Consider the following 60,948-nt stretch of genomic DNA (forward strand, 5'->3'; position numbering starts at 1 on the left):
CCTCTCAGGTGGGCAGAACAGTGTATGGAGACTCACATCATGAATTTTTGATCCATGAACCACTGCCAGAACATACCAGAAAAACTGAAAGAATTCACAGACCCTTTGAAAGAAGTGGTTTGCCACTGCAAACTCCATGAGACAGCCAAAAAACTGTGAGTGCTCAAAGTGTGCGTGGTGGAAAGTCCACCTCTGAACACACATCCTCACTGGGAAACATGAGAATCCAAATCATGGGAGAAGGATTTAACCTTACCTAGAGCTGAAACAAATTTAGAGAGCCAAGCAAAATATAAAAGTAGAAGAAGCAATGGGAAGAACCCTATAGGCACTCCTGGTGCCCAGGGAAGCCATTTCTGACTTTAACTCACAGGGGTCCTTGGAGAGGGTAGCCAGTGGAATTGGGGAAGGGCCACAGGGAGAAGAAGATTTCTGGTTGAACTTTGTAATAATTTCAACTGAATGTGAATTTTCCTGCCAGGGGTGGGGGTGTGGGCAGGAAGTGCAAATATGAGCACAGAAGGCATGCAGGCAGGAAGGGGCGAGACCTGAAAATTCTGCTTGCTTTCTCAGTGTGGATGGAGGCTTATAGCCTGGGGCAAGATTTCAGCCCTATGCACTGGAGGCCTGGGTATAAATTTGGCTCTGTTAGCTGCTGGGGGAGCATAGTGGGAGTGAGACTGGCCTTGCTGGCTGTGTGGGAGCTGAGTGAGGCCTGTCACTCCCAGCTTTCCGCGACTTTCCTGGCAACCTGTACAAAGCAGCAGAGGTAGCCATAATCCCCCTTGAAACATACTCTATTGGTCTGAGAGCCATCCCCCCATCACCTGACAGTGGCCACAGCAAGCCCCACCCAAAAAGAGTCTGAACTCAGACGCACCTAACCCTGCTCCCACCTGATGAATGATCTTTCCCTACCCATACTGGTAGCTGAAGCCATAAACCCATGAAGGCTCTATGGCACTACCTATCACCTGAGAAACCCAAATACTTATCCAGGCAGCCTTAGGGCAAGCTTGTATCCCCCACCCCATACTACCACGGTTGATGATCTCTTGAAAGCTCCACCTCGTGGCTGCAGGCCAATTAACTCAAGCCATTACAGCAACTCATAACAGAACAACCCTGCTCCAAGGAAGGAGAAAACAACAGCTAATTCCACCACCTGTAACATTCTGGCTAACCAGAGGTCCTGAGTCTGTCCACATGACAACTTCACTGCTGGCATAACCAACATTTGAGAAAACCAGTGCACTAAACAAAACTACAACCAAGGATACTCAGAGTCCACTTCACTCCCCTGCTACCTCCACTGCTGCAGGTGCTGGTATCCATGGCTGAGAGACCTGAAGATGGATTACATTACAAGACTCTTTGCAGACACTCCTCAGTACCAGCCTGGAGCCCAGTAGCTCCACTGGGTGGCTAGCCCCAGAAAAGCGATAACAATCACTGTAGTCCAGTTCTCAAGAAGTCCCATCCTTAGGGGAAGGTGGAGAGCACCCCATCAAGGGATGACCCTGCGGAACAAAAGAATCTGAACAGCAGCGCTTGAGTCCATGATCTTTCCTCTGACATAGTCTACCCAAATGAGAAGGAAAGAGGCAAACAATTCTGATAATATAACAAAATAGGATTCTATAATACCCCCCAAAAGATCACACTAGCTCACCAGCAATAGATCAAACCAAGAAGAAATCTCTGAATTGGCCGAAAAAGAATTCAGAAGATTGATTATTAAGCTACTGAAGGAGGCACTAGAGAAAGATGAAAACCAACTTAAAGACATTTAAAAAATAATCGAGATATGGATGAAAAAATCTCCAGGGAAATAGATATCATAAATAAAAAACAATCACAACTTCTGGAAATGAAAAACACACTTAGAGAAATGCAAAATACACTGGAACATTTCAACAATAGAATAGAACAAGTAGAAGAAAGAACTTCAGAGCTCAAAGACAAGCTTTTGAATTAACCCAATTAGATAAAGACAAAGAAAAAAGAATTTTAAAAAATGAACGAAGCCTCCAAGAAGTTTGGGATTATGTTAAATGACCAAACCTAAGAATAACTGGTGTTCATGAGGAAAAAGAGAAATCTAAAGGCTTGGAAAATTTATTTGAGGGAATAATCAAGGAAAACTTCCCTGGCCTTGCTAGAAACCTAGACATCTAAATACAAGAAGCTCTAAGAACACCCAGGAAAGTCATTACAAAAAGATCATCACCTAGGCACATAGTCATCAGGTTATCTAAAGTCAAGATGAAGGAAAGAATTGTAAGAGCTGTGAGGTAAAAGCTTCAGGTAACCTATAAAGGAAAAGCTATCAGATTAGCAGAGTTTTCTCAGCAGAAATCCTACAGGCTAGAAGTGTTTGGGGTCCTATCTTAAGTCCCCTTAAACAAAACAATTATCATCCAAGAATTTTGTATCCAGTGAAACTAAGCTTCATAAATGAAGGAAAAATAGTCTTTTTCAGACAAACAAATGCTGAGAGAATTTGCCCCTACCAAGCCAGAGCTGCAAGAACTGCTAAAAGGAGTTCTAAATATTAAAACAAAACCTCAAAATACACCAAAATAGAACCTCCTTAAAGCATAAATCTCACAGGGCCTATAAAATAATAACACAATAAAAAAAAGCAAGGTATTCAGGCAACAACTAGCATGATGCATAGAATAGTACCTCACATCTTAATACTAACATTAAATGTAAATGACATAAATTTTCCACTTAAAATATGGATGGATAAGAATTCACCAACCAAGTATCTGCTGCCTTCAAGAGACTCACCTAACACATAAGGACTCTTGTAAATTCAAGGTAAAGGGATGGAGAAAGATATTCCATGCAAATTGACACCAAAACGAGCAGGAGTAGCTATTCTTATATCAGACAAAATAAACTGTAAAGCAACAACACTTAAAAAAGACAAAGAGGGACATGGTATAATACTAAAGGAATTATTCCAACAGAAAAATATCACAATCCTACATACATAAGTACATAACACTGGAACTACCAAATTTATCAAACAATTACCTCTAGACCTAAGAAACAGGATCGACAGCAACACAGTGATAGTGGGGTACTCAATACTCCATGACAGCACTAGAGAGATCATCAAGACAGAAAGTCAACAAAGAAACAATGGGCTTAAACTATACCCTGGAACAAATGGAGTAACAGATATTTACAGAACATTCTACTCAACAACTGCAGAATATACATTCTATCCATCAGCACATGGAACATTCTCCAAGATGGATCATATGATAGGCCATAAAACAAGTCTTAACAAATTTTAAAAAAATCAAAATTATAGTAGGTACACTCTCAGACCACAGTGGAATAAAATTGAAAATCAGCTCCAAAAGGAACCCTCAAAATCATGCAAATGCATGGAAATTAAATAATCTGTTCCTGAATGATCGCTGGGTAAACAATTAAATCAAGAGGAAAATTTAAAAATTCTTTGAACTGAGTGATAATAGTGACACAACCTATCATAACCTCTGGAATACAGCAGAAGCAGTGCTAAGAGGAAAGTCCATAGCCTTAAATGCCTACATAAAAAAGTCTGAAAGATCACAAATAGACAATCTAAGGTCACACCTCAAGGAACCAGAGAAACAAGAGCAAACCAAACCTAAATCCAGCAGAAGAAAATAAGTAACAAAAATCAGAGCAGAAGTAAATGAAATTGAAACAAACAAACAAAAATACAAAAGATAAATGAAACGAAAAGCTGGATCTTTGAAAAGCTAAACAAAATTGATAGACCATTAGGAAGATTAACCAAGAAAAGAAGAGAGAAGATCCAAATAAGCTCAATTAGAAATGAAGCAGGCGATATTACAACCAATAGCACAGAAATACAATAAATCATTCAAAGCTATTATGAACACATTTGCACACACAAAGTAGAAAACCTAGAGGAGATGGATAAATTCCTGGAAATATATAACCCTCCTAGACTAAACCAGGAAGCAATAGAAACTCTGAACAGACCAATAACAAGCAGTGAGATTGCAATGGTAATAAAAATTGCCAACAAAAAAAAGTCCAGGACCAGATGGATTCACAACTGAATTATATCAGACGTTCAAAGAAGAACCAATACCCATCCTACTAAAACTATTCCAAAAGATAGGGAAAGAGGGAATTCTCCTTACTCTATTAAGCCACTGTCACTTCAATACCAAAACTAGGAAAAGACATAACAAAAAAAGAAAACTACAGTATCCCTGATGCAAAAATCCTCAACAAAATACTAACTAACCAAATCCAATAGCATATCAAAAAGATGATCCACCACGAGCAAGTGTGTTTAATACCAGGGATGCAAAGATTGTTTAACATAGACAAGTCAATGAATGTGATACACCACATAAACAGAATTAAAAACAAAAATCATATGATCATCTCAATAGATGCAGAAAAACATGCAACAAAAAAATCCAGTATCCCTTTATGATTAAGACCCTCAGCAAAATCGGCATAGAAGGGACACACCTTAAGGTAACAAAAGCCATCTATGCCAAATCCACAGCCAATATTATACTGAATGGGGAAAAGTTGAAAGCATTTCCCCTGAGAACTGGAACAAGACAAGGATGCCCACTCTCACCACTTCTATTCAACATAGTACTGCAAGTCCCCACCAGAGCAATCAGACAAGAAAAAGAAATAAAGGGCATCCAAATCGGTAAAGAGGAAGTCAAATTGTCCCTGTTTGCTGATGATATGATTCTATACCTAGAAAACCTGAAAGACTAATTCAAAAAGCTCCTAGGTCTGATAAATGAATTCAGTAAACTTTCAGAATACAAAATCAATGTACACAAATTAATAGCACTGCTATACACCAACAGAGGCCAAGCTGAAAATAAAATCAAGAACTCAACCCCTTTTACAATAGCTGCAAAAAATAAATAAATAAAATACGTAGGAATATATCTAACCCAGGAGGTGAAAGACCTCTGCAAGGAAAACTACAAAACACTACTGAAAGAAATCATAGATGACACAAACAAATGGAAGCACATCCCATGCTCATGGATGGGTAGAATCAATATTGTGAAAATGACCATAATGCCACAAGTAATCTACAAATTCATTGCAATTCCCATCAAAATACCACCATCACTCTTCATAGAACAACAACAAAAAAAAATCCTAAAATTCATGTGAAACCAAAAAAGAGCCCGTATAGCCAAAGCAAGACTAAGCAAAAGAACAAATCTGGAGGCATCACATTACCTGACTTCAAATTATACTATAAAGCTATAGTCACCAAAACAGCATGGTCCTGGTATAAAAATAGGCACATAGACCAATGGAACAGAATAGAGAACCCAGAAATAAACCTAAATACTTACAGCAAACTGCTCTTCAACAAAGAAAACAAAAACATAACCTGGGGAAAGGACACCTTATTCAACAAATGGTACTGGGATAATTGGCAAGCCACATGTAGAAGAATGAAACTGGATCTCTCACCTTATAAAAAAAATCAACTCGAGATGGATCGAAGACTTAAATCTAGGACCTGAAACCATAAAAATTTTAGAAGATAGCATTGGAAAAACTCTTCTAGCCATTGGCCTGGGCAAAGACTTTATAACCAAGAACCCAAAAGCAAATGCAACAAAAACAAAAATAAATAGATGGGACTTAATTAAATTAAAAAGCTCCTGCACAGCAAAAGAAATAACCAGCAGAATAAACAGACAACTCACAGAGTGGAGAAAATTTTCACAAACTATACATCTGACAAAGGACAAATTTCCAGAATCTACTTAAACAAATAAGCAAGAACAAAACAAATAATCCCCCCCCCTTTTTTTTTTTTTTTTTTTTGAGACAGAGTCTCGCTCTGTCGCCCAGGCTGGAGTGCAGTGGGGAGATCTCGGCTCAATGCAAGCTCCGCCTCGCGGGTTCACGCCATTCTCCTGCCTCAGCCTCCTGAGTAGCTGGGACTACAGGCGCCTGCCGCTGCACCCGGCTAATTTTTTTGTTGTTGTTGTTCTTTTAGTAGAGATGGGGTTTCACCATGTTAGCCAGGATGGTCTCGATCTCCTGACCTCGTGATCTGCCCGCCTCGGCCTCCCAAAGTGCTGGGATTACAGGCGTGAGCCACCGCGCCCGGCCAATAATACCCTTTTAAAAAGTGGGCTAAGGACATGAATAGACAATTCTCAAAATAAGTTATACAAATGCCCAAGAAACACATGAAAAAAATGCTCAACATCACTAATGATCAGGAAAATGCAAATCAAAACCACAATGAGATACCACCTTACTCCTGCAAGGATGACCATAATCAAAAAAATCAAAAAATAATAGATGTTGGCATAGGTGTGGTGAAAAGGGAACACTTTCATGCTGCTGGTGGGAATGTAAACTAGTACAAACACTGGAAAACAGCGTGGAGATTTCTTAAAGAACTAAGAGTAGATCTACCATTTGATCTGGCAATCCCACTACTGAGTATCTACCTAGAGGAAAAGAAGTCATTATATGAAAAAGACACTTGGACACGCATGTTTATAGCAGCACAATTTGCAATTGCAGAAGTATGGAACCAGCCCAAATACCCATGAATCAACGAGTGGATAAAGAAAATGTGGTAGATATATATACCATGGAATACTATTCAGCCATACAAAGAACAAAATAATGGCATTTGCAGCAACCTGGATGGAGTTGGAAACCATTATTCTAAGTGAATTATCTCGGGAATGGAAAACCAAATGTTGTGTGTTCTCACTTCTATGAGGGAGCTAAGCTCTGAGGACGCAACGGCATAAGAATGATACAATGGACTATGGGGACTTGGAGGTAATGTTGGGAGGAGGGTGAGGAATAAAATATTACACATCGGGTACAGTGTATGTTGCTTGGGTGGTGGGTGCACCAGAATCTCAGAAATAACCACTAAATAACTTATACATGTAACCAAACACCACCTGTTCCCCAAAAACTATTGTAGTTTTTTTTTTAAAAATGTTAAGAAAGAAAAGACCAGAAGTACACTTCAAAAGCTTACTAATTTCTCTTCCATAAACTAAGATAGGATTATGATTTTTTTAAACAATAAGTAATTATTATTTAATTATTTAAACAATAAGTAACTATTATTTAATTACTTACTAATTAATAAGTAAGAAAAAGCTCTTGGAATTAAATATGACAGATATTTTCAAAGTTCATGGGAAATGCATATTATAAAAGAAAACTATGCATAGACTTCAAAATCTTTTGAACCATCATAAACTCATACTAACTGGTTATAACTTCTGAACAGGATCTGGTTTGTGGCATTAAGAAAGATAGGACAGGCCAGGCTCAGTGGCTCATGCCTGTAATCTCAACACTTTGGGAGGCTGAGGTGGATGGATCATGAGGTCAAGAATTCAAGACCAGCCTGGCCAACATGGTAAAACCCTGTCTCTACTAAAAATACAAAAAATTAGCTGAGCATGGTGGTGCATGCTTATAGTCCCAGCTACTCAGGAGGCTGAGGCAGGAGGATCGCTTGAACCTGGGAGGCAGAGGTTGCAGTGAGCCAAGATCGTGCCACTGCACTCCAGCCTCGGCAACAGAATGAGACTCCGTCTCAAAAAAAAACAGAAAACAAAAAAAAAAACAAAACAAAAGAAAAGAAAAAGAAAGCTAGGACACAGTTTGAAAAGAGCCTGTATCAGTGTAACATGAATTCTGCTAAAATTAAACAAACATCAAATTTGTGATGAAGCTTAGGTGGAAGAATGGTGAAATACTTGATGCTTTACAAAAAGTTTATGGGAACAATGCCCCAAAGAAATCAGCAATTTACAAATGGATAACTTGTATTAAGAAGGCACAAGATGATGGTGAATATGAAGCCCACAGCGGCAGACCATCCACCACAATTTGAGAGGAAGAAATTTATCTTGTTCATGCCTTAATTGAAGAAGACCAACAATTAACAGCAGAAACAATAGCCCATATTATAGATATCTCAATTGGTTCACCTTACACAATTCTGACTGAAAAATTAAAGTTGAGCAAAACTTTTCACTCAATGTGTACCAAATCTGTTGCATCCAGATTAGCTGCAGATAGGAGCTTTCAGTGGAAAGTTTAAACAAGTAGGATCAAGATCCTGAAGCATTTCTCCAAAGAATTCTAATAGAAGATGAAATATGGCTTTACCAGTGTGATCCTGATGAAAAAGCACAAGCAAAGCAATGTCTACCAAGAGTGGAAGTGGTCCCGTCAAAGCACAAGTGAACCAGTCAAGAGCAAGAGACATGGCAACAGTTCTTTGGGAATACTCAAGGCATTTTGCTTGTTGACTATCTGGAGAGCCAAAGAATGATAACATCTGTGGTAGCGCTCCTCACACGGGAGCACCAGCTGTGGGGGTCTGTCCCTTGCAGACCCCTGACCCAGCGATGGATGAATGAAGTACACGGGCAACACCAGACTGATTGAATCCCTACAAACATCTGCTTATTATGAGAGTGTTTTGAGAAAGCTAGCCAAAGCTTTACCAGAAAAATATTCGGGAAAGCTTCATCAAAGAGGCTTCTCCACCACAACAATGCTTCTGCTCATTTCTCTATTCAAACAAGGAAAATTTTGCAAGAGTTTCTACGGGAACTCATTAGGCTTCCACCTTACAATCCTGATTTGGTTTCTTATGACTTATTTTTGTTTCCTAATCTTAAAAAATATTTGAAGAGTATTCATTTTTCTTCAATTAGTAATGTAAAAAAGATTGTCTTGACATGGTTAAATTCCTAGGACTCTAGTGCATTATGGAGGAACTGAATGGTTGGTATCATTGCTTACAAAAGTGTCTTCATCCTGATGGAGCTTATGTTAAGAAATAAAGTTCATATGTTTCATTTTTATCTTTTTTTTTTTTTTGAGACGGAGTCTCGCTGTCACCCAGGCTGGAGTCCAGTGACACGATCTCGGCTCACCCCAACCCCCCCGCCTCCCAGGTTCAAGTGATTCTACTGCCTCAACCTCCTGAGTAGCTGGGACTACAGACGTGCACCATGACGCCTGGTTAATTTTTTATTTTTTATTTTTTTTATTTTTAGTAGAGACAGGGTTTCACCATATTGGCCAGGCTAGTCTAGAACTCCTGACCTCCTGATCTGCCCACCTTGGCCTCCCAAAGTGCTGGGATTAAAGGCGTGAGCCACCATGCCTGGCTCATTTTTATCTTTTAACTCAATTTTCCCACAAAATTCTTGAAGTCCCCTCATATATGATAGAAGAAAAATTTTTAGACTCAACCAAAAGATTGAAAATTTAATATTGACAAAATCACTGAAAAGGAAGAACAAAAAAACAAAGAAACGAAAAATGGGCTGGGCATAGTGACTCATGCCCATAACCCCAGAACTTTGGGAGGCTGAGGTGGGTGGATCAGTTGGAGTCAGGAGTTTGAGACGAGCCTGGTTAACATGGTGAAACCCCATCTCTACTAAAAATACAAAAATTAGCTGGGTGTTGTGGTGTGTGCCGGTAGTCCCAGCTACCCGCAAGGTGAGGCAGGAGAATTGCTTGAACCTGGGAGGCAGAAGTTGAAGTGAGCTGCAATTGTGCCACTGCACTTGAGCCTGGGCGATAAAGCAAGACTCCATTTCAAAAAAAAGGAAAAAAGAAAAAAGAAAAGAAACGGAAAACGGAAGAGAAGGTAAAACAAAAAGGAAATAGATGGAAAATGGAGGAAAGGGACAGAAAATTAGAAGAGTAACTAACAGGTCCAATATATGACGAATAGGCAGTACAGAAAGAGAGAACAGAAAAATGGAGCCCTTGGATAAAAGTGGATTAAAAAGCAAATACAACCTTGCACTAAGACACATCATAAATTTGAGAACACAGAAATGAAAAGAAAATACTAAAATCTTCACATGATGAAAAGGTGACTTACAAGCAAAAGATTGGAAATCAGAATGGCATCTGACCTCTCAAGTGCAATACAAAAATTAGGAATGTAGCAGAGCCTTCAAATTCTGAGAAAAAATGATCTCCAGCGTGAAATTCTATATGTAGACAAACTATCAATCAAGTATAAGGGTAGAATAAATGTATTAGTTTATTAGTTTGGAAATAATGGAAGATGTATTAGTTTCCTGTAGCTGCAGTAACAAAGTATCACAAACTGTGTAGCTTTAAACAACAAAAATATATTCTCTCACAGTTCTGGGAACTGTAAGTCTTTAATTATGCTATTGTGAGGGCATGTTCTCTCTCTTAGCTTCTAGTGATTGACAACAATACTGGACACTCCTTGACTTGTAGCTACATAATTAACAATCTCTGCCTCCTCCATCACACAGCTGTCTCTCCTCTGTGTGTCTGTGTCTTCACATGGCATTCTCTCCTCTGATGTGTCTCTGTGCTTTCTTTTCTCGTTCTTATAAGGATACCAGTCATGTTGAATTAAGGACCTGCCCTACTCCTTACATCTTAATTTTCATCTTAATTACGTCTGCAAAGACCCTGTTTCCAAAGAAGGTCACATACATGTACCAGAAGTTAAGATGACAACATATCTTTTGGTGGGGGGGGACAAAAATTAACAGAGGATCTATTTACATCACATATAACCATTCTTAGCTACTTGATAAAGTGCTTTACTCTAATGAGGGGAGAAAGCAAGAATATAAAATATAAAGGCCTGAAGAAACAAGAAATCCAATCAAGAGAAAAACAAAATAAATTCCTAGGATGATGGTGAAAGGAATTCCCAGAAGGACAGCTGCACAGCAGCAGAGGGCAGCCAGGTCAAACTGGAGCAGGAGTCTACATGTTCAATGCATTCAACAGGAAAAGAAGGAAAGAAAGGAAAAGAAAAAAGAAAGAAAGAGAGAGGGGAAGGAAGGAAGGGAGGGAGGAAGGGAGGGAGGGAGGGAAGAAAAAGAAAAAGAAAAAAGAGAGAGAAAGAAAGAGAGAGAGAGAGAGAGAGAGAGAAAGAAAGAGAGAGAAAGAAAGAGGAAGAAAGAAAGAGAAAGAAAGAAAGAAAGAAAGAGGCCGGGCGCAGTGGCTCACGCCTGTAATCCCAGCACTTTGGGAGGCCAAGGCGGGTGGATCACGAGGTCAGGAGATCGAGTCCATCCTGGCTAACAAGGTGAAACCCCGTCTCTACTAAAAATACGAAAAAAAACCAGCTGGGCTTGGTGGCAGGCGCCTGTAGTCCCAGCTACTTGGGAGGCTGAGGCAGGAGAATGGCGTGAACCTGGGAGGCGGAGCTTGCATGAGCAGAGATTGTGCCACTGCACTCCAGCCTGGGCAACAGAGCAAGACTCCGTCTCAAAAAAAAAAAAGAAAGAAAGAAAGAGAAAGAAAGAGAGCAAAAAGGAAGCAAGAAAGAGAAATAAGAGCAAGAGGATGAGGCTTCTGAGAAGAATGTTTTCATAAGAAAAATAAACGCATGGAAGACCTGATGCATTTTAATATAACCACAGGAGATTTTCAGGTCTGTTGAAGGGCTTCCAGATGAATTGTTGCTCAGTACATAGACAAATAAGGAAATAAAAAGTGAGCCAAGAATTAATTCCAATAAAAACAAAAAGCTATAAAAGAAAATGAAATCATTTACTATAAGACACAGGTGAGAACAATACAGATAGTTATCATATTGTAAAATGTGAATATTGATATAGCCAGAAAGAGTGACAGAACACCATTGGGAAGTTGAGAAGAAGAGAAGTGTCTACGTGTGCATGTATGCTTGGCCATGTGCACACGTGTGCAGGTCATGCGTGTGAGTGTTTGCATAAGTTGGGTGAGTGAGATGGATGTCAAAGTTACATCCTTATCTCCCGTGGTATGAAGTCAATATAAAATCAAAAACTCAAGAAAAAAAAGGCACATTACTTTGAATTATGGAGGTGAATATCAGAAGAAGCAACTAGAATAGTTGTCAGTAATTAGTTCAGGAGCCTGGACACAAATGGTGAGGAGAGAATGGGTAGGGCTTCCTGTTTTCATGCTAAGCTCTTTGTAGCATTTGACTTTTTAAGTCAGCATACGTAATATTTTGATTTGTTTTTAAAAAGAACAGAAAAAGCTTGGGAAAATATTTGCCATGTTTCTGCAAATGAGTTAATAGTCATTAGGTTTTAAAAGAAATACCTCTAATTATATTTAGTAGTATTTACAATGCTGTTGTAAAAAGGGTTTTACAGTTTTTTCAAGTGAGAATGATTGCGAACACCTTAACAAAATTTTGATTTTGTCTGTTATAGAAACACATTTTTTATTTGGAAACATTTTAAACATTTAGAAAAGTATAAAGGGTCCAATATACACATTTCTGTACCCACCAACCAAAGTAAAAAACAAATGATAATTTTATCATTTCCCTTCAGTTTTTTGTATCAAAGAAATAGAATGTTATGGACAAATTTGAAGTCTTTTTCATTCTCCTCTAGTCTCATTCCCTTTCACCACCTCTGAAGGCAATTCTCATTACGAATTTGGTGCATACATTTCCAGTCCACATTTTATGCTTTCATTACATATGGAAATATTCTCATAAACCATGTAATATATTCTTGCACTGTTTTTAGTATTTTGTAAATATATTCATATGGTGTAAATTAGTTGGCAACTGCATCTGTCATCTAAAATTCTTTAAATGTATCTATGTTAATACATATAGATCTAGTATATTGGTTTTAACTGCTCTATAGTATTCCATGGTTTCAGTTTTTTGTGTTTTTTTTTTTTGAGACAGAGTCTTGCTCTGTCACCCAAATTTATTTATCTAAAATTTATCTAATCTCCCATTCATGGACATTTAGATTGCTTCCAATTTTTTACTATTAAAAATTACTTCAATGAAGATATCTGTAACTATCTCCTAGTACACATATTAAAACTTCCTCTGGCATGTAAACACAGAAGTTGAATTTCTGGTCACAGGTTATGCACATTTTCAACTTTTCTCAATCTTACAAAATTGTTCTTCCAAATCATTTAGGTAATGTACACTCTCACGAGCAGCTTATGGGCAGCTTAAGTAATCCCATGGAGTTACTGAAGTATTACCAAGGTATCTCACTTTGCCAGTCTAGTAGTTATGAAATAGTACATTATTATTTTAAGTACCTTTTATCTGAAATTTAGTGAAGTTAACCATCTTTTCTTATGTTTCTTGGCTGTTCAGGTTCCTGGTTTGTGAATTGCCTGTTCATATTCTTTGCCTATTTTTCTCTTGGGTTAGTTTCTGTTTCTAACTTCTTTATAGAAACCTTTTAAATTCTGGACACTAATTTATACACACACACATACACACACACAAAAGCATACCTCAATTTACTGTGCTTCACTTTATTCAACTTTGCAGATATTACTTTTCTTACAAATTGAAAGTTTGTGGCAACCCTGCTTTATGCAAGTCTATTAGCACCATTTTCCAACAGCATGTGCTTACCTCATGTCTCTGTCATTTTGGTAATACTCTCAATATTTTAAACTTTTTTATTATTTTTATATATATTATGGTGATCTATGATCAGTGATCTTTGATGCTACTATTGTCATTCTTTTTGGAGTGCCACAAACTGCACCCACGTAAGACAGCAATCTTAATTGATAAATGTTATATAGTATTCTGACTGTTCCACCAACCAGCCATTCCCAAGTCTCTCTTTCTCTTCTTGGGCTTTCTTGTTCCCTGAGACACAACAATATTGAAATGAGGCCAATTAATAACCCTACAATGGCCTCTAAGTGATCAAGTGAAAAGAATAGTCATATGTCTCATTTTAAATTGAAAGCTAGAAATGATTGAGTTTTGTGAAGAGGACATGTGGAAAGCCAATATAAGCCAAAGCCTAGGCCTCTTGCACAGCCAAGCTGTGACTGCAAAGGAAAAGTTATTGAAAGAAATTAAAAATGCTACTCCATTGAACACATGAATGATAAGAAAGCAAAACAGCCTTATTGCTCATATAGAGAAAGTTTGAGTGGTCTGAATAGATTTCTTTAAGCCAAGGCCTAATCCAGAGCAAGGCCATAGCTCTCTTCAATTCCATAGAGCCTGAGAGAGGTAAGGAAGCTGCAGAAGAACAGTTTGAAGCTAGCACAGGTTGGTTCATGAGGTTTAAGGAAAGAAGTCATCTCCATAATATAAAAGTGCAAGCAAAGCAGCAAGTGCTGATGGAGAATCTGCAGCAAGTTATCCAGAAGATCTAGCTAAGATCATTGATGAAGGTGGACACATGAAATAACAGATATTCAATGAAGGTGAAACAGCTTTCTATTGGAAGAAGTTGCCATCTAGGACTTTTCATTGCTGGAGAGGAGAGGTAAATGCCTGGCTTCAAAGGTTAGGCTGACTCTCATGTTAGGGGCTAATGCAGGTAGTGACTAAGTTGAAGCCAAATGCTCACTGACCATTCCAAAAATCCTAGGGCCCTTAAGAATTATGCTAAATCTATTCTGCCGGTGCTCTATAAATGGAAAAACAAAACCTGGATGACAGCACATCTGTTTACAGAATGCTTTACTGGATATTTTAAGTGCACTTTTGAGACCTATTGCTAAGGAAAAAAGATTCCTCTCAAAATATTACTGCTCATTGACAATATGCCTAGTCACTCAAGAACTCTTATGGAGATGTACAAGGAGATAATGTTGTTTTCATACCTCTTAACACAACATCCATTCTGCAGCCCACCGATCAACGAGTAATTTTGACTTTTTAAGTCTTATCATTGGAGAAATACATTTTATAAGGTCATCAATGCCATAGATATGGATTCCTCTGATTGATCTTAGCAAAGTAGATTGAAAACCTTCTGGAAAGAACTCACCATTCTAGATCCCATTAGGAAGATTTATGGGTCATGGGAGGAGGTCAAAATATCAACACTAACAGAAGTTTGAAAGGAGTTGATTTCAACTGTTATGGATGACTTTTAGAGGTCCAAGGCTTCAGTGAAGAAAGTAACTCCAGATGTAGTGGAAAGAGCAAGAGAACTAGAATTAAAAGTGGCACCTGAAGATGTGACTGAATTGCTGCAATCTCACAATCTAACTTGAACAGATAAGGAGTTATTTCCTATGGGTGAGCAAAGAAAGTGCTTTCTTGGAATGGTATGTACTCCTGGAGAAGACGCTGTGAACATTGTTGAAACAACAACGAAGGATTTAGAATAGTATATAAATGTAATGGATAAAGTAGCAGCAGGGTGTGAGAGGATTGACTCGAATTTTAAAAGAAGCTTTATTATGAGTAAAACACTACCAATGAGCACTGCATGCTACAGAGAAATCCTTTGTGAAAAGATGAGTCCATTGATGTGGCAAACTCCACTGTTGTCTTATTTTTTTAAATTGCCAGAGCCATGCCAATCTTCAGCAACCACACTCTGATTAGTTGGCAGGTATCAGCATCAAGGCAAGACCCTCCACAACAAAAAGATCATAGCTCACTGGAACCTCAAATGATTGTTAGCAGTTTTTTTTTTTTTTAGCAATAATGTATTTTTAATTAAGGTGTGTACTTTTTTAAACACAATGGTACCACACACTTAATAGACTACAGTATAGTGTAAATGTAACTTTTATATGCACTAGGAAACAATAAAATTTCTGTGACACAATTTATTGCAATATTTGTTTTCTTGCATGTGTGGTGGTCAAGAACGAAACCTACAATATCATTCGGGTATGCCTGTGTGTGTATATGTGTATATATATATATATATATATATATATATATATACACACACACACACACACATATATATACACACATATATATACACACATATATACACATATATACATATATACATATATATACATATATACACATATACATATATATACATATATACATATATATACACATATATACATATATACATATATACATATATATACACACACATATATACACACACACATATACACATACACACATATATGTATGTGTCTGTACACATACATATATTATATAAAATATATGTATATATATATCTATCTTGGTTTTCTAAATGACTGCATGACTAAAAATTTAAAAACACCTAGAACTAATAGCACCATAAAGGCCTTAGAAAGCAATATTGCAGTATATTTGAAAAACTGTAAGATGAAGGAAAGCACTTATTACATGCTAAGTACTGGAATATCTCATTTAATCATTTTAGCAAACCTGTGAGATTGATATATTTTTCCACTTTGCACATAAGTAAGCTGAAGTTCAGTGAAGTCAAACCCACTGCTTGGGCCATGCCATTAACTCGTGAAAGAGGCACGATTCTCTTTGATAAACGAAGTTACTATTTTTTCACAACACTACACTGGCTCTCATTAAAATATTGATTCTTTATAACCTACCAGTTCCACGCCTAAAAATCTATTCCCAAAGAAAGAAATCTAATAGATAAATGCAAATGTTTATTGCAGCATTTATGGCTAGTGGCAAAAATACTATAAAAATCGAATCCCTCCGCATAAGGGAATGACTTAGTAAGACACCTCTGCTAATGCAGTCTGAGGAATTAATAACCACGTCCTGTCAAGGAGAGTCCTTGCTACATCTGTTACTGGGTAACAAGCAAATAATTCTTTAGTGATGAAGACAATCCATTGTGGTGGCAGATGAGTTCGTAGTTGCTTGAAGTGACATTCTGTGGGCCACAGAGGCAAATACTGTAAGGGATTCATTCATTCATTCATTCATTCAGCAGCAGTAATAAGCACCAGTAGGCACAGACATTATGCTCTATGCAGGTGATAAAATACAAAGACATGCCCATCAGCCTTAAGGAATTTGCATATAGCATGATGAAACAAAAACATCAATGTTGAGGGGTCAACATTTACACACTGTGACAAGCAAAACATAGCTCTTGTATTTTCCATACCAATACCAGCTTGCCCTTGGGTAATGGTGGGGCAGTGGGGGAAGTTGGAGCTAGACTTAAACTTGCCAGTGAAAGGCAATTTAGCTTGTTCTTGTTTAACAGTCTCATTTAGGTGACCTTAATTCCTTTAGAGGTAAATATTTCATTACCCAAACTCCAAACTTCTTTGTCCTTTCCTCAAGGGTCCCCATCTATGTCCTGCTTCCCCGGGAGACACCTGTAAGCAGGGAGCATTTACCTGTCTGTGGGAAAGAGGTGGTCTTCACAATCGATGAATCATAATCCTCATAACTGATTATCATCATCGATAATTTACTGTCAAAGGCCCATTCCTGAGATGAAGACTGCTCTGCTTTCTTGATTCTAGAAAGGCATGGAGTTGAATTTTCAGGGCCCTTGGCCACGAACAGCTGCTGGCATGGCCACTCCTTGGCCTTAGCTGGTGCTATAGGAACCTGTAGCTCCTAGGTGGTGAGATGTCAGAAAGGCTACAAGATTGGCTGTCTTGCTAGATGGCCTGAGGTTGAGCCTCAGCCCTGCCATTAACTACCTCTGTGATTTTAGCAAAGTTACTTCTTCCCTATGCCTTAGTTTCTTCATCTGTGCAATGAAATAATTTTTTAAATATCCATCTTGTTGGGTGATCAGGAAAATTAAACGAGATAATGCATATAAACAGGCATAGAGCAATATCTGCAATATTATATGTGCTAAATAAATATGAACTACGTTTCTAGCCTCTGAACTCATCAGGTGATTTGATAGCCCCATTCATCTTTCTTCAGCAGCACCGCCTGACATAATGGTGTGTGTGTGTGTGCGTGTGTGTGCGTGTGTGTGTGTGTAGGGGAAGATCTAAATCCCTTCCATGCCACCTGAGAGAGGTGGCTTCTTTCTAAAATTCTCAGTGGGAAGCAGGATGCAAGACACCACACACACCCCTACGTATTATTAGCTTCCCCCTCTATTGCTTTGTAATTTCTACTCTAATTCCTCTTCTCAACCCGGACCTTGGGGACGTACGATTTTTAAGCCTGACCTTTTGCCTTGGTCTACCCTCGAGACTTCCACCCGTAATTCCTCCTTTCAAGCGGAAAGCTTTCTGGGTCTTTCTGTTTAGTGGGAACTTTGCATAAATCATATCCCGAGTTCTCTACCTATGGCTTAGAGCAAAACTTTGTTGTTACCTGGCAAGAGCAAAGCATACTGCCATGCTTTGCTCTTACCAGATAACTCAAGGATGTTTAGAATATAGAAATCCTTTTCTCTTCCAATTAGACTGACTTCAAAACGCAGGAGACTCCACCTAACACAAAGAAATGACAAATGCTTGAGGTGATGGATATCCCAATTACCCTGACTTGATCATTACACATTGTATGCCTATATCAAAACAATTACCCTGATTTGATCATTACAGTATATATGTCTGTATCAAAACACCACATGTACCCCATAAGTAATACAATTATTAGGTACTCAAAATAATTTTTAAAAATCATTTTAAAGATTTGAAATTTTTTTAAAAAGAGAATCAGACAGACAGACAAGGAGACAGATCGCTATTTCCATAGAATGGTCTAACTTTGACAGAGTACGCAGTTTTCTCAGTGCAATTTGCTCTTTAATCATCCCATGAACCTCCCTTCCCATGGTGAGCGTACTGTGCTGTGTCTCCTGATCTCGACAATTACCTCAAGGATGACACTCAAAAATCAATGTGTCCTCTGAAATAGGATGAAATGAAGATTTTAAAGCTACATACTGACACGTACATCCATGTGGTTTTCATTTTTTCAATCTCTTTAAAGAACTGTTTCACCGATATTATCAGAGTTGATGTTTTTTACTGTTTTTCTAATTAAGTTTCCTAATGGATTTGAGTACCAATTCAAGATTAAATTTTTTAAAAAAGAAAGGAAAAAACCTCAGGAGACTCAAGTCAGCTTGGAGACTCACATCTGGTCAATTATCTCTTTATTTTTGTGTTTTATATCCTCTCTCTGAAGGGGGAAATGCTATACACACCCCTATACGTTATTAGCTTCCCTCTTCCCTCTCCTCTTCTCTGTGATTTCTGCCTCTCTTTGATTGCTCTTCTCAACCCAGAGAGAACCACAGCACCATAGGATTATGGAGGAAATGATGTTAGAAAATGTGGCTGTGCATGGTGGTTCACACCTGTAATCTTAGCACTTTGAGAGGCCGAGGCAGGAGGATTGCTTGAGTCCAGGAGTTCAAGACCAGCCTGGACAACATAGCAAGACCCCATCTCTACAAAAAATGCAAAAATTATCTTGGTGTGGTGGCACCCACCTATAATCCCAGCTACTCTGGAGGCTGAGGTGGCAGGATTGCTTGAGCCCGGGAGGTCAAGGCTACAATGAGTGATGATCATGCCGCTGCACTCCAGCCTGGGCAACAGTGTGAGAACCCATCCCTAAAAAAAAAAAAAAAAAAGAAAAGAAAAAATGTTTCAAACACTACACCCATTATATGTAAATATATACAAATTATAACAAATTATACAAATTATAAATTCCTTGAACACTTCCTGTGTGCCAGGCATTGCGCTGAGCTCTTTTCTTTCAATCTATTCTCACAACTACAATTATCCCCATGTTATAGGTAAATCAAATGAGCATTAAAGATAATAAATATTTGCTGAATGTCACACCACTAGTTATGAGTGAAGATGTGTGACAGCAGAGTCTGCTTGCAATCACGGTGCTATTTTGTTTCATACAGATGCAATGATGCAGTGTAAGAATGATTTGATGGGCCTGCTTGGGCCAGAGCTTAGTGGCTAGCTAGTGTCAGTGCTTCCGGGAGAGGTGGAAACAATTCTGGATAACATAAGGTAAAGAATTTGAGTATTTTGAGAGACTTCAGAAGAGAAAGAATGGGAAAGGGTAAGTGGATGGTAAGATGACCACTGTTCACTGTGACCCACCTCTTCCCTAAATCAACAGTGAAAGTCACAAACATTGAGAAATGCTTGTGCTCTCTGAGATCTTGTAAAAACATTAAAAGCTGTTGAGTCCTGCACTCAGGTGCATGTGGGAACAAAACAGGAGTCAAATAGTTGTGGAGACAGAGGGAAAATGGAAACTGTAAGTCCAAGGGTTTTTGACAAAATCTGGGGGAACATTGCTATGAGCCGTATCCAGCCTTTGAATTTGTCTTCTTAAGAAAATTTCACCTAAAATACAAGGGATGATGTATTAGTCTGAATTCTCCAGAGAAACAGAACCAACAGCATGGAATATATACATGTATATAGAGAGATACATAGATTTCTTATAATAAACTATGACTCATATATAAAATTTGTTATATAATAATTATATTATTATATATTATCTGTGATTTTATATATTCATAATTTATTATAACAAATTTTAAATCTTATAAATAAATAGGGTTTATATATAAAGGCATTTATTGTAAGAAATTGAATCATGTGTTTATGGGGGCACAGAAGTTCCAAGATCTGCAGTCAGCAAGCTGGAGACCCAGCAGAACCCATGCTGTAAGTTCAAGTCTGAGTCTATGGGAGGAGAAGAACGATGTCTCAGCTCAAAGACAGTAAGGCAGAGAAGTAAATTCTTCCTCACTCTACCTTTTTTGTTCTATTCAGGCCTTCAATGGTTTGGATGAGGCTCACTCACATTGAGCAGAGCAATCTGCTTTACTCAGTCCATCAATTCAAATGTAAATCTCACCCAGAAACACCCTCACAGACAAGTTCAGAAAAAATGTTTCACCAACTATCTGGGTACCCCCATGACCCAGTGAAGCTGACACATAAAATTAGCTTTTGTGATAGGGAACCCCAAAATTGTATCTTGCTCATATTTAAGACATAGAAAAAAGGGCTCATTCAGTTGAGATGTTTTCCTAGCAGGTTAGGAAGTATGATGCATTATCTAAATAATGACAGCTGGGAATATTTAGGTTGGGGGAGGGAGAGAGTCCAAGATATGTATTTTTATTTTTTAAATATTTTAATGTTAAAATTTATATATTATATTTATATCTAATATTAAGGGTTATAAATAATTAATATTTAACTATAAAGATAAAATATAAAATACTTGTTTTAAATATTTTATTTTTAATGTTAAATAACTTAATATTTTATTGTGAAAAATATTTCAATATTATTTTAATATTTTAATTTAATTATTTTATATTTTTCTATTTTTATTGAGAACTTCAGCAAGGGTTCTGTGTCCCCACCCAAATCTCATCTTGAATTGTAGCTCCCATAACTCCTACAGGTTGTGGGAGGAACCCGGTGGGAGATAACTGAATTATGGGGGCAGTTTCCCCCCATACTGTTCTCATGGTAGTAAATAAGTCTCACAAGATCTGATGTGTTTATAAGGGGTTCCCCTTTCACTTGGCTCTCATTCTCTCTTGTCTGCCGCCATGTAAGATGTGCCTTTCACCTTCTACCATGATTGTGAGGCCTCCCCAGTACTGTAAGTCCATTAAGCCTCTTTTTCTTTATAAATAACCCAGTCTCAGGTATGTCTTTAACAGCAGCATGAAAACAGACTAATACAGTAAATTGGTACCGGTAGAGTGGAGTGCTGCTGTAAAGATACCCAAAAATGTGGAAGTGACTTTGGAACTGGGTAACAGGCAGAGGCTGGAACAGTTTGGTGGGCTCAGAAGAAAACAGGAAAATGTGGGAAAGTTTGGAACTTCCTAGAGGCTTGTTGAATGGCTTTGACCAAAATGCTGATAGTAATATGGACAATAAAATCCAGGCTGAGGTGACCTCAGAGGGAGATGAGAAACTTGTTGGGAACTGGAATAAAGGTGACTCTTGTTATGTTTTAGCAAAGAGACTGGTGGCATTTTGCCCCTGCCCTAGAGATTTGTGGAACTTTGAACTTGAGGGAGATGATTCAGGGTATCTGGCAGAAGAAATTTCTAAGGAGCAAAGCATTCAAGAGGTGACTTGGGTGCTGTTAAAGGCACTAAGTTTTAAAAGGAAAACAGCATAAAAGTTTGGAAAATGTGCAGCCTGAATATGTGGTAGAAAAACAAAAAAAACATTTTCTAAGGAGAAATTCAAGCCAGCTGCAGAAATTTGCATAAGTAACAAAAAGCCAAATATTAATCACCAAGACAAAGGGGAAAATGTCTCCAGGGCATGTCAGAGACATTTGCAGCAGCCCCTCCCATCACAAGCCCAGAGGTCTAGGAGGAAAAAATGGTTTCATGGGCTGGCCCAGGGCCCCCCTGCTATGTGCAGTCTAGTGACTTGGTGCCTTACGTCCCAGCCACTCTAGCCATGGCTAAAAGCGGTCAAAGTAGACTGGGTGCAGTGGCTCACACCTGTAATCCCAGCACTTTGGGAGGCCGAGGCAGGTGGATCACCTGAGGTCAGGAGTTCGAGACCAGGCTGGCCAACATGGTGAAACCTCGTCTCTACTAAAAATACAAAAATTAGCCAGGCATGATGGCATGTGCCTGTAATCCCAGCTACTCGGGAGGCTGAGGCAGGAGAGTCGCTTGAACTCAGGAGGTAGAGGTTGGGGTGAGCTAAGATCATGCCATTGCACTCCAGCCTGGTGACAGAGCAAGACTCCATCTCAAAAAAATATAAAAATACAAATAAAGGGGGGCCAAGGTATAGCTCAGGTTGTGGCTTCAGAGGGTGCAAGCCACAAGCCTTGGCAGCTTCCATGTGGTGTTGGGCCCGCGAATGCACAGAAGTCAAGAGTTGGGGTTTGGGAACATTTGCCTAGATTTCAGAGGATGTATGGAAATGCCTGGATGTCTAGGCACAAGTTTGCTGCAGCGGCAGTACCCTCATAGAGAAGCTCTGCTAGGGCAGTGTAGAAGGGAAATGTGGGATTGAAGGCCCCACACAGAGTCTTCACTGGGGTACTGCCTAATGGAGCTGTGAGAAGAGGATCACCGTCCTCCAGACCCCAGAATGGTAGAACCACCAGCAGCTTGCATTGTGCACCTGGAAAAGCTGCAGACACTCAATGCCAGCTCACGAAAGCAGCCAGAAGGGAGGCTGTACCTTGCAAAGCCACAGGGGCAGAGCTGCCCAAGACCATGGGAACCCACCTCTTGCATCAGCATGACCTGGATGTGAAACATAGAGGCAAAGGAGATCATTTTGGAGTTTTAAGATTTGACTGCCCCACTGGATTTTGGACTTGCATGGGGCCTTTAGCCCCTTCATTTTGGCTCATTTCTCCCATTTGGAATGGGTGTATTTATCCAATGCTTGTACCTCCATTGTATCTAGGAAGTAACTGACTTGCTTTTGATTTTACAGGCTCATAGGCAGAAGGGACTTGCCTTGTCTCGGATGAAACTTTGGACTGTGGACATTTGAGTTAATGCTGAAATGAGTTAAGACTTTGGGGGACTGTTGGGAAGGCATGATTGGTTTTGAAATGTGAAGACATGAGATTTGAGAGGGCCCAGGGGTGGAATGATATGGTTTGGATGTGTCCGCACCCAAATATCATTTTGAATTGTGGCTCCTATAATTCTTACATGCTGTGGGAGGGAACTGGTGGGAGATAATTGAATCATGGGGGCAGTTCCCCATACTGTTCTCCTGGTAGTAAATAAGTCTCATGAAATACGATTTTTTTTTTTTTTTAGACAGTTTCACTCTTGTTGCCCAGGCTGGAGTGCAATGATGCGCTCTTGGCTCACTGCAACATCTGCCTCCTAGGTTCAAGCTATTCTCCTGTCTCAGCCTCCTGAGTAGCTGGGATTACAGGCACCCACTATGACGCCTGGCTAATTTTTTTTGTATTTTTAGTAGAGACAGGGTTTCACTATGTTGGCCAGGCTGGTCTTGAACTTCTGGCCTCAGGTGATCCTCCCATCTTGGCCTCCCAAAATGCTGGGATTGCAGGCATAAGCCACCACACCCAGCTGAGATCTGATGTTTTTATAAGGGGTTTCCCTTTCTCTTGGCTCTCATTCTGTCTTGCCTGCTGCCATTTAAGAGGTGACTTTCGCCTTTCACCATGATTGTGAGGCCTCCTCAGCCACGTGGAACTGTGAGTCCATTAAACCTCTTTTTCTTTATAAATTACCCAGTCTCAGGTATGTCTTTATCAGCAGCATAGGAACAGACTAATACAGGTTCTATGGACAGAGCTCTGATCTCTCCCTGGGATAGAGTTCCTGGGTAGAGGGATAGCCACCATCTCTGTGGTTCAGTAGACTCAGCTGTTCCAACCTGCTGGTTTTGGAGAATACAAACAGTCCTGACAAGGAAGAGTTCTTCCAAATTGAGTACACCTGCTCTATTAAAAACCAGCCAGACTGTTTCTTTAAGCAGGTCCCTGATCCTGTTCCTCCTGAGTGGGTAAGACTTCCCAACAGGGTCTCCAGCAACCTTCTACAGGAATGTTCAGGACAGCAACAGGTCAGTACCACCCTAAGATGGAGCTTCCAGAGGAAGGAGCAGGCTGCTGTCTTTGCTGTTTTGCAGTCTTCACTGGTGATACCTCCAGGTACAAGAAAACCGAGGCAACTGAGGTCTGGAGTAGACCCACAGCAAACCACAGCACCCCTACAGTAGAGAGGCCTGACTGTTAAAAAAAAAAAATCAGAAAATATCAACAACATCAACAAAAAAGATCCCACACAAAAAAAAAACCCAAAGGTCAACAACCTCAAAAACTGAAGGTAGATAAGCCCACAAAGATGAGAAACAAACAATGCAAAAACACTGAAAACACAAAAAACCAGAGTGCTTCTTCTCCAAATGACTGCAACACATTTTTTAGCAAGGGCACTGAACTGTGCTGAGGCTGAGATAGCTGAGTTGACAGAAGTAGGCTTCAGAAGGTGGGTAATAATGAACTTTGCTGAGCTAAAGGAGCATGTTATAACCCAATACAAAGAAGCTAAGAATCATAATAAAATAATACAATAGCTGATACCAGAACAACCAGTTTTGAGAGGAACATAAAAGACCTGATAGAGCTGAAAAATATAACTTGAGAACTTCACAACTTCACAATCACAAGTATCAATAGCTAAATAGACCAAGTGGAGGAAAGAATCTCAGAGCTTGAAGACTATCTTTCTGAAAAAGACAAGGCACAGAAGAATAGAGAAAAAAGAATGAAAAGGAATGAACAAAACCTCCAAGAAATATGGGATTATGTAAAGAGACAACCTATGACTGATTGAGGTAACTGAAAGAGACAGAGTATGGAACCAAGTTGGAAAACATACTTCAGGGTATCATCCAGGAGAACTTTCCCAACCTAGCAAGACAGGCCAACATTCAAATTCAGGAAATGCAAAGATCACCACTAAGATACTTTATGAAAAATCAACCCCAAGACACACAATCATCAGAGTCTCCAAGGTTGAAATGAAAGAAAAAATGTTAAGAGAAGCCAGAGAGAAAGGCCAGGTCACCTACAAAGGGAAGCCCATCAGACTAACAGCAGAACTCTCAGTGGAAACCCTATAAACCAGAAAAGACTGGGGGCCAATATCAACATTCTCAAAGAAAAAAAGAATTTCCAACCCAGAATTGCATATCCAGCCAAACTAAGCTTCATAAGCAAAGGCGAAATAAGATCTTTTTTAGACAAGCAAATGCTGATGAAATTCATCACCACCAGGACTGCCTTGCCAGAGCTCCTGGAGGAAGTGCTAAATATGGAAAGAAAAAACCATTATAAGCCATTACAAAAACACAGAGATACATAGACCAGTGACACTATGAAGCAACCACATGAACAAGTCTGCAAAATAACCAGCTAGCATCATGATGATAGGATCAAATTCACACATAACAATACTAACCTGAAATGTAAATGAGCTAAATGCCCAAATTAAAAGACACAGAATGGCAAGCTGGATAAAGAGCCAAAACCCATCCGTATGTCATCTTTAAGAGACTCATCTCATGTGCAAAGATACACATAGGCTCAAAATAAATGGATGGAGGAAAATTTACCAAGCAAATGGAAAACAGAAAAAACCAGAGGTTGCAATCCTACTTTCTGGCAAAACAGACTTTAAACCAACAAAAAGTCAAAGAACACAAGGAAGGACATTATATAATGGTAATGGGTTCAATTCAACAAGGAGCGCTAACTATGCTAAATATATATGTACTCAATGCTGGATCACCCAGATTCATAAAGCAAGTTCTTAGAGAGACTTAGACTCCCATACAATAATAGTGGGAGACAGATCATTGAGACAGAAAATTTCCAAAGATATTCAGGACCTGAACTCAACTCTGGATCAAGTATACCTGATAGATATCTACAGAACTCTCTATCCAAAAACAAGAGAATATACATTCTTCTCATCGCCATATGGCACTTACTCTAAAATTGATGACATAATCAAAAGTAAAACTCCTCAGCAAATGCAAGGGAATTGAAATCATAACAGTCTCTCAGACCACAGCACAATCAAATTAGAACTCAAGATTAAGAAATGTACTCAAAAGCACACAACTGCATAGAAATTGAACATCCTGCTCCTGAATGACGCTTGGGTAAACAATGAAATTAAGGCAGAAATCAAGAAATTCTTTGGAACTAATGAGAACAAAGAGACAACATACCAGAATCTCTGGGATGCAGCTAACAGTGTTAAGAGGGAAACTTATGGCACTAAATGCTCACATCAAAAAGTTAGAAAGATCTCAGGTTAACAACCTAATATCTCAACAAAAATAACTACAGAACTAAGAGAAAACAAACACCAAAGCTAGCAGAAGACAAGAAAGAATCAAGATCAGAGCTGAAATGAAGGAGACAGACACACAAAAAACCCTTTTAAAAAAAATCAATGAATCCAGGAGCTGGCTTTTTGGAAAAAAATAATAAATGAGATAGGCCAGTAACTAGACTAATAAAGGAGAGACGAATCAAATAGACACAATCAGAAATGATAATGATGGGGTATCGCCAGTGATCCCACAGAAATACAGATAACCATCAGAGAATACGATAAACACCTCTATGCACATAAACTAGAAAATCTAGAATAAATGGATAAAGTCCTGGACACATAACACCCTCCCAAGACTGAATCAGGAAGCAACTGAATCCCTGAATACATCAATAATGAATTCTGAAATTGAGGCAGTAATAAATAGCCTACAAACCGAAAAAAAAAGCCCAGGACCAGATGGATTTACAGCTGAATTCTACCAGAGGTACAAAGAAGAGCTGGTACCATTTCTACTGGAGCTATTCCAAACAATGGAAATGGAGGGACTCCTCCCTAACTTATTCTATGGGGCCAGCATCATCCTGATACTAAAACCTAGCAGAGATACAACAACAACAAAATTCAGGCCAATATCCTTGATGAATATCTATGCAAAAATCTTCAATAAAATACTAGCAAACTGAATCCAGCAGCACATCAAAAAGCTTATCCACCACAATCAAGTTGGCTTCATCCCAGGATGCAAGGTTGATTCAACAAACACACATCAATAAATGTGATTCATCACATAAACAGAACTAAAGACAAAAACCACATGATTATCTCAATAGATGCAGAAAAGACCTCTGATAAAATTCAACATTCTTTCATGTTAAAAATTCTCAATAAACTAGGTATTGAAGGAACATACCTCAAAATAGTAAGAGCCATCTATGACAAACCCACAGCCAATGTCATATCGAATGGTCAAAAGCTGGAAGCATTCCCTTTAAAAATAAGCACAAGAAAAGGATGCCCTCTCTCACCACTCCTATTCAACACAGCATTGGAAGTTCTGGCCAGGGCAGTCAGGCAAGAGAAAGATATAAAGCATATTCAAATAGGAAAGGAGGAAATCAAACCTTTATTTGCAGATGACATGATCCTGTATCTAGAAAACCCTATAGTCTCAGCCCAAAAGCTTCTTAAGCTGATAAACAACTTCAGCAGTCTCAGGATACAAAAAGCAAGTGCAAAAATCACTAGCATTCCTATACACCAACAACAGGCAAGCAGAGAGCCAAATCATGAATGAACTCCCATTCACAGTTGCTACAAAAAGAATAAAATACCTAGGAATAGACCTAACAAGGGAAGTGAAGGATCTCTTCAAGGAGAGCTACAAGTCACTGCTTGAGGAAATCAGAGAGGATATAAACAAATGGGAAAACATTCCATGCTCATGGATAGGAAAAATCAATATTGTGAAAATGGCCATACTGCCCAAAGTAATTTATAGATTCAATGCTGTTCCTATTAAACTACCATTAACATTCTTCACAGAATTAGAAAAACTATTTTAAAATTCATATGGAAGCAAGAAAGAGGCTGAATAGCCAAGACAATCCTAAGCAAAAAGAACAAAGCTGGAGACATCATGCAATCCAACTTCAAACTATACCACAAGGTTACAGTAACCAAAACAGCATGGTACTGGTATAACAGACACATAGATCAATGGAACAGGAAAGAGACCTCCGAAATAAGACCACACACCTACAACCATCTGATCTTCAACAAACCTGACAAAAACAAACAATGAGAAAAGGGATCCCTGCTTAATAAACAGTGCTGGGAAAACCAGGTACTCAGGAGTCTCAGGCAGGAGAATTGCTTGAACCCCAGAAATGGAGGTTGCAGTGAGCTGAGATCATGCTACTGCACTCCAGCCTGGGTGGCAGAGTGAGACTCTGTCTCAAAAAAAAAAGACCTAGAGGCAGAAATACAATTTGACTCAGTAATCCCATTATTGGATATATACCCAAAGGGATATAAATCATTATAAAGATACAAACAAGTGTATATTCCTTGCAGCACTATTCACAATAGCAAAGACATGGAATCAACTGAAATGCCCATCAATGATAAACTAGATAAACAAAATGTGGTACGTATACATGACATGGAATACTATGCAGCCATAAAAAGGAATGAGATCATGTCCTTTGCAGGGACATGGACAGAGTTGGAAGCCATTATCCTCAGCAAACTAATGCAGGAACAGAAAACCAAAAACTGCGTGATCTCATTTATAAGTGGGAGTTGAATGTTGACAACACATGAACAAATGGCAGGGAGCAACACACACTGGGGTCTGTCGGGGTCAGGGGAAGGGGGGAGGGAGAGCATCAGGAAGAATAGCTAATGGATGCTGGGCTTAATACCTAGGTGATGGGATGATCTGTGCAGCAAACCACCATGACACACATTTACCTATGTAACAAACCTGCACATCCTGCACATGTAGCCCTGGACTTAAAAGTTGGAAAAAAAAAAAAAAAAACCTGTTTCCTATACCCTCATGGAAAAAGATTAATATTTATATATAAATATAGAAATAAAAAATAATTCTGTTTTAAATATTATTTTATTTTTAATGTTAAATGATTTAATATCTTTATTGTGGTAAAATATAAATAAGCTAAAATTTACCATTTTAACCACTTTTAAGTCATTTCCAGTGGCATCAAGTATACTCACAGTAATGTGCAACCATCACCACTATCCCAGAAAGTTTTTGATAGGCAAAAACAGTACATGGAAGGTCATTCTTGGCAGAAAAAAAGAGGAAGCATGGAGAAATGAAATATCAAGCAAATGCAAAACGTTGGCTATAGGCAGAATGTAGAATGCAGTAATTGCATGTGTGCATGACTCTGTGTGTGTATGTGTGTGTGTGGAGGACAAGGCAGTGGTTGGGAGAGGAGTGAGAATTTGAACAAATGGGTCTAGAAAAGCACATGGGGTCAGGTCATGGAGGGTTTGTAAGCCACATTACTGAGTTGTAATTTTATCCTCTTATCTTTTTTTTTTTTTTGAGATGGAGTCTCACTCTGTCTCCCAGGCTGGAGTGCAGTGGCACCATCTCGACTCACTGCAACCTCCGCCTCCCAGGTTCAAGCGATTCTTCCGCCTCAGCCTCCTGAGTAGCTGGGACTACAGGCGCGTGCCACTACACCCGGCTAATTTTTGTATTTTTAGTAAGGATGGGGTTTCACCATATTGGGCTGGCTGGTCTCGAACTCCTGAACTTGTGATCCGCCCACCTCGGCCTCCCAAAGTGCTGGGACTACAGGCGTAAGCCACCGTGCCTGGCCTCCTCTTATCCTCCTAAACCTCTTGGCCCACGTCTGAGACCCCATGGCCGTAGTGGACAGCTCCTACACACTCTCCAGGCAACTGTGACTCTGACTCTTTGCCTACGGGATTTGAGCACCTTGCTCAGCCCATGCATGAGACCCCTCTGAAGTGCTGAGAATTTGATGCCCTAAGAAAGTTAAACCATTACGGGACAGAGGGCAGTTGATAAGGGCTCCAGCTTCTGCATGTCTCATGAGACAGTTCTACATGGTTGCTCAGGGACTCCCTAGCAGGATTGAGCCCCAGTTGTCCACAGGAGCAATCAGCTCATTAACATACACTGTATTGGTTTTTCCCCTTTTCCTATATCAATCAATTTCCTCACCTCTCATCTGAATTCCTGGGATTACCTCCCAATATTGCCTGTGCCCACATACTATCCTTGCCTCAGGTTCTGCTTTGGGAGAAAATCCAATATAGACAAGTGGTTCCAGAAGTAATCTCAGGATTGATCCTGCAGTTGGCTCACTCCAGTCAGATGCTAACACGAGCTGCACTCTTGCTGGTGAATGTAGCTGTGAAAACTCCTGTAGGCTGTAGCATCACAATCACTGAAATGCTCACCAGGGTTGGATTGGGGTAGAAAAGGAAGCACCAGCTTATATGATCTCCATAGCACTTGAAAGATATGGGGGCAATGGTAATGGTAAGAACTGTGGAGTTGCTATAAAAGTGAATAAAAGACTCAGGTCAACCAACCATCAGCTCACTGTGGCACACTGTGAAAGGCAGAGGTCCTCCATGGATGCATTTAAACAGACCATTACCTCCTGCAGCTGTAGGGAAGAATGCTGGTAATCAGGTATAGGACTTGATATAAGGATAATAGACCTACAAAAGAGGCTGAATGCACAGTCTCAGGAGGTCTTCCACATTAAAAATCAGGCCTTAATAGGGAAAGAGTTAAATGCTACAACCTGGGATGGGGACATCTGGGTGGAAAGCTCCAGGCTGGCTAAATGGCTTCCTCCTCGTTAGTAAAAGAGAGCAAACTCCCATTGCCTGAAACCATGCCATGGCCTGACCTGGGGCTGATGTTCCACAAGGTAATCTGTGTCCTCCTCATTGCTCCTTCCCTTATTGCTTCTAGATCCGTAGCTAGGCTGAGGTCCCAGAATATCCTGGATGGAGAAGTAGAGTCCATGCTACAGGAAGAAATAGATTATCTATTTCTGGATAAATAGAAAGAGCTGGATAATATATCCAGCAGGAAGAGCTGGATAATATATCCAGCAGGAAGAGCTGGATAACATGTCCAGTAGGAACGAAGAGAACATACGTGGAAGTGGATCTTGAGGAAATTGGATTGGGGGATGGGTTGGTAAAATAAACCACCCCTCAAAATAACTAAATAAATAAACTACCCACTTACAGACAAGTTGATTACATCAGACCCTTCCATCCTGGAGGGGGCAGTAATTCATCCTATGGGGTTGATGTTTATTTCAATTTCCCCTCTGCCACCCCATAATATGCCACTTTGACATAAGGATTATTTTGAGCTAAAGGCACTTGAAAAAAAGCAGATGCAAGGACATGCTAACTTCTTCTTTTCTTCCCCAAAACAGGAGATTAAAAAAAAAAAAACTGCCATGTGAAAGATGTCCTTGTACCAGGAGAAAAGAAATATCCTTCAAGGGGGAGTCCTAACTGAGAGAATTCTGTACAAACAAATGTTATTAAAATAATACTTATATTTCTTTAGCCTCCCCACATAGTTTAGTTACTCCTCCACAATTGCCTCACTTTGTCCAACCTCGTACAAAAGCTTTTAGGCTTTGCCAGTTTATGGGTCTTCATTTCCTTATGGGGACTCCCATGACATGTAAAACATTCATTAAATCTGTATGCTTTTTCCCTGTTAATCTATCTTATGTCAATTTAATTCTCAGGCTCAGCCAGGGACTTTAAGAGAGTTGCTTCTCTTACATATGTAAGCCCCACTATATGAGGACTAATGGAGTCCTTGAGTTATTGACATGAGATCCTGTATTATGACAATGGGCACATGACCATGGGATCCACTGGCTTTTTCATATACTGCATCTCCCAGAAACTGTCAGACTGATAAAACATTAAAACAGCCTTTTACAGGCTCAACAGAGGTACCAGCTCACAGACAACACCCTTCAGAGCTGAAGATCTACCCCTTGTACCATCGCTTCCACTGTCTTATTTGAGGGAACTTATGACCACTCTAATAGAACATTTAGGCTCTGCAGAATTAGAGGTCTACATCCCCAAGAGTGGTAGAAATGCTTCTACCAGGAAACATAATAAAGATTCCACTGAACCTAAAGCTACTGCCACTTGTCATTTGAAATTCCTTATGAAGGCAGACCAACTGGTCAAAAATCAGAGTTAATATTCTGGTGGGTTAATTAATCTTGATTATCACAAGGGGATATAGTTGCTGTACAAAAGATTAATTAAAGCCTCAGCAACTGCTGTAGCTATGGGGACTGCAATTTGTTTCACCAACCCTCCTGCCATTTAACTGTACTTTAGAGACTATGGCCCGTGACTATAATACGTTGCAACATCAACATCAGAGCCTACTCAGTGTAAGCCAGAGCTGATCTATGCACATCCAGGAGTGGTGGACTGTGGCAGACAATGTTGATGTTCCATCCATGCGTCCTTGACCTATGTCTAATTTAACCTGCAACTACAGTAGAGTTCCCATGCATACTGACAACTTCCCACCCCAAGCAGCTGTCTTTTTGCTTCTTGGCCTGAGAGCTTTACCTGGCGTCATAGGCGCTATCTCATCCTGCACACAGGGCAACCCAGATGTGCTGGGAATTTAAACCCTTGTGAGCAAATTTAACAATGAAAAATAGCAGTCATGGCCGAGTGCAGTGGCTCATACCTGTAATCCCAATACTTTGAGAGGCCAAGGTGGGTGGATCACTTGAGGCTAGGAGTTCAAGACCAGCCTGGCCAACATGGTGGAACCCCATCTCTACTAAAAATACAAAAACTAGCCTGGTGTGGTGGCTTGCACCTGTCATCCCAGCTACTTGGGAGGCTGAGGCATGAGAATCGCTTGAACCCAGGAGGCAGAGGTTGCAGTGAGCCAAGATTGTGCCACTGCACTCCAGCCTGGGCAACAGAGGGAGATTCTGTCTCATAAAAAACAAACAAAAAACCCAGCAGCCGTTGGATAAAAATCCAGTCTCCCTGTCTTCAAGCAGAACTATTTTGAGGTACATTCTACAGAGCTCTTTAGAGGTACCCAGGAGCCCATGGCAGTGATCTGATTATAAACACACACATTTGATTCTTTTTTCTCTTAAACTGCCCTACTCTCCTCATCCCTTCATTTGTACGTCCGGGGATCACCTCCTGTATAAATCACCTACTCCCAAGTCCCTGTTCAGGAATCCAAATTAAAGCAATGTACTGTTAAAAAACAGGAAGGGTTCTGCTTGATGATTATAATTCATTTCAGCATATTAATGGTTCTGCAATTTGTACAGTAATAAGAAACAAAAAGCAAAAATAAAAACCCTTAAACCCTGTCTACCTCTGTATTTCCCAAATGTATTTGCGTAGTGGTTAAGAGGATGGACTTTGTATTTAAACCAACCTGGCTTCGAATTATAACTTCATTATTTACTTTGAAAGTCAGTAACCACTCCAAGGCTCAGTATCCCTAACTCTAAAATGGGGATCATAATATATCTACAAAAAAATACAGTAAAAAAAAAGTTGGGTGTGGTGGTGTGCACCTGTAGTCTCAGCTACTGGGGAGGCTGAGATGGGAAGACCACCTGAGCCTGGGAAGTCAAGGCTACAGTGAACCTGATCATGCCACTGTACTCCAGCCTGGGTGACAGAGTAAGATCTTTTCTCAAAAAAAAATAATAATAATAATAATAAATATATATATATATGGAACATGGATTTTTTTGAATTATTGGTATGCATTTCTCTAGGGAAAATCTAGATTATGATTCTAATGGTGGCTTTTTTTTTTTTTTAACAGAAATCTTAAAGACATTTGTAGAATTCCAAAGAAAAAAAGGGTTGCTATCAGTTAACTCCTGCAAATAAGAACCTAAGTTAAATCTCAGCTCAGCACTGAATATAAGCTCACAAAGCTTCTTTGAAGATAATTAGTTTGCCTGTTTTTGAAACTTCTTCATTCCATGCAAATGGTTTTTCAGGAGAATGTATCTGTGTTTTAGAATGCCGAAGTTGTTTATACCTTGTCTGCTAGTCCTAACCCATGCTGTGATGACTCACTCACCCCCAGGTTGAGAGGAAAGATTGGGCTGCTCTGTTACCAAAGTAAACACTAGGGCCTAAGTAGTGCCTTTTTCATTGATCACCTGCTAACGGACAGGCTATGCAAACACGCTCCCTTGGTGAGAACATGTAGAGCTGTCTTTTTTTCCAAATGCATCCCTTGGATTACAGAGCTACATATTCTGAAAATTCTTCTAATGTCTTCTTAGAACAAAAAAACTGTTGAGTGGAAGAACATGAACAACCAGGCATGTTTGATACATAAGCTCCTTAGTACCAAACAAGCTGAAACTGGGATGACTCAGACAATGGCGTAGAAGCAGGTTCTCTTCTTGACATGGCTTTCCTTTAACAGCTCAGCTTTGCTATAGTCCAAGGATAGCACCACTCTACCCAAGAGTGAAAGAGACAACTCACTCAGAGATTCCCAGCGAGCCCCTCTAGGGCAATTAGGCTAATAATTAGCCAGTTGCAACTAGAAGCTTATTGTTAGTCTTTGCAATCAGGAAGCATGAAGGTTGCATTCTGAACTGAGAAACTTCAACATAGTACTTTTTTTAAAAAAAATGTATCGTAGTTTCATTTAAGGCACTGTGTATTTGCAGCAGAAAAAGACAAACATCATTTGACTTAGCTTAGAATTTGTGATGTTTCTGAATGTTGAATTTACCCTTCAAAGTCATAAATTGGAGAATGCAGGGAAAGGTCTATTCACCCTTGTACTTAAATCCCTGACATTGATGGAAAAAGATGCCTCTGTGTTTCTGAGCCCAATAAAAGACAATTTTGGAGAGGTAAATGTGGGGATATATGGAGTGGGGGGAAGAGGAACAAGGCTTGACTGACTTCTTTAAACACCCCTGGCAGTAATTTTCATCCCTCCTGGGGTTTGTCTTTGGATTAGAGACTGTTCCACCGTGGTGTCTGGATGCCCTAATCTCATAGCCAGTTCTCCTGGGAGGATGGTGCAGCTGTGCCCTGTTGCACAAGGGCACCCAGCCCAGGGTGCTCTTGGTGGGAGGAGGCTGTGTCAGCCCAGAGGAAGGGTCACCTCTCCCTAAATTACAGTAGCTCCCTAAATCACTCCAGAGTGAGAGCCCCTAGGTGTCCTGCATGACTCATATACTGTTCTGAGACAAAGGCGGTTGTCTTTGTTTGGGATCTGCCAGGAATTCATGTAATCATGTTGATGTCTCCAGTCATGATGTGTCCCACTTCTTATCACCTACACATCTTCAGAAGAGGATATTATTCCAATGACAATTCTATCAACATGAAATCGATCATGCAGATGCCAGTGTCCTTTGTGTCCATTTCTCACAGTCTTCTACATCTGCGCTGAAATCAGTTTTTCTTTAGTGTTGTTATTGTTGTTTTTTCATTGGGAAAGGATTAAGCATTGAGGTGTTGCTTGACTTTGGAAATTGGGTGGGGTGGCATTTGGAAATGCAAATTTTCACTGAAGCATTTCAACTCGATAGAAAGGATAGAATAGGGAAACAGAGGGTATCCACATGGAACTTGCTTTCAAAGTCTCACTTGGCAATTTACTTTTATTGATGAAATTCAGAGTTTATGTTTCAAATCTAAGTATTTCCTCTTGAAAGTAACTTAATCAAAAGCAGTTGATAATAGCAGGTTAATTACCTTGAGTCTTTGCACTGGAAAAACTGGCTGGGTCACCCCATTACACAACCATCTATTATGATTATATGATGACTCATTATCACGAAGACAATCTTGTGCCATTTAAATCAGCAGGATTCCATTTCTTCACCAGAGAACTATCTCTAAATACACACACGCATGCTCACACACTTCTGAGTTTCCCTTTGTTTATTTTTGCAGCCAACAAAGTATGTTTTCGAGGTTAACAACGAAGCACAGGATAGTACAAGTGGAAGATCATTAACATGACTGGATAGGAACCTCTTTTAATTTCCCTTTCTTGGCTTTTTCCACACCCTAGGTGGATTACACTCACCCTGACACACCTAGAAAATACACCCAGATACCAGAATTGCAAAATTCAGGAAGAATGCACTGCACACTGTATCCAGGCAAGCCAAGCTCACCTAAAAATGGTCTCAAAAAGCAAAGGGCTCTGACCATCGACTGATGGGGTTGCAAGCCCAGCCTGTCTGCAGGAATTTTTAAATCTGAAACCACACTACAGAAATTATTTTATATATTACTTATTTTTAAAACTCAACTGTAAAAATAAGTGTTGCAGGAAGAGTGAGGAAGAGGGAATTTAAAAGAGGAAGTTGGGACTGAATCTATTCGTTCCAACCTCCCTAAGCAATCCACTTATTGATCAGTGCTTCCAACTCAAGGAATATTTAAAATTTTTTAATTAAAGAAAAAATTCTATCAATCAGAGAATCTTGAAGGTAGGGGGATCATTTACAATCATTTTACAGGTGAGGATATTGAGACCAGCAGGGAGATGACCTGCCCAAGCCTGCACAGATAGCAAGGACCAAAGTTGGGATGAGACTCAAATATGCCCTTTCAGATGTGCTTATAAAAACAAGTCAGTGTTCACATTTACTGTATTAATAGGAATGTCTTTCAGGGGGAGTTTACAGAAAAAAAAAATAAACCGAATTAAGTTATGATGACTATATTTTCCATTGTTTTCATTTCCTTAAAAAAGGAAAGGCTGTTGAACTTGTGAGTTCTGCAGTCTATGGTTTTGAAGCTAAGTTATTACACACAAGCTACCTTGTGTGAACATGGAAAGACCTTGATATATTACTTCTTTGTTACAATCAGCAGTAAGTGCCACTTAGCATGTCTGGCTACTTACAGAGTGAAATAATTGCTTAGGAACCTAGAACTGCTTATTTAAAGGGTGGGAACTCAATATTTAATTACTGAACCAAAAAGCACCTCAGCTTTACTGTGGGAAATCTCATGCAATGCACTGTTAGCCTTCAGGTGGTTTCTCAGCCCAATTCTTCATTACTCTCCAGAATCCTCTGGAACTTCCCTTCTGTTATGACATAAAGGTATCTGTCTTGGTGAATCTGGATCAACAAGGAATGGCAGATCTCTATACTAGAACAAGGCTGAAGGAAGCAGACCATTTCTGCAAAATAAGAGTTTATCTTTGTCATAAATACTTTAGGTTGACATGGTTCTATTATATCAGGCTCGTTGGTCCCAGGAGGTTGCATTTTTCCTAAATGTGCGCCGTTAAGGTATTGTGTGATTGAGGAGGGGAAGAAGGCTGGATGGGAAATCATGCAAAGACAAGTGCATGTGGTAGAGAAGCTTATAAACGGAGTCATTTTCATGTTTAACAGGAGACCACGTTTCTTAATCTCTAGATATCCAGTATCTTCTTGAATGAGCTGTGGTATCACTTTAAAAGATGGGATTTTTAACATTTTTAATGACCACTTCAAATTCTCCACCAGCCACGGCATAGTTGTGTGGGTTTTTCTTTTCAATTTTGGTATAATCACCCAGATTACATTTCTCTATGAGAAACATTCACCTCGCATTTTGAAAAGCATAGAAAAATTCACTGCCAAGGACTAGCTGGCCAACAGTAGCCCTAGGGAGATATATTTCCGTTCTCCCACCCAGCCTCTCTGCACCCATCCTCACAATGACATACACCATAGTGGAAGTAACATATGACTTATGGTGGGAAAAAAAATAACAAATGATAAAATGGGAAGGAGGGCAAGGGGAAAATAGAGAGACTGCTACCCCACCACCTGAATGGAAGGGGACCCCAGCACAAGGAGGAGGCTTCAGCTACACTGCACACATGTCCCCCGGGTGTCTGAACCTGCCAGAAATCTCTTAGTCCATTTTCCTCTGGTTGATAGCACTGCAGAGAAATTGTTTAATGTGTGTCTAGGGTATTGTTCATTGAGGAAAAGTTCAGGGAATAGACTATTAGAATTCATTAATCTCCACTCAAAAATTGGTTTTGGACACCTAAAATGAGCAAGGCCCTTAAAACTTCAAACAAAAAAACAAACAAAAACCACTTTTCATTATATCCCATGTTCTTATTACCCATTTTTTTTTTAATTCCTTTCCCCAGATTTGAAAAATGGAAAAACTACAAACTGGAAACAAGTTTAGAATACCTGGTTTATTGGGAAAACTTCATAATGAAAACTACAATTAGCTTTTTCCACAACTTACAAAATAATAATCTGATATTTAAAATGAATTGGTTTTCATTATGTAAGTCGAAATGGTAAAAAATCATAATGACCTATCCGATGCATCATATATATGCTATTCAGAGAAACTCAAATCCCCGAATTCTCCTGTGGCATGTTTTATATCAGACATTTAAAATCTGTTTACCAAGAAAGACCAGGATTTTAACTATATGTAGGTTTCTGCTTACAGTTGCAAACTATCAGAAGCCTGTCTATATGATAGAGCCCAGATAAACCTGAGATTTAGAAAAGCAAGTCATTTATTCTCCTGAGGCTGTTTTAGTGGCACTTTTGTGACAAGAATGACCCTCCTAATGCTTTACTACACAACTTAACCAGATCTATCAGTCATGATAAATTAGACCCAGTCCATCTTTCAATCCAGTCTACTCTGGTTCTGAACATATAAACACAAAACACTACAGATTTATTAATATAGCATTTTCCCACACCCTAACCCTATAAAGAACTTTAAAAGAGAAAATTTCATCTAAATATTTCACACTTAAAGGAAAGCCTTACCAACTATGGCAACAGGTTTGGACCATGAAATAGTACTTTCCTAGATGACATATCGAGTCAACATGAAGCCTTAGCTAAAATGAATGATTCAGGATATTAATGAGAAATTCTCACAAATGATATGCATTTAGGAAATGATTTTGCTTTCCTTAAATAGTTCGAAGGCTTGAAAATAAACTTTTTTTTTGCATTTCTTTTAGAATGTTTGGTCATTAACAACTTTTAACCTTATCTTCCTCTTCTCCTTAGCCCTTAACAGACCGAGTCCATTCTATTTGGAAATAACAAGAACTTGATCAGATTATTAAATCTTGGAAACCTCATTTTTACCTTATAAAGTGTTAAGTTTCACGTGCATATTCTCTTACAAATGTAGTATAAATGTTATGGATAGATATAAGGAAATATTGGCATAGTATAGGTAATTAGTGAAAAGACACAACTTCACAAAACATAATAAAAGATAAACATGAAACTATAACACTACTTAAAAAATATTTTCTCCCAAATTATTTTAGCATTTTTGACTAGTTTAATAATATGAACACTGCCAAAAAATGGGTTCAAAGTCGCCTGGAGAAACAGTTTCTTCTTCTGGAGTCCATCTCAGCAGCAGCGATTTTCTCCCACATTCATTCCCAAGTTAGGCAGATGTGTAGAAGTACCTGGGCTTGGCATTGCCCAGAAGGTCATCTTCGTAGTTGGGGAGGCAGCAGAAGAAGAAGGCACAGCCAATCAGGATAATCGTGGCTGCCCACCCAAAGCCGTAGGCCCAGTTATAGATGTAAGTGACAGCAGGGTTGGCATGAAGGGTGAAGGTCTGGGTGTACTTCACGGGGTAAATTACCAGGGAGATGATCTGGAACACAGCTAAAGGGAAGAAAAAAATCCCAGGGTATGAATGCATACATGCATGAAGGAATAAATACACATTAGCGACAGATTACCTCCTTCCACCAAGTTTCTGCCTTGAAATAAGTATAAAATCTACCTGGAGGCAGGAGGAATCTGGTTAGGCAGAGGCCAAAAAAGATTCTTGACTACTGTGTGTAAGAGATGCCTGGCACTGAGCAGCATCACACACATATGCCAAATATGTGAAAAACACACAAAAAAATCATTGGAGATCCATTCTATATTACATAAGCATTATATATACTAAAGCAAAAAAGTGCAAAACTGTGGCATACAATAGAAAGCAGGACAGTAAAGAACAACCTATTTTTTTCATCTTTGTGTTTCCTATACCAAACACATATTCAATATGTTCAGTGTTAGCAAAAATTACATATATATATGTATATATACACACAGGCATGCACACATGACTCAATATTGATATTCAATAACACATCACTGGAATATTCATTCAATAAGTAAATGACTAAATGAAACAATGAACTAATATTGAGAATGATCAAGGGGAGAATCCGCAGAGAAGCCTGCAGAGGACGCGGAAATCTGAAGAGGAAACAGACGTGGAGGGAGGGCAGGGGGAAGGGCATGGGGAAGTGTGGTGGGGACAGAAAAAACAAAAGCAGCAAATGATCACAGTGCTTAGGGAGGTGTGAGTTAAGATGTGGAAAGAAACACATGAAGATTTCTAAACTCTCTGGCATAATAGTCACATTATTACAATTATTAATCTTTGTAATAGTATTTAAGCAATTTCAAACAAAATGAACATTATTGAGTCTACTTTCGTGGTCTTTTTCAATGGACATGCATGATTTTATAAAGCTACAATGAGTATATACATGTGTGTTCTGCATCATTTTAACTTTATATGTACATTGCCATGTCAAAGGGTCTGATTTTAGCTCTTTCACCATAAGACACTACTCTCCACAAGGAGGGACCAAGTAGCTGTGCCCTCCAGGAAGGTATCAGGGAATCTGTAGTCCTCACCACCATTTTTTCTACCATCTTAATTCTTGTCTACAGCTCCACAGATGTACCTTGAAGTAGTTTTCTTTTTCTTCTTCATTTTTTTTTTTCACTGCTAGAAAGGCTATAGATGTTTCTGTGTCTTCATTTGTTGCTTCTAATTCTTAACTAAACATTCCTCTTCTCTTGCAATTTACAAAGGACAATCTTAGGGCAAATCTTAAACATTTATCTACTTCTGGTATACTTTAAATAGCAATCTCTTACTATTTAAGTTTGTCATTTGCTACCACATACTGTGTAAGATACAAAAGCAATGCTTTTCTATGTTGACTTCTAATTTTCTTAGTAATAAATATTAAATATTGCTATTTATCGATTCTGGCTCATCATATATGAAGTCCTTATAACAGTTTGGATTAATTTCTGCCAAATTTAAATTGTATCAGTGTTCAATTTTTCTGATGTTTAATGTAAGAATATATATAAAATTTAAAATAACAGTTTCTATGAAACATACCTTAAAAGTCAAATAGGCCTTATTCAGCATTACTACTAAAAGTGTGTTGAGATTTCTAGGCTTTTTATTCTTCTAAATACATTTTCTGTTCTATTTTTCATACTCTTTAAAGGAAAGGATGAGTATTAAATTACAAAATGAAAACACTAGGTTAAGCCGACTGTTAAGCTGTAAATCTGTTGAAGCTCACTGAACTAATTTTCTTTACAACAATAACTCTGCTACCCCGTCACTGTGGATGGCCATTGCTAGATCTTTTTGTTTTAATGCTACAAGAAAGCAATGGATAAAAGAGTTTTACTAGGATATTTTTTATTCTGGTAAAATATATATAACATTTATCATTTTCACTTTCAATTGTTCACTCTAAGTGTACAATTCAGTGGTATTAAATGAATTCACAATGTTGTATAACCATTACCACTATCTATACCCAAAACTTTTTCATCTGTACATAAACTCAGTATCTCTTAAAAAATAACTCCCCATTCTTCCCTCCCCCCAGCCCCTGGTAACTTTTATTCTACTCCCTGTCTCTGTAAATTTGCCTATTCCAGGTAGCTCATGTAAATGGAATAATATATTTGTCCTTCTGTGCCTGGCTTATTTCACTTAGCATAATGTTTTCAAGGTCCATCATGTTGTAGCATATATCAAAATTTCATTCCTTTTTATGGCTGAATAATATTCCACTGTATGTATATACGCATTTTGTTTGTCCATGCATCTGTTGATGGACACTTTGGTTGTTTCCACCTTTTGGCTGTTGTGAATAGTGTTGCTATGAACATGGGTTACAAGTATCTTCAAGTTCTTGTTTTTAATTCTTTTGGATATACACTTAGGAGTGGAATGCTGGGTCATATAGTATTTACTAGGATTTTTCAACTAACATTAATGTCTCAGTGTGTTATTTATTATTTATTTATTTATTGAGATGGAGTCTTGCTCTGTCACCCAGGCTGGAGTACAGCAATGCATCTTGGCTCACTGCAACCTCCACCTCCCAGGTTCAAGTGATTCTCCTGCCTCAGCCTCCCATGTAGCTGGGATTATAGGTGTGCACCATCAAGCCCAGCTAATTTTTGTATTTTTAGTAGAGATGGGGTTTCACCATGTTGGCCAGGCTGGTCTCGAACTCCTGACCTCAAGTGATCTGCCTGCCTCAGCTTCCCAAAGTGCTAGGATTATAGGCATGAGCCACCACACCTGGCCTTAGTGTGTTATTTCTAATGGTGATTTAAACTGGCATCTATGGAGTTTTCTACGACACATGAAAGGAAGACACATCAAATGTGTTTCTTTGCTAGAGTCTCATAAATGTGAACTACAAAAATAATCAAGTAGAAATGAAAGTGGGCATCAACCAGGTTCTTTATATCTTTTGTGATTCCAAGTCACTTCTGATTTTAAAATATTATTCAAAAAGCAAACTTTGAAAATATGAGGATCAGAAACTTTATTTTTAATCAACAGAAACTGTCAAATGTGCCGTGAAGAAGGCCAGGACTGTGCATGTACCAGCTGGTTCTTTGAGGCACTCCTCCTGCCTCGCCTGTGTTGCCCACAGCTCTGCGAACTTAACTCTTCTAAGCTCAGGGAACCGGCGCAAAGTGGCCTTCCTCCTGGCTCATGCATGATCATATAGACCCCTTAGAGTCATAAGGCTTCTGACCTGTTTCCAAGACCATCTGCTCACTTTGTATTTGTACCTCGGGTCTGTAGCTTGAATTTCTGCTTTGGTCCCATAAGCCTAAACTGGTAAGAAATGACCTGAGGCCTCGCTTTGCCGCTGTCAGCACCTTCTCTTTTTTCCCTGCTCAGAAAGTCCAGTTTTACTTCTGAATCTAACTCCGTGGCTAGGGTCCTGCCCCTTTGACAGATTTCCTTAGTGCCACAGACCTGACTAAAATTTCCAATAATTCTTCTCCTAAAATCCTAGTTCTTGTATTCCATCAATAAATATTCACACTGGGCCCTGCACACCTGAATAACTAAATTTCTTCACATCACCTGTGTCTGGACCACTATTCCCCCCACACAGGCACCATGCTGCAGATTCCAGTTCTGGCCCCTCCCAGGGTCTTCCATCCCACGGCAGAACACCATTTCAGGACCCACATCATAAGATCACAAGCCTCTTTCAACAAGGGAAATAGTTCAGGGGCATTCAGGTCCCCTCAGCAGGGGGCTCACAGCAGGCCAGGGCTGGGGACCACAACGGAGAGCACTGCTTTTCCAGGGCTGACATAGCCTAGTTTCTCGGGTAGAGGAGTCAGTGGATAGGGCCCCCTAAGAGAGATAGGGGCATGTAGAGTGACAATCCCTGTCACTCGGATGGGGACTACAGAACACTGCGTGAGCCACAAGAGGAAAGGGAACCAGATCTTAAAACACATCTCTCCTCTGTTACTTCTGCCCTGGTGATACATTTTCCGAGAACAGATTAGAAACTGTAACAGTCACGGGTCTTCTTTGTGGAATTGACCATTACTAAGTCGATGCCCACTGAAGGCATAAATGAAGAATTGCTGACACACAGTCTTACCAGCCAAGGCAAGGAGACCTCCAATCACTCTCAGGAAGACAAGCATCTGGGGTCCACAGAGGGCGAAGAAGGAGAGGATGAAACAGATCACCAGGATGATGAAGCCACAGAAGAGCATGGCAGCCGCTGCTCTACCCCACGCTGCAAGAAAAAAAGAAACAGCAATTAACAAGACAGACATACCAAGTTTAAAAATTACTTATCACAGTATCAACATGGTTTTGGGCTTTTTTTCCCTACTAGTTACATTTGGATGGAGGGACAGTTTTTCTTTTGACAATACTTGAGCATCTCCATATTTTAAGGGAAGAACAGGCAATTCATATGTAGGACATTAATATACTGAGACTCAGAAATGCCTTTTCCCCCTCAGTTTTTGGCAAAAGTTTACATCTCTGAAATGAAAGTCAAACTTCATTAATCTGTTTCTCGTGTGATAAGTTTGCCACATAACGGGTATATTTATAAGGTTCACCCAAGTTCTGACACAACGTGATCATAATAAACAACATTTTTGGTACTGAGCAATCCAGATTATAAACTCTAGGAAATGTTTTTAAATACCTTTAAGGGATCTTTGTTTCATATTAATGTTTGGTTCTATGCAAAAATAATCATTGAAAAAATATATTTATGACTAGGCAGAGGTGTTAAATAAAACAATTTAAGTGTGGAGAAGTAGCTCTGATCTTATAACAAGCTTATAACTAGCTTATAACAAGATCTTATAACAAGCTTGGGAGCAAACCACTTTCCTAAATTTCTGCCTAAATTTTAATTTCTTAAGTATTCAAAATGTATTGCACAAGAGATTTTAATTATTTACCTTTGCCCTAAAAAAGAATCAGGATTTGATGGCAATCAACTTCTAGGTTTGAAGACCTACATGGGTACCTCCAGCCCTGGGTCATTCTATTCTACACTGAGGAAATACAGAGATCCATGCTATCCACACGAATGATTCCAGTCAACAACACCTATTGTTCAACCTGCCCTCATTGCTAAAACCCCTTCACACACAACCTTTCCTCTAGTGGTAACACCTAATAACATTCAGGACATGCATGAGCTCACTGAATCCTCACAACAACTTTTTTTTCCCAGGTTATTTTTTATTTTTATATATATTTTTTAATTTCAGTAGTTTTTGGGGTACAAGTGGTTTTTGGTTACATGGCTGAATTGTATGATGGTGAAGACTTTAGTGCACCCATTACCTGAGTAGTGTAAATCTCCTAATAACTTCTTAAGGTACACACTGCTATTGTTTCTATTTTAGAAATGAAGGATATACTTAGAGTTCAAATAACCTGCCCATAGCCACACAGCTGGTAAATGGTTTAGACAGAGTTTGATTTCAGCCTGTTTGAATCCAAAACATGACTTTTTTAAAGATATAATTTACACACTATAAAGTTCGCCCTTTTAAAGTGTATAATTCAGTGGTTTTTACTATATTCACAGTGTTGTACAACCATCTCCACTAACAATCCAGAATATTTTTATCGCCCCGCAAAGAAACCCCGTGCCCATTAGCAGTCACCCTCCATCCCCTCTTCCTCCAGCTTCTGGCAACCACAAATCTACTTTCTGTCTCTATACCTTTGCCGATTTTGGACTTTTCATATAAATGGAATATCATACACTATGTGGCCTTTTGTGACTGGCTTCTTTCACTGAGTATGGTATGATGCGGTTTGTCATGTTATAGCATCAATCAATACTTCATTCTTTTTGTGGCTGATTAATATTCTATGGTATGGATAGACTTTAGTCTATCCGTTCATTTGCTCTTGGAAGATCGTGCACACTTAACCTATTAGTCTTCACTACATTTGAAAAGGAGAGTCATGAGTCACCTGTCCTCCATCTTGGCGTTACTCTTACTCTGTGACGCAGCACAGCTGACAGTATTTGTCCTCACTTAATTCTAGGTTGTTTGACTGGTCAAGGTGAAACAAAGATGGGGCTGGCAGAAAGAGCAAGGGTGTTGGAGCTGCTGGACCTCGTTTGGACCCTGCCTCTGCCCCTGTTGGCCATACTCCAGTCTTTGCATCTGTTAGCCAAGGCTAAAAACACCTATTCCAAGATGATGGAAGCACACTCCTGTAGTATCAGTGACTAACTCCCCAGCCCTCACTACTCAAAATGTTCCTCCTGTGTCCCTGTGACTTTTCTCTAGTACCTCATGTTTTTATTTTCTTCTACATTCGCAAGGTTCTGCACCATCCCTTAAAGATTGTTTCTCAATCATCTGATGCATTTTTCTCTTTTCATCTGTTAGAGACAAACCTGAGCTAAGGCTCCACATGCCCTTCTCCAACTCCCATGCACCTTCCAGGTCTTCCTCTAGATTCATGAGTGACTGGGGCACAATAGATTATTAAGGAGATAAAACATTTTTCTGTCCTAGAAACACTGTTTTCACACAAATTAGGTCAGGATGGGGCTGAGACTGTACCTGATTTGGCCTAGTTTTATACGGACAATTTTTATTACTTTCCTCCAAATCTTCTAGCTCTTCCTGTCAGACCACTGAGAGACTTGAGAGATAAGGTTAAAATGGGAATGTTTTATTTTAAAATAGAAAGGAATAAAGCCAAAATGTTAAAACTTAGTAAGTCTCTTTTTCTCACTTTTGCCTTGTTCTTCAAGTAAGATAACTTTTAAGAGAAGAGGGACCATGCTTTGGAAAGAACATTAATTAATCAGACCTCTCAAAGTACAGCCCATAGACCACAAAGGCAAAATAAGCAGTAGTGCTCCTTAAAATGATACTGATTCCTGTGCCTCCCTCCAGACCTATGGAATCAGAGCTTGAGTGGTAGCACCCAAGAATCTGCATGTTATTAGTGTTTCTTATATCCATAAAGTTTGAGAACAACTTAGATGATTAAAGTCCTTATTAAAACAGATGCAGCACTACCAAAAAGGATCATATAACTTTAAGTATGTGACCCATTGTCAATTACAGTCTCATTTCTTTAGTTTTTTTTAAATGGCCACTGGTAATTGTTAAGTTCAATTAAGTCCAATAGTTAAATCAAATAAGCAAAAACTTTTTTTTAATTTTATGAGTTCAGAAGTTTGAAACTGCAATGAAAGGAAACATATCTATATATGCATGTAAAAGAACGCAAACATAATAAAAATCATTGCATAGGAGAATGTGAGTTTTCCATAAAAACAGGCAAAACCTCCTAACAAGGAATCTATTTCAATAACTAAACTTTTACAATCACAGATAAAGGTTTGAAAAATCTAGCCAAATAAATTATGTATGATATTTCTGTAAAGAGTAATATTAACAATTTTACCTATTTGAGGAAAATTAACATAAAAAGATTATTACTATTATACTTCCTCTAACATTATAGCTGAAGTATAATTTATGCTTAGTTTCAAGTGCTTGGAAGGAATTAAACCAAAGAAATGGTAAGCCAATTCACCTAACCTAAAGCCAAGACGTGAACATAAATATAGGAATATTTTAAGAACTTTTCCCATGCTATCTTAACACGACTCAGTTCATGTCTTGCTTATTTAAAGTGCTGAGTCTAAAGAAAATCAAAATGGAAAATTAAACCACATTTTGTCTTGAGAAAGACTGCCTTGGAAATAGAACGTGTAAAACCTGCTCCTTGCATCACAGAAACACCCACATTGAATCACTTAACTATCATTTAAGACAGAAAACTTGGCACAGTTCTAAAGATCCTGACTGATGAATAACAGACGTCTTCAAGTAAAGCAATCTGCCTTCTCATGTCAGTGACCATTTAGACCATACCAGGTCTGAGCAGGGTCCTCCCAGCCCACCGTTCTGTCTGAGAAGGAGCCTTTCAGATGTAGAGACTTAGGACATGGGTATTCTCGATGACCTACATTTTGAAAAGTTAATAACTTTATGCCCTAGGTAGCTGTGGTCTCACTTAGTTACCTAGAATGAGCCTACTTTCTACAAATTGACCAAACCCTTTAGGAGCTGTTTATATTTTTATATTATATCATGGTCTAAATTCTACCCTATTTCCCGACCCCACTGGAAAACATCAATTTTTAGAACTTGTCCTAAAGCTACATCTTTCATGATTCAATAGATGGTCCTCAGTTTTTCAAAGGCAGACTGTCCATCTTTATCTAATACGAACACAAGTTTGTCTTTCATTACTATTTTATATACCAGATTTGTGTGTGTGTGTGTGTGTGTGTGTGTGTGTGTAAGTGTATGGGAGAGAGTAGAAAGGATTCTTATTGTCAACTCTCATTCTCTGGATTGAGACCACAAAAGCATTCAGTACTCCAGGTAAATAGATGCTGCGTTTCTGTGTAGGAAAGTTTTTGTTTGTTTGTTTTATTTTCTTAAGGGAAGACCAATTTGGTGTCCTAACTTTATTTTCTAAGTACCATTTAGAAAAGCTCATGTAATCAAAGAAACCAGCAGCATTATAAATCCAATTTAAGTGATATTCATTAGATGAACAACAGCTTCTCAAAGTTTCCTAGCCCTCGCAAAGATTCAACATTAAATCAAGAACACGGAAACCATTTAACGATCACCAACAAAACTGAGTTTTTCCTAGGACGTGTTTTTAAGGTTTCTGTATGACAAAGCATGCTGTATTTTTTTCCAGAAATTACATACAAAAACGCAAAATGTTACAAGGCTAGTAAGATCAACTAATAAGAGCAAAAAAGTAAAAATAAATAAATACTTTAAATGTCAAGCTAGAAATAGGCCAGCCGCGGTGGCTCAAGCCTGTAAGCCCAGCACTTTAGGAGGCCGAGAAAGGTCACGTGAGGTCGGGAGTTCGAGACCAGCCTGGCCAACATGGTGAAATCCCCATCTCTACTAAAAATACAAAAATTAACTGCGTGTGGTGGCACACGCCTGTAGTCCCAGCTATTCAGGAGGCTGAGGCATGAGAATCGCTTGCACCTGGGAGGCAGAGGTTGCAGTGAGCCAAGATTGCGCCACTGCACTCTAGCCTGAGCAACAGAGGGAGACTCTGTCTCAAAAAAAAGTCAAGCTAGAAATGATAAACTGAAGCTTGAGAAAATAAAATAAACTTTTATTTTAAGACAAGAAGAACATCATTAATATTTTTTAAATTGTTGGTGATACTTTGGAGACGATCACTAAGTTTCCCCCCAAAGGTAGTCCTCCTCTTCATGAATCTGCTGCATTCTTTGGTAGTTTTAAACGACGCCCTTATGACACTAATGTGGCACCCAACCAGAGTCCAGTCCCTTTCCAGAATACAGGATTCATCTGTCAATAATACCAAAGATTCTGTATCATCCAAGATTTTGTCAGATTCTTCATATTGTTTCTATAAGGCTCTTTAAGCCAAACACAGGCAGAACTGAAAACTGGATAAAACCACAGTTCAAAAAATTAAAAAGATCCTGCCTACAACTAAATGTAAGCATAGGAGAATGATATATTCAAAAATATAGTTTTGCATAGTCAATGAGGAGGTAATCTGCAGTGATTTGGCCAGTGCTTCTGAAACTTAAAAGTGCTTACCTCCTCCGGGAAGTAGTTAAAATGCCGATTCCGATCCTTAGGCCAGCATGAGACACTGGACGTCCAACAACCACCCAGATAATTCTGCTGTCCTGGTTTGCGACACTTAGAGCAGCAAAAATCTAGAGGACAACTCATAGCAGTCCCCCCCAAAAAATACATAAAAAGACACCATTCTGCAGAAGTTCAGGAAGGCAGTTAAATGGCTCAACAGAGAGATGGCAGGGAGAATACACGGGAGAGCATTCCACAGATGGTGTGAGATTCTTTACATGCTCTGCATGGTCTCATGAAACTGACTACTCCATTGCTCTCTGTTACTTTAACCCTTAATAACCTTCTTTTAGACGATTTATCTAATCAACGAGGGGAGAAGCCATTCTATACAGGACAGGGTGAAAACAGGAAAAGTCAATCTAAAGACAACTAGCAGTGAATTTGGGGTCTACCCTCAAATATTTGAACATGTGTCAATGAAAGAAAGCTGGAAAGTAGGAATTACACAGCTCTGTCAGTTTAAGAGAAGGACTTGGAAACAAACTATCATCCAGGCAACAGAACTAAGTTGTTGAATAAGGGACGAAGCTTAGTCAGGGGTGCTATGGATGGGTGCAGGCTTTGGTGAAAGCTTGAATCTGGTGTACTTTAATTCCCTTCTAATTATAACATCCCAGTAGTCTGCGTCCCTTTACAGGACAAACACGAGTTAGGGGACACTGAGAAAGGAACCGAGGCTCTCTGGGGTGGCTACTGCTGAGTGAGGCACATGTGGAATGAATGGCCTGGACTAGATTACTGGGTCTTAAACGTTCTAGATGTTATAAATCATACGTACTTTTAAAAATTATTAAATCAATAGAGTGGCCAACTTTTTATTTTTTGCTGTGTAAGAACTTGAATGCATACATGCTCGTGCAAAGAGTAATCTGTCTGCGGCCAGGCGCGGTGGCTCACGCCTGTAATCTCAGCACTTTGGGAGGCCGAGGTGGGCGGATCACGAGGTCAGGAGATCCAGACCATCCTGGTTAACATGGTGAAACCCCGTCTCTACTAAAAATACAAAAAATTAGCCGGGCGTGGTGGCGGGCGCCTGTAGTCCGAGCTACTCGGGAGGCTCAGGCAGGAGAATGGTGTGAACCCGGGAGGCGGAGCTTGCAGTGAGCAGAGATTGTGCCACTGCACTCCAGCCTGCGCGACAGACCGAGACTCCGTCTCAAAAAAAAAAGAGTAATCTGTCTGCTAATGCCTAATTTCATAAATTAGGTACAGTTTTGTATTTTTTTGGAGACTGAGTCTCGCTCTGTCACCCAGGCTGGAGTGTAGTGGCCCAATCTTGGCTCACTGCAACCTCCGCCTCCCGGGTTCAAGCAATTCTCCTACCTCAGCCTCCTGAGTAGCTGAGATTACAGGTGCCTGTCACCATGCCGGGCTAATTTTTTTGTATTTTTAGTAGAGACGGGGTTTTACCATGTTGGCCAGGCTGGTTTCAAACTCCTGACCTCAAGTGATCTGCCCGCCTCGGCCTCCCTAAGTGCTAGGATTATAGGCGTGAGCCACCACACCCGGCCAGGAACAGTTTAATACCTTTCCCTACCCCACTCCCCACTGAAAAAACCACAAGGGCATAATCTCAAAATGAAGTCCTTTCAATCAGTGGTCCCCAACATTTTTGGCACCAGGGACCAGTTTCAAGGAAGAAAATTTTCCTTGGTTTTGGGATGATTCAAGTGCATTACCTTTATTACACACTTTATTTCTAGTATTATTACACTGTATAATATATAATGAAATAATTACACAACTCACCATAATGTAGAATCAGTGGGAGTAACAGTCTGTGGCCTCAGGGTTGGGGATCCCTGCTTTAAGAGGAATTTAGACTAATGTGAACTATTAACTTGTACTTACTTTTCTTATTTCTTGTACATTGGAGAGCCACAGGGCTAACTGACCTAAAACTATTTCATGTAATACTGATTCTTTGACTTGGCCAACAGCGATTTCATGTTAAAAACAAACAAAATATTGATGCATTTACAGTATGCAAAGGGTGTCTTTGGTTAAAAAACAACAAAAAACCGGAGGCTTTGTACTTCCCAGTTTGGATTCAAGGCAAATGCTCGTCAATCCTCACTGACTCCCTGTTTCACTCTGGTGCACAAACTTATCACCATTATTCTCCCCTTGAACAAGCTGGAGCTTGCCTGTGATTTGAAATCTACACAGCTGCGGCTGAAAATATCCTCCTGATGTATTCTTTCTTAAAAACTAGAAAAGATGGTGCCAGCGGTGCAAAACTAGTATGAGTGAACATGCATTTAAATTTCACATTTTATTTATAGGTGAAATTTGAATGATTTCAATCATTAATCTATAGATTTTCTTTTCCTGTTTTGACAAATATAAACCATGATTTTTAAAAAATTCAAATAAGAATGTTTTTAGCTGGGTGTTAATTTAGCTGGTCAAAGAAAATATTCAGCGAATAATTTGGCTCCTTCACAAGGAAAAATGAGGTGATTTGGTCATCTGAAATTCTTAAACTGTCAGTAACAGTGAAAAATATAATATTCTGCTTTTTATATAGTTCTAAGGAATTATTTATCTTTATAAAAACATCCATATTCATTCGGATTATTGTCAATACTTGCCAGGAATAACCTGTGTCTTTACTACCAAAATGAACATATTGTTATGATTATCAACTAATAAGAGAGGTGTTGAAACACTTTGTAATAACAAGATTTTCTTAATAGTTACAACGGTAAATCAAAATATTTATTGCCTAGTACATATCAAGAAGTTTTTCAAAGTGGATGTACACACTCAATTCTCTATACGGAGATCTCATTTTAATCAGAGCCATCAACCTTATTCCTTGTTGCACAAGATACTGTGTGTTTGTGCATACGTGGGAGTGTGTGTAAACTGCTTACTTCATTTTAGATAAAGTACAAGCTCATGTAAATATATGGTTTTCAGTAAGGCCTTACTAAGGCTATCTGAAAATCCAGAGTTCATAGATGCCTAGATAATCGCCTTACAGTGTCGTTATACACAGCTTCTACAATTGTGAGGCAAAACTAGACAATGTGCATGCAGGCGATGAGACAGACGTATAATAAGCACTTAAACTCATCTTTGGCTACAACGGCCAGAGGTAGCTCCATATCTGCTGTCTTCTTCCCACAGCCACTTCATGACAGCGGATCCCAGATTCATGATTTGATTCCAGATCTTGAGCAAGAGCCGTGTGTAATGCATTACTGGCACTTAATTAACTTTGCAAAGGTAGCAGGAATAACTAAACTGAGTTGTTAAAGCTATTACCATTTACGAAAATCAGTCATGCTGCATCATAAACAGATTTTTCGAGATCCACTTAGAAAATCGAGCTTTTCCAAGGACCAATTTCTATGTCAAACTGAATTATAAACTATACACTGGTTAGTGTTTTCTTTACAATGAAAAAAATTAACATTTAGACTTCTAATTAAAAATTCAACCAAACTAAGAAAAAAAACCTGCTTATTGCCTTCCATATACAAAGCACTGTATCAGTCTAAGGTGGAACACCACACCCTAAAAAGGTGAGCTCATCCTGCAAGTCAAGAAAAATAAAAATGGCATTGTGCATGTTTCACAAGAGGGCTGTGGTCACAGCCAGAGCCCTGCAGGTCAAATCATGTCCCGTCAGTAGCACTGATCATAGTTCTGCCAATATCCCCGCCACCAGTCAAAGGCACGCTAGTCTTACTTTATATGTGGAGGATTACTGCATATACTTTGGGTCTGCATTAGTCTTTGGAGTAGGGTATAATTATCAAAGTATGTTTAAAAACACACACGCAGATCTGTTAGGTCCCCTAGAAGAGACTGAGTTCAGATGCATTTTAACTAGAAGATAGAGGTACATTATTTCAAAAAACAATTAATTCGCTTTAAAAACCTAAAACACTGGAGATGATACAAACCTGAGCTGGCACAGTGTATGGGTTTTCAGAGAAGAAAACACACAAACTGCAAAGAAAGCTGGAATTTTCTGCAGTGTTTACATTTTATTACCTGGCTAATGGGGACCATGCTTCCTTTTGTGGGGAAGTGACGTCCAAAGGATTACACAAAAGAAAGGGCACCAAGTTGCTGATATAGTCCCCCGGAAACACAAATAAACAGGATTGGGTTGGAAGCCCTGGGCCACTTCAAAGAAAAAAATCAAGTCAATGGTAATAGTAAGAAATGAAAACAGGCAGGGTAGCTTGCTGTCTGTGTTTAAAACTATTAAACCCGGTAGGTAAAGCCCATTTGGCTTTAAGGTTTTATTAGGCTCTCACAGACCCCATCTCCACCCCCACACACATTGCTAATCACAGTAGACCCCAGCTGTGATTCCCATCCACCCCCAGGAAAGGAGAGGGGGCTTCCCACTGTGAAAGAAAATGCCTTCTCAGACAAGAACTATGCTCCAGTCCTGACTTTCAGCAAGGCAAGCAGGGAGCTTCCTCCATGCTGGGAAAATGGCATACAGTACTTCACCTGCTAGGTACATTAAATTTGTCAACTCTGCTTCACGTCGCGAGTGTAGGGAATGTGTTTGCTTTTTAGATTTCAAATCGGATTAAAATAATTAAGTTTTCTAAACAACAATGCCATGCTTAAACCAAAGGACACGCCCTAGAACAAGAGCTAACAAGAACTAGCCTGACCGGTAAAGTAGACTGAAATATCTATTGAAAACGTTAACTGCTAAAACTGCCTGAAAGGGCTTTTTTAAATGAGAAAGTTTTTTCAGCTATATCAAGTTGAACGAATCCACTGATATTAGGGAAGGCACGTTATTTCAATATTTATATTTTAATCATAAGAAGAAACGAGAAGGAAGAGAAATGGGAAGAAATTTCAGGTCTCCAAGAAACTTTGTTCATTATATTTACTCATCTAAACTTGCAATGCTTGAAATAATCTTTCGTACGTAACCGACAAAACCCAGGAAAAAAACTATACAGTTTGAACTACGGCCTTTTTTTTTTTTCTGTTTCTGAGCTTGGTGTTGGCCACCCAAAGCTACTGCTGCTGCATTTGGTTCAGGTCGGATGCATGAGCCCGAGCTCGTCCTAAACAGGCATTCTGAAAAGCACTGGCTCCCCCGACCCTGTGAGGGCCCATCACGCGCGGCGGCTTTTGCAGGCCGCGGCCCCGAGGGCTTCCTGGAGGCGGCGACGGCGGCGGCGGCGGGCACTCACCGTACTCCATGAGGCTCTGACAGCCCTCCTCGTAGGACCCGCTGCCGCCGCCCTCTTGGGAGCATTTCCACCACAGCGAGGACGTCTGGCCGTGGTCGCTAGACTGCAACCAGCCGCGGCCGGCCAGCGCGATGATGTCGAAGGCGATGGCGCTGAGTAGGAGCAGGGGCAGGATCCAGCGGCAGCGCTCGCAGGCCAGGCCGCAGCGGATCATGTTGACGGGCGGCGCGGGGCCGAGCGGAGCGGAGCGGAGCGGGTCGGAGGAGCGCGCGGGACGGGCGACAGCAGAGAGTGGCCTGCGAGCGCGGGCGCCGCCACAAAAGCGAAGAGGCCGCGGGGAGGCGGCTCCCGAGGACGCCGCTCCGGGCGGCCCCACCTAGATTCCGGTGACTCAGAGCGCGCCCGCCCCGACCTGCCCTGCCGGGCCGGGGCGGGCGGGGCCGCTGGTAAACAGGCTGGGTTCTGGTGACACCGGGCGGCGGCGGAAGGCGGCCCGAGGGTCCCGCGCGTCCCACAACCCTCCAGTCCCGCTCTCCTGGCCTCTCCAGGCGCGTGTTTTGTCTTCCTGGCGCACCAACATATACACTTGTTTATCTGCACAGCGCCAGCCTAATATCTGACCCCTGATGTCGCATCGTGGGGCGGTGGTCAGCAGTGCCATATCTGAGTTTTCAGCAGTGTGAGATGGGTGTTCTAATTGCACCTGTGGATAAAGGCTGCACTCCTTTGGACGCGTGCACCCAAACCCAGAAGCCCGTCCCTGACCCCTGCTGACACAGGTGATCCCTTCCTCCTAGGCTCCGCCTTTGCACCTTGGACCGTGGCTCCCCGGGTACTCTTATCTCTTTGCATGCTGTTCTTTCCTGCTGGGTTGCCAGATTTTGGAAAGCGGAGGCGATGCTGAATTTATCTGTGTATCCTTAGTGTCCGGCACCGTGTTTGGATCTCAAGGGGAGCTCAGTGAATTTGATGAATGAACATGTAATTTAACAAATGCTCGCTTCCTTTCGGAAAGGCTTCATCTGGCTTCCCCAGATAATTTCATGTCGCCTCTGCTGCAGTCCACTTCCTATCACGAATCTCTACCTATTTAAACTGCACTCTCTCTACTCTTCATTTACTATTTTGAGGTTTTTCCAAATAAAAATCATACGTCAGCATGCAACCTGCATTTAGGATCCCCCCTTCGGTGTCCTGGGCTAGCTCCCGTCGCAGTTCTGACTCCTAAGATGTGACAGGAAGGGTGGGGTGGCAGCCAGGTGTGCCGCTGAGGACAAAGGAGTTCTCAGTGTCAGGCACCTCGGTGGCCTTGGGAAAATCACTGAAACATCGTATGGGGGTCATGTCTTAACCCTGTACCTCCAAAGATTTCTTCTGAATCCCCTATTTTTTCTGTTAATTTAATATAAAAGTGGGAACTACTTAAAAATATTTTAAATTGTATTCCAATTTGATATTCTCAATAGAAACAGAATACTCTTTTGACTTATGCCATTTTCTGGCAATTCTTGAGGACGAATAAAAGCATGGAGAAAGTATCTGAAAATACATGAAATAATTTCCCTAGCCTTCATTTTACATAATTCAAGTTTTACATAAACCACGTCATATATTTTTATTACAGGAAAATATTTTCACTTTCAAAGAACACAAGAGGGTGTTCTGCCAAAAGTTAATTTTGTATCGTGGAAGCTGTGTGAAGAAAATGGTGATATTTATGTTCTCAGGGTTTTCAAAAGTAATGAAGATATTTGTTTAATTAGCTATGTATAATATATTTGTGAGAAAAAAAAATTCTTATAAGTCAAATACTGACCAGAAGCAAAGTGGCTTCAGACAAAATGAGAGTTTTGCAGGCATCTTAATATCTCTGGATAATTTTGGACTTGATATATATAATTTATTTTCGTTATTCAATGAAACCATTTCCGATGGGCTTGAGGAAAAGAGCTCATTAATGCCGAGGTGAACACAAAGAGATTAGCTCTTCACAATTTCTGGAAGAGACCACATTGACCCTGGTGGGTTTCCAACAATAATATACCCAACATGTGGTACAGACTCTGGAACCGGATGGTTCAGGTTTACACGCTTTCTCATATTCGCTGTGTGACACTGGGCAGGTTAGTTCAGTTTTTTGTGCCTCCATTTCCTCATCTGTAAGACAGACAGTGCTAACCTCAGTGTTTTAATGATTGTTAAAAGAGCAAATTCATCTAAAGTGCTCAAGATAGTTCCTGCATATAGTAAGGGTTGATGATGATGATGATGATTTTTCATATAGGTTTTCCACTTTTGAACATTGAAAGAGGGGAATGTCCATGTTTCTAAAGGGCAAATTCTATAGGTGAATACCAACTGTAAGTGACTAAGTTATTTGAGACAATGCAATCATTCATCCTAGCCATATTCATAAAATGATGGCTCATAGAGAACAGTAGGCAGTTGGATAGTTCCCCCTGCTGGACAATGTAGGGATTGCGCCTGAGCACTGAGCACTTGGCAAAAATGTAAATTGCACCTACAGAAAGTTTTTTTTTAATTGAGGCTTGACTGACATACAAAAAAGTGATATTTAATATATACAACTTGACGAATTTGAAGATAAGTACATACCCATGAAACTATCACCATAAACAAAAAGGTTTTATTTTTCTAATTTGGGGTTATGGTTATAAAACCAATGACTGTTACCAACAAAAATATATAAATAAATAATTTTAAAAATAAAAATTGGTAGAAAGTAATAGTAATAATAATAATAGCAGCTAACAAACATCTGCTGGAGTTTACTATGTCCCAGTGGGTGTTTCACATCTACCTTATGAGGCATGTACCAGCATCTCCTTCATTTACACAAGGGACTGAGGCACAACGAAGTTAAGTAACTTGCCCAAGACCATGCAGTCACGGAGTGGCAAAGCCAGGCTTCAACCTAGGCAGCCTGACAGCAGAGATAGTGCTATTCATCACAGTAAGCACTCGTAAGAGTTTATGGATGTATCCAAATGTCTCCTTTCTTCCCTTCTTTGGTCCTTGTAAACACCCAAACTACTCCTAGTTATCTCCCAAGCTGCAGTGACATGATCTCCCTGCCACCGTTCTGGGCATCTCTGTAGGACCATTGGGCCTTTGACATGGTTCTCTTGTGGCTGTCCAGTTGAGTCCATGGATGAAGTACCCTCCAGTAGATATGGAGTGATTGAGTTTCCTCTGGATGTGGCAAATGCTCCCACTGTCAACCATTTGGCAAAGATGCAGGGCCTTATTTTTCACATTGAACATTGATGAGATCACGTGATAGGTGTGGACCATTGAGAGTCCTTAATAATAGCATAGCCTGAGTTAGAACCAATAGCCATGATCCAGAAAACCAAGAGTATCTTATGTAAATTAACAGTGACTGTGAATACACAGTAAACGTCAACCCAGGATTCTTCGACCTCACCCACCCAGTCCTGCTCCTCTGACCTGATGAACACCTACTGACCCCTTGACCTCAGCAAAACTTCACTTCCACAGAAAGCCCCCAACTAGATTAAGTTCCCGTTACACATCCTCAAAGCCCTGTATGTCTTTCCTTCAAAACTTTTCTCACAATTTTAATTATATATTTATTCTGAATAATTTGTATCCACTCCCACTGCAATGTAAATTAGATGTTGACAAAAGTGTCACATGTTACCTCTCACCACTGTGTGCACAGTACCCAGTGCCTGGAACATGATAAAATTCCAAGAAACACTTGTCAAATGAACATGAGAATCTGTCTAGTCTCAAAATAACTCAGAGGGTCTCTGAGCACTCTTCCTTTTAGAGGGTCTTATTTTTAAAACTGTCATCCTTATTCTATCTCAGCATAATATCCTATGATTTTTTCCCCTTGAAATCATTGACAGATAATAAGTCTTCTAACATTAAGCGGAGATCACCTTTCTTTCATTCCTCCATCACTCATCTCTGGCATTTCTTCTCTTTGGCTGGCTGAACATCTCATGTTATTTTAACTTTTTCAGTTTCTTTGTCAATGTCTTGGCTCTTCTCTGAACAACTCCTAGATTTTAATTTCTCTCATAATATGTGGTGCCCAGAATTAAACCTAGCACTCAGGGTGTGATTTCAGCAGTGGTGAAGAGAGAGAGCTTTTGTCTCCCTCAGAGCAGATATGACACCTCTAGTAATAGAGTCCAGGTATGCATGTTTTTTTGTTGGTCTACACAGATATCCGTCATAGTAAACTTGTGCTTAACTAAAACCTCACAGATGTGATTACTTGTGCAGTTCATATTGTAGATTAGTGCTTTTCTTATGATACAATTGTTTTTATCGCTGTCATATGTCATCCCTAGAATGACCATGATGCTGGCCTGCCAGCATCTCCATCAATCTTTGTTCCTTTAGGACATTTGCTCCTTATTGCTGCTGCTTGTTTTGTGGACATGTCTTCCATATATACTCATACAAGTCACTGATGCCATTGTATTGTAAAAAGGACCAGGATTCATAGCTCATTATTTGACACTTCATTGCACATAGACAACTCTCACTGTTGGACAACACTCCTGTTTGGGGACATAAAGTAAACACCTGTGAAGCCAGGGTGAGCCACAGAAGGCAGTAGAAGGCTTCTCTGAGGAGGTGGGACTTCAGTTTTGCACAAGACAGAAAGGAGGAGGACGACTTTCCAGATTAAGTGGCCACCTTGGGTGAAGGCATGGGTTTGGGAATGGCTGTAAGTATTTTTAAGGTGTTCTATTTTTCTTTTCAGATAATGACTTTACCAGTGAACATAACCAGCCTGTAATTTAGCATTCTAAATTATGGAGACTTTTAGAAATGCAAATCTAAGGAGGGTAATACCTTTAGCCAGATTGCAAACTGCTGGCAAATCAATTCAGTGTTCTGTAACGCAATATATTATCATGTTTTTTTTCCATCATATATCAATTCAGTGATAACTTTCAATGCAAAAATATTATTGGAATACCAAATAAAAGCATTGCATTTTTTATGGCAGAGCCAGTTATTTTATACAAATTAATATGACTTTTGAAGTTACACAGTTTCCTTCTTTTAGAGTAAGTTAGATCCTACAAACTGCTGCAGTTCCTTGCTTCAGGACAATTGTGTGTGTGTTAAAGGCAGCTCTACTTTATTCTGGGGTTCCTCTAAAGCAAGATAAAGACCCCTGGATAAAAGACTTAAAATTCTGCCTTGAGGAAATTCAACATGCTAATACCAGTTTCAGGTTAAAATCATTTTTCAAATATTAAGTCTTTCCATAAATAATGGAACTGTCGGCTGAACGTGATGGCTCGTGCCTGTAGTCCCAGTACTTTGGGAGGCATAGGCAGGCAGATTGCTTGAGCCCAGAAGTTTGAAAACAGCCTGGGCAACATGGCAAAACCCCATCTCTATAAAAAAATACAAAAACTAGCCAGGCAGGGTGTTATACACTACTTGGGAGGCTGAGGTGGGAGGGCCGCTTGACCCCCGGAGGTTAAGGCAGCAGTGAGCCGAGAATTTCACCACTATACTCCAGTCTGTGCAACAGAGTGAGACCCTGTCTCAAAAAAAAAAAAAGAAAAGAAAAAAGAACTGTAAATGTAAACATTAATTCTGTACAAACTGTCCTAGTAAACAAAGCAGTAGCATTCTTTCCTAACAAGACTGCTTGAACACAAAACTTACAGGCATTTTGGTTTAGTTGTGTTCCTAAAACAGCTAAAGACACTCTGCAGGAAAACACTTAAAGGCTGATCATTTAAAGGGTCAATGATTCAAACAGCTGATTTCAAAATAAATGGTCATAGTATTGTCCCAAGAGATTCATTTCTCCATCTACTGCTGTGAGAGGTGGTTCTATAAGAGGGACTAGGCCCTACTTGTAGCCACTCCACTGTCTCTCTTTCAACCTCCCCTCCACACGGGTGTGTATGTGCACAAATGTGTGTACACATGCACCCCTGCATATACACACACAGAGTAACTGACTTCATTTGGTGTCTGTCATTAAGAAGACACGGTTTCCCTCCTAGCAGTGCACGATGCAGAACAAGCCGTGATCAGAACATCAGGCAACCTGAGTTCTAGTTCCCACTGACCCTGTGTCTCCCTGCTTGATCTCTCTTCTCCTCTGCTCATACAAACTTTTAATTATCTCCACTCTGTCACCTCCTATTCCTTCCTCAGCCTTCAGTAATCTCTCTTCACTTCAGTGGAGAGATGGAGAAAGTTTTAACC

General features: G+C 39.7%; 1 protein-coding gene across 1 annotated transcript, besides 4 other annotated features; it reads right to left on the reverse strand.

Moving 5' to 3' along the window:
- Positions 32,647-32,816: an enhancer, noted in NCBI's record as "experimental_90506 CRE fragment used in MPRA reporter constructs". NCBI's record gives its function as "activates a minimal promoter by MPRAs in K562 erythroleukemia cells, with activity observed for the non-introgressed 6:138406290 or rs636249 variant allele {active_cell/tissue: K562}" and the evidence as "EXISTENCE:reporter gene assay evidence [ECO:0000049][PMID:34662402]".
- Position 32,732: a transcriptional cis regulatory region, noted in NCBI's record as "Neanderthal adaptively introgressed variant 6:138406290 (GRCh37/hg19 assembly coordinates) or rs636249 in the experimental_90506 CRE". NCBI's record gives its function as "modulates activity of the experimental_90506 enhancer by MPRAs in K562 erythroleukemia cells {active_cell/tissue: K562}" and the evidence as "EXISTENCE:reporter gene assay evidence [ECO:0000049][PMID:34662402]".
- Positions 34,661-35,860: an enhancer, noted in NCBI's record as "BRD4-independent group 4 enhancer chr6:138408219-138409418 (GRCh37/hg19 assembly coordinates)". NCBI's record gives its function as "activates an origin of replication core promoter dependent on BRD2, P300/CBP, MED14 and CDK7 cofactors, and independent of BRD4, by STARR-seq in HCT116 cells {active_cell/tissue: HCT116}" and the evidence as "EXISTENCE:reporter gene assay evidence [ECO:0000049][PMID:35650434]".
- Positions 36,084-54,998, reverse strand: PERP (p53 apoptosis effector related to PMP22). The gene is made up of 3 exons (NM_022121.5): positions 54,706-54,998; positions 43,933-44,073; positions 36,084-39,847 (listed from the first exon to the last, which is right to left on the reverse strand). The coding sequence occupies exons 1-3, from the start codon at positions 54,917-54,919 to the stop codon at positions 39,621-39,623; spliced, it is 582 nt and encodes a 193-aa protein (NP_071404.2). The 5' UTR covers positions 54,920-54,998; the 3' UTR covers positions 36,084-39,620.
- Positions 55,127-55,176: a silencer, noted in NCBI's record as "silent region_17593". NCBI's record gives its function as "represses an Ori minimal core promoter by ATAC-STARR-seq in GM12878 lymphoblastoid cells {active_cell/tissue: GM12878}" and the evidence as "EXISTENCE:reporter gene assay evidence [ECO:0000049][PMID:35858748]".

Source organism: Homo sapiens, chromosome 6, assembly GCF_000001405.40.
Source record: "Homo sapiens chromosome 6, GRCh38.p14 Primary Assembly".
Taxonomy (NCBI): domain Eukaryota; kingdom Metazoa; phylum Chordata; class Mammalia; order Primates; family Hominidae; genus Homo; species Homo sapiens.

What these genes read in the sequence shown, in the direction of transcription:
- PERP (NM_022121.5), bottom strand. Translation starts at nt 54,919, where the DNA reads ATGATCCGCTGCGGCCTGGCCTGCGAGCGCTGCCGCTGGATCCTGCCC. An exon ending in TCAGAGCCTCATGGAGTACG is followed by an intron (nt 44,074 to 54,705) that starts GTGAGTGCCCGC and finishes TTTTTCTTGCAG; the next exon opens with CGTGGGGTAGAGCAGCGGCT. An exon ending in AGGTCTCCTTGCCTTGGCTG is followed by an intron (nt 39,848 to 43,932) that starts GTAAGACTGTGT and finishes TCTTCCCTTTAG; the next exon opens with CTGTGTTCCAGATCATCTCC.